At 43.3% G+C, this 72089-nt stretch overlaps 2 protein-coding genes across 3 annotated transcripts; one reads left to right on the forward strand and one right to left on the reverse strand.

Annotated features, from left to right (window-relative positions):
• The first annotated feature begins 27128 nt into the window (after window positions 1-27128).
• On the forward strand, window positions 27129-29037 carry LOC122399609 (sporozoite surface protein 2-like). 2 transcript variants are annotated; one of them, XM_043400405.1, is made up of 3 exons: window positions 27129-27269; window positions 27501-27915; window positions 27979-29037. In XM_043400405.1, exons 1-3 carry the CDS (start codon window positions 27159-27161, stop codon window positions 28860-28862), a joined length of 1410 nt encoding a protein of 469 aa, XP_043256340.1. In that variant the 5' UTR covers window positions 27129-27158; the 3' UTR covers window positions 28863-29037. The 2 variants fall into 2 exon arrangements, with proteins under 2 accessions (XP_043256340.1, XP_043256339.1); XM_043400404.1 differs by having other exon boundaries at window positions 27501-29037.
• A 1085-nt stretch (window positions 29038-30122) lies between these two features.
• On the reverse strand, window positions 30123-31431 carry LOC122399651 (3-hydroxyacyl-CoA dehydrogenase type-2-like). Its single transcript, XM_043400490.1, has 4 exons — window positions 31417-31431; window positions 31135-31296; window positions 30476-30902; window positions 30123-30322 (listed from the first exon to the last, which is right to left on the reverse strand). The coding sequence occupies exons 1-4, from the start codon at window positions 31429-31431 to the stop codon at window positions 30123-30125; spliced, it is 804 nt and encodes a 267-aa protein (XP_043256425.1).
• Window positions 31432-72089: the final 40658 nt, after the last annotated feature.

Here is a 72089-nt window from a genome sequence, read left to right on the forward strand (position 1 = left end):
ATTAATTATCGTCGATATGTTTGGAAAAATACATAATATTAGAATTTATACTGCGTTTAAATTTACAAGGCAGCAAATTAAAAAGAGCTCCAAGTTGAAGTACTCGAATGATATAGCAACCAAAAGTATTTTACTGAGTATACTTAAATTCTAACGAAAGTAAATTGCCTGACCAACGTGTAAATTGCCATGAACCTTGGATCGGCAGATTGAAGATAGTAGATTAACGATTTCTAACATTCGATCCAACAGGCTACCACGCTACCCTCGTAAATCGTCGAGGCAATAACGATGGGTACTGGGAACGTGCGAGCCGACAGACACGTCGGGAGTTGCATTAGAATTTCTTCCTTGTCTTTACGTTCGTTTAGGACAACCGTAGCTTCCAATTATCTCGCGACACTACCCCTTTATTGCGTGCTCCGTCGTCGTTCATCCATGCGGTTCCCGTCGTTCCTAAACGAGCCGTCGTATTCAATAAAAGGATGTCAACCGTGATCGCTAAACGTCGCCATTGTCCTTCCTGGTAGAATGGTAATTTGTCATTTCGCGCGATAGAAAAACGTCGGAAATTCGGAATTTTGATCGAAGTACTCGGTCGGGAACAAAGTCGACAATTTACGGCGCCGGTTTAGAAATCGATAGACGTCGAATAAATTGAAAATTATCCACCACACGCTGTGCATTTTCTGCTGCACGAACGCACTGTTATTAATCTAGTCACTGAAATAACGAATCATCGGATCACACCGGCGTAAACGAGATCGATAATTCACATGAAATATTCATCGACGCGACGCTTTATTTTTCCCCCGTATCGTGCACGAATTTGCCAAATTCGTGTATTAAATTTTTCAAAGTTTCACAATGCAAATTCGTGAATCAGATTCTGCCAAGCAATTATCGAGCAAGTATCCTCTTTCCTACTCGCTTTCTCCAGTCACCACTGTTTGTAAGAAACACATGGTCGTCCGTGTATCCTCTGGTGGTCTGATTCAAAGGAAAGGTTCCTTCAACCGTAGAGGGATGCGTGGCAACGCGCACCTGTCTGCGTATGTCGCTGATTCGGGATCCCTCTCTTTGTCAGACGTCCTAAGTCGTGTCCACGCTTGCGTACACGGCAGAATAGGGGGTGGAATGGAGAACCCGTCGATCAGAGACGTCGATCACCTTCCCCTTCAATCAGTCTCGCTAAGAGGAGACAGGGCTGACCCTACGACCTGCTACACGGTTCGCGTCTCTCTCGATTCTGCCTAATTTTCTTTGATAAAATAATTGCTTGACAGAACTGTTTTACGATAAACAAATGATAGCATCGACCACGCGAGGGGTTGACATCCCACACAGAAATTTCGATCGACGTGTTGAAATTTCTACCGTAATGGTTGCGATTCTTCGCTCGAAACAACCCACCCCCTCAACAAAGGAACCTACTTCCTTTCTCTTATGAATAGGTAATCGTCGAAGCATCGCCGAAGGCAAAGAAATTACAGTTCGGCTTGCAGGGCACATAGAGATGCTCGGTATTTTTATTACGTGACGTGCCTCCCGAATTTTGCCATTATTTCTTGCGAGCCTTGACGTACTACGACCGGGAGAATCGTTTTGTTCTCTGGACATCGACGATTCGGCGTCTCGAGAAACGAGAATCTTCCGGTTGGCGAACTCAAAACGAGTTAAAAACGACCCGGTTAGCATTATAAATCTCCATAACTTAACGCGACTGGACAATATGGACAATCAGGCTGTTTCACGGTACGTTGGCCAGCGGGTCCGAGCGACTGCGGGGGCAGATTCGATGAGACGAGGTGCGGTCAAGACGTGATCAGCAGCCGAAAGAAGCTGCGACAGTTACCGGGCCGTCTTTTGCCGAGCATTACGGAAACCTAGATTAGTCATGGTAGAGTGGGATCGAAAAAGGTGAGCGTTCGGGCCGAAACCAACCGCCGTATTGGATGTCATCGAACCAAAAGCCAGAGGAGGGTTAAAAATCCAAAGGTAACACGAACACGCGACGATGTTCGGATTCATGGCACGATCGGTCACCTGAAGCGAATTGCACTTACGTCGTACTTCGTTAGGATGACCCGCGAATTTTTAAAGTCATTACGGTGACCGGCCGTCGTGGAATCCAATATGGCGACGTTCTCGGACCCTATTTACTTCGCTCGGTGGAACGACGATGGGTAAAATTCAGAACGAAGAGCTTTTATTTAGCACCCCTATATTATCAAACGTCTTGCCATATTTGTTCGCAATGTTCTCATAGAAATTCCACCCCCTGTAAACTCTTCGTTACAGAATTTATTTGAAACGAAACAAGTCTCTGTGTACCCAAGGAAAGGAAAATCGAAGAAAACTGTATTTAACGTACGAATACGTATAGAAACGCAAGCGTTAAACATTTGAACGAACTGCAACTAAACTTCAATTCGCGAAAGGGTTCGTTTAACGAAGTCGCTGGTCGTAAGGAAACAATAGACTCTTTCGTATAGTGCAAGATATTGTCGCGTCTAACGACACTCGCCAGCGACGTTATGATACATAATGGGAACACAATTAAGTTTTTAACGATTTGCCGGAAAGAGTGCTCGAACAATCCGTTCCTTTTTCCAATTATTTTCATTCCCGCGATAGAAATCCGCGTCCGGCAAGCGTACTATTTACCGACAGTAGTTCCCCACAATAGGGCGACAGACGAAAAAAAGATTAAATATTTTTCCCCGTCGAAGAAAGAAATCACGCTTCGACGGGGTTAACGTCGGTCTGGCTACGCGGAAAAAGAAACGCGGCTTAAACGCTTAAGAGCACGACGTGTAAACGTTAATTATCGTGGCTCGCACGCGAGGCAAGCGACGAGTAATAATTATTTTTGCAACGCGCCGCGATTAATTCAAGTGGTTGCGGCGACTGTAGAGGGTGGCGGTGGACAAGCTTAGCACCCCGACTGGCTCGTACATAAAAGCAGAACGTAGTCACGAGCACTTGGCTCGAATATTACGTACCCGCCGCGTAGGCCGTTGTGTGTACAACGCTTATGTACAGTCAGCTAGATTAGTACACCTTCCCTTGAATTTCATCAGTCTGGTTATACCCAGGATGCGTTACATTTAAGCTCGTCCACTTTTATTTCTTTCACCCTTCACTCCATTATTCAACGACCACGCCGCGCCGTTGCGTTTCATCGCCCTCCTTCGAACCATCGATCTCGCGATTTCCTTCTTCCCATGCGTTGCCAAAATAAACACGTTTCGTTTCACAAACCCTTCACGCTACAGAGTAATTCTAGGAAAGATGCTTACAATTTTTTTTAAGACTTTTCTAGGACGTAATGGATTGGATGAACCATCCTCCCGTGTCATCTTAATTCTTAGTTGTATCGAACGAAATATCGCGGTTCTACGATTCGCTAGACGTACACGAAATCCGTGCACTAAAAACCGGAACGAGGGCGCCTCCGTAAAGCCGAGTTGAACAATTCTCTTTATCGTCGTTGAATATTCATATAGTTAAATGGGATTTTTCTTCGCACGAAAGGAGCGAGAAAGTAGTTGCCTGGTGTTTCTCGAGCAGACGTTCTCTCGCGTGTACGCAGAACAGCTATCAGTTCAATTTCTTAGTCAGAGCGAGCTAAGCAGTCGCGTAGTCAGCCGGTAGAATTAACCCGTCAAGTGTCAGTCGTTGGATGGTAATGCGGCCAGATAAGCGGATAGAAAAATGTTCAGCTATTTCTGCGCGGGCTGCGCAATCGCTCGCCTCTGCGATGGTAAATACGTGCTCCTGGAAAATGCAACACGTAACTTGATAATTCTCCTCTGATATCTGTACTTTTCTAAACGATCGTCCGCCCCGAGAGTTATTATTTACGTACACGACAGACCGCTATTAAAAAGAGAAACGAGCCTCGTTAAGATACGCTCACGGGGTTTGCAGAAAAATTGCAAGCTCCGCGATCGAATACCTTTCTTTCCTTCGACTCGACTTTCGAGTTATTTTCCAACCACTGCGTAAAACTATTACATCCGGATGTCCGAGAGAAAGAGAGAGAATGTCAGAGTTCTAACGACACTCGTTTATTTTTATAAGCAACAGAATGTCAAGTCGAGGGGTGTGTTTGGAGGAGGTAGGAGATTAATAATCCAACAGAAAGTTAGTATAATCCTACATGGTGGGCGAGCAGTAAAAGTGCGTTTCACGAAACCTTCGTATATCGTTCATGAGAAAGACTGTACCATCCTCGCAGCGAAAGCGTGAGATAGTCGGAGGGTTGGTTTAAGGCGCGGTAAGGCAGACCGAGTTAAGGTTAGGCAGGGGATGTTTCCTCGCAATTACGCGAAGCTACATCCTCCCGTTGCTTTATGGACCGACGGGTTGTTGCAACCGCCACCCACCTCGCCGGATTCCTCGGTTGCTTACGATCCGACAAATATCCTTAAGGACTATCAGAATCGTACGTTCCTGGCGCTACGGCCGATTAAAGCTGATATTAATGACACGCGGAATGTAATTTCTTTTCAGCGTCGCGTCGCGCCTCTTAATGGCCGTGCAACGAACGCAAACGTTTGTTGCCCGTCTCGGTGAAATACGAAAAGGAGAAGGGACCCGGTTACGCGCGCCACGTAACGGTATTGCGCATGAATTTTTAATTAAATTTAATTAAAGTACGTGTGCAGATTTGATACGCGTTAAAGAATGTGTATAGGTAAATACTTCCATGAGCAGAATTCTACCCGGAATCTCCAGACAGTTCAGATGCTACAGCTTCAGTTCTACGTGCAGAAACGTTATTATTATTTGTGATTTTCGTATGGATGATTTTGAGAATATTCGTCGCATCGTCGATATTATTGAAAGCGTCTTCTAGTGAATTTGGAAGTGTTACCTGAATTTGTAAGGCTAGAGGACGTTGGCTAGTTGTTGTTAAGGTAGTCGTGTTATGGTACCACCGCTGTTGTCATACAGCACTCACTAACACAAAGTATTATATTATGGTACGAGCTAGATGTAAACACGTCCTATCGCGTCGGCTGTCGAAACGAGACTACTCAACTTTCGAAACGATTAAAGCCTGTTGACCCAACAGATAAACTCTCTGATAGTTTCATCGAATTACTATTACCGTCTGTGTTAATAAACGAATATAATTTCGCACGAAGGTGTTGTTTCTTTCGATCAAAATGATCTTTTTACGGGATGTGGGAAGACTTTTTTACTGATCGATCTTCTTGCATACGCGAGGACTTTCCACCACGATGCTGATTGTATTTCACGCCTCGTTTGTCATTCTCATTTATCGTGTTCACGCATCTGCCCCCTTATAAGCGCGATCTGCTAACGTATCAACCGGGCGAATTAACGCACGCCACCCCTCCCTTGTACCGGCGATCGACTTTTAGTCCCCGGTGGACGAACGATGGCTGTTTCTGTTGCGAGCATTCTGTTCTCATATCTCTCGGCTATCATTCCGTGCGATTAAACCGAGACCCTGGAGAGTTTAAAGTTTTCGAACGGGAGGGAGGAGGGGGTTTAGAAACGGGGTCGGCCGTTACGGGTAACGCTCAAATTGACGGGGTGGGACAGACAATAGTTCAAGACTCACGGTTCGCCGAACACTAATATAAATGCAAATCGACTGTTACACACTTCTGAATGTCTCGTAAAACAAACTGCACGCGGAGGTCAGTCTGAATGGTGCAGCGACAGAGAGGGGGATAGACAGAGACAGAGAAGAGGGATCGTTAATGATCGGTTTCGTCGACGTGGTCCTGACAATTTGTCGAAGGTAGTGTTTGCTGAGCACTGATGGCACCGTGTAACGATAAAATGGTCATTGGGAATTAGCATTAGCCGGCGACTATTGTTCGAATGGACTTCCGTTTTTTGGAGTAATCAATGCAGCGTTCGATGTGCGCCGCGTACTTCGTTTCTAAATGAACAATATTGCTGTTTACACTTCCCTCGCAAACTTTGAATTTTAATAGGTGCGTCGCGTTCGGCTCGTCGAAATGAAGCGATGGTTAAACAATATCGTATCGATTTTTAAACAGGAAAATGGTAGTACATAATTACAAATCAAAAGTAATTAATCCATTGATTTAAAATTTGACTAGAAGAATAATAATGAAGGTTCAGCAAACAATATTATTCTTTCTACCGTTCGAGAAATAGTAGGAAAATTTAACAACGTCCAGAACAGGATTACGCATAATACACTCTGAAGGGAATCGTCGCGTGGGATCGGGAGGGGTAGGGGGATCCCGGGGAAATTCGACGACAGAGTCCTTGGCTTTGGGGGAACGTAACAGGTTCTGGAAGAACAGGAAAAGAAGATGAACCCTCTCCCCTCGGAAGATGAGTTCGAGCCTACCCGAAAACGAAACGGTGCGGGAAAGTCTGAAACGGCTGCTCGCGAGTGACACACGGAGGGAGGGGCCAAGCAACGGGGGCGAGACGAAGACGAGGGAGCTAGGAAAGAGCACCAGTTCTTAGAATTGTCTCTCACAATAAGAGGCTTGTCGGACTAAAAAGAAAAGTTTACCGGTTAGGGGTGAAATTGTACGGACCATGCATCCGCGCGAGAATTTTCCTCTTCCGCTCTGCTCGCTTCTCTTCGTCCTCTTCTAAATATCTCGTTCGCCTTAGTTTGTATAAACAAGCGGATTTCAAGCTTAAGCGGGATACGTCGAAAAGGAGGATAATTCGTTTTTCGAGGAATTCGAAAGAACTGCGGATTCTTGGAAGTAAAAATGGAAGAAATAAAAATGGCGGGGAGTCTCATTGCCGGTTCCGGGTTCGAGACTCGCCAAACAATGCTCCGGGAAACTTTATCCCCACAGATTGGCCGACGTCCGTGACTGCATGATAAGCTTGTACTTTTCTCTCCTTCGTTCGAATCCATTTTCTTTTATAATAAATTAACGCTAAAATTTCTGTTATCGCTGTGTAAATATATTCGATTTATTTTATTATAATTTTGAACGTCGAAAATGGACCAACTCAGGTGTTCCAACCTTACGTGACGCTATCGCGACGAACACGACGATAAGAGAAGCTTCGCGTTCTCTTCTATAATTGGTCAGATAAAGACTCTTCCGTTCGAGAAGGTCATCCAACTTTATGGTGTCATCTTAATGAAACAAATTGCAAGTTCGAGAAAAAGCGCCCACTACGCTTCGCTGTTCCCCGGGAAAAGATTCAGAAACTCCGAGGGGAAATCGTTAGCTAGAAACTTAGAAAAGAAACTCGCAAGACATGTTGGTCAAATAAAGCGGAACTTCTGCAGGCCGTTAGGTTTGTTACATGGTGTCTGCTTCCTAACGATGTTCTCGGATTCTTCAGGAAGCAATAACGAGATACTGTTACGACGTTAAATCTTTACTGTACCAAATGCTTTCAATTTTCACTTTCCGAACAGTTTTCGGCGTTGTTTGGCCCTTTAAAGAACCCTGATACAGGGGTACTATTTCGAGAATTGAAGAACAAATTTGATACAAATTTTAAACGAAAATCCTTTCGAATTATTCATCTGTTATTGTAAATAAAACATTTTATCGATACGTGTTGTTGCGTGAACTGTTATTCATTTTCGGATGAATAACCTATACAAACTATGTATCGTCGTCGTTGTTTATTTAAAGTGTGATGAAATTCACGGTGGGTGATTCTTCGTGAATAAATAAATCGAAAGTATGGAATAATCTTTCCTTAGCTAACATGTCTGACCATTATTCGTTATTTCTACTTGCGTTGGTGCTTGTAAGCATTATCAGTTCATACGCAGAAATTCTAAATGTCTTTTTTATTTGCGGAGACACGTTCGAAAATGTTTGGAAATCATTAAGCTATCTGTGTTTTCAATGAAGAGAAACGACAGCCATGAAAAGTACCTGACAGGAGGAATGTAATTCGCGAACGAGCGACGTCGCAGTAAGTTTCATAAAGCGGTTAGAATTATCAGGTAATTCTACATTCTGCGCCGTGAATATCAGGTTACGTGACACGAATTCGCCATGAAAGGGTAATATGGCGTATAACCGGGAATCTCTCTTACCTTGCCAAAATGATTCTTGATAGTTTCTATCTGCGAATCATGGTACTCCCGATACAGTGGGATCTCGAATATCCGAACGTCGAACGAACATTTACATCAAAATCAAATGCATTGTTTTGTTTAGAATTTCTAACGCACAATGTTACTTTAGCGCACATTTAACTTCACGATTTTTCATATAGCATACGTACAATGAATTTTTCAATATTCACTTCTATTCTTATTGTTTGTTTTCTGAGAAAAATATGTAGTCTCTTTTGTCTATAACGATCGACCGTTTTATTTTGGCCTCTAGAATCTCCCATTAAAATTTGTCCCAGGAGTGGCCAAACACCCTGTATTATAGTCCAATATTCAGTTTCCATTGCCTTAGGACAGTCTAATAACGCGTATTAAAAATACTAAAACTTTAGACGCGTGCAGTTCCGAAACTACTAGGGATGTATTAATTATTAAGGTATTGTTAGAAGCGGCAAGGCCTCCCCTTTAAAACGGTTTTTGGTTTTTGTCGATCGGACTTGCCGTTTTCGAGATATCGTAATTTATGTAAAAGGTAATTTTTAAAATTCTGCTGTCTCTCGCTTCCCCGTGTTAGACAAGGCTATTAACGCGTATTAAAAATAGTTAAACTTTGGACGCGTGCAGTTCCGAAACTACTAGGGTTTTCTTAATTATTGAACCACTGTTGGCAGCGATGAACCTTCCCCTTTAAAACGGTTTTTGGTTTTTGACGATCGGACTTACCGTTTTCGAGATATCGTAATTTATGTAAAGGGGTAATTTTTCTTAATTTGTCTATCTCTGTCTTTGTCTGACGCGTCGCGCTGGACCTCCTTGTCGCACGTGAGTCGTGACAGTCACGTGACGCGGAAGCGTAGTATTTACTACGCACTGTTTACTATTTTCGCGCGCTCGAGTTCATTGATAACAATGAACGTAAACAAAGGCTTCGGACCGTCGTATCTCCAAAACTAGCCACCGCATCGACTTGAAACTAAAATCGCTATATCTCCGGAACTAATAAAGCTATCGACTCGTACAAACGCTCGTTTTAAAGGGCATTTCATCCCCTATCCGATGACTATAACAACTATTATAATTTATGCTATCTTCTATGTTTATTTTCACATTTGCTTTGACGCTACATACCTAAACAAGTTTCAACAATTCCTACTGATCGTACGACTGTATATTATACGATATAATGCAATAATTAGTCGATTAGAAATCATTTGACCGGTCATGGTAGGAATAGGTATACACGAAGTGTCGGTAGGTTTAGTGTTAATTATAAATTGAAATGAGTCTTGTCGAGCATCGCGTGCAAAAGATCGTATCTTCCGACGTTTTCATCCCGTTCATTAATGACAGAGGGTATCTCTGTTAGCGGTCAGGGCGGTTCTGGATGTTCGTATTACCTTAAACAGGTAAAGGTTAACTTCCCTTGAGAAGCATTTGCTGCTAAACTCATTGTTTCAGAGGGAGATGATGGGACCAGGGAATGCGACCACGGGCCAACAATATACGCAAACGTATGCTCAGGAGGTCGGTTGGATCTTCGCGGCGAGATAGTAAACAGCAACGCCTTCTCGGTTCACACTTGGCAAGACCCCGACTTGCGAGCTCGAGTCCTCAAGGGCGCAGTGCCTTCAGCTACCCTTGCGGTTGACCGAACCCCGTAAACCCCATAAATAATGACGCGGTGGTTTACGCTGCTGTGCCAGCTGCGCCGCTTCGTTGCTTTTCAGTTTCACTCTTCCACCTTCGGTTTCTTCGGATTTCGTGTGCTTCCCGCTGATACGAAATTGTGCAACTACCCTAACCAACCCCACACGCTTTTACTATTCAACAAATCTCCTTGATTTTCGTCTTATTTTCGCCTCTGGAATCTCCCATTGAAATTTGTCCCAGGGGGTGGCTAAACACCGTATATCAAATACGATTCCAAAGTGTATAGTTAGAGATTACGGTTTAATTAAATGAAAAATACAGCAAGAGAGCACTAAACTTCTTGAGTCGAATAATTCTAGCCAGCTGCCAGCAGTGCAGCCAAGTACTGTTGCTCGATGGCGATAAACGATTAGTTTCTCGTTCATTTTCGAAAAGGCATTCGCTGACTGGAACACGGAACATTTTTCGCCGCATATGGCGGCGTGGTTTCGCGCAACACCTGCGCGGGCAATACGTTAATGTGTCAAATTGATGGACCCCTTCGTAATTAATAGAGGAGACTCAGAACTGCCCGAGCTGCGCGATAGGCCAGGGTGTGGAACGGGGGGGCGTTGAGCGTGAGAGATTTGCAACCTGGCGTTGGACCGATTTAAAACTGGCAACCGGCACATAGTAGGCGCCCGCTAATTGATACGTGACCATTAATTACTGTGTCATTTTCGCGGAGTTGTGTTGCGGCGCGCGCACGTGTTCCTGACAAGAGTCCACGTACGGTTTCCGTGCAGGACCGAACGATACGGTTACAACCGAGCCGAACAGAGACGGGAAAACTAAATAGATTTCCCGAGAAAAAGAAAGGGGGAATCGGACTCGGACGGAACTCGAGGGAATCAGAGTCAAACAAAGAGAGGGACGCATTTTCAAGATGACTACACGCGTTACGATTTATCCGTTTAATATCGGTCTGTTTAATTAAACCGTTCCTTCTCGTTCTTACCCCTTTTGCAACACGTGCCACCCCGTGTTTATCCATTATTTAAATTCCCGTCTAGATTGGAATTTTTGTGCAAAGGGGATAGTTTCTTTTAATCCATACCTTTAGCTCTAAATTTCGAAGGACCAATTACAATAAATAATAAGAAGATATAAGCAATTTTCTCGATTAGTTCGTTTAATTATGATCGTGGTAAGGAGGGAAACACTTCTCGAAGTTCCTTCTTTTTTTTTACTAATTACGAGGAGTATAATTAAGGTGGGTAATAAAAACTTGAAGAACCCCAAGAAGCAATTCTTGTTAGTCGAAATTGAACGAAGAGTCCTTCCTATTACTCATACATTATTAGTTATGGAAGGTATATTTTTATATCAAATAGAAGAGGCAAGAACCACAAGAATTATTTTAGTAAGAATTCGCGAATTAACGTTGGTGCTTCTTGGAACGCGAATACGTTTGCTCTGAGAAGATGAACAGTATACCGGTGTATATTATTCTGTCGTAAGCCAACGAGAAGCGAGTTAATTCTCTAATCAAGCGACAGTCCATCTACATACGAATGCACGGAGCAGTTGCTTGACACTTCGCTGCCGATGAATATACCTCTATGAACCATACGCCTTTGTACGTGCGAATTGCTTGCACTTGTTGAATGTCAGAGACAGACTGCAAAGTGAAGACATTAAACGTTCCAATTGTTCGAGAAATATAAGTGTCAATTACCAGTAGAGTACTTATCAGTAGACACACGAAATTGTAGAAACAGAACCACTCTCTTTTCAGATGTTAATCCCTTTATATTTTAAGAAACATACTAACTTTATAATGCATGCAATTACGCAATACTATTTGCGTTTACACTTACATTTGTTACATTGTTATTTAGATGCAATTATAAAATACTATGCATTTAACATTGACAAATTTTCGATAAAAATTGCGTTTACTTTCGTGACGAGGATAGTTAATTTTTTCTTTACTTCGAAGAGGAAATCATCCCCTCGTTTCTTTCTGCGTCGTTGTCCCGGCAGATTTCATTTGCGAAACAACAGGAAAAAGATTTCGCTAAATATGTTGTCTAGGGACACTTCCGGCGGGTGGTAAATTTCTTTAAAAAACCAATCTCGTTGCGCTTAACGGGTAATTTTTCTTCTAGAATTGCTATTTACGCCTTGACGCTGAGAAAGATTATCTATCTCGTATGAATTTATTTTATGGCGCTTCCTTGCTTTAAACGTCGCAAAGACATTGAACGTCGCGTTTTACAACGACAGTAGCAATAACAATGATAACAAGGACGATAATATTGATAATAATGATGATAATAATAATAATAATTTTGCAAATGAGCATCCAAATGGAGCTTTTTGGCGTATTATGCTGTTACATGTTAAAAAAGGGAACAACGAGTCGGAAACCTATAAAAATTCATGAAAAATCCCTGTAAAACTCCCCCAATGGACAAAGCTTCGATTCTTAAGAAACCATTAAACGGCCTTTAATTAGTTTTTTACGACGAACCAGAGAGATTTTTATGAACGAGGAATTATTAAGCTGCCCAGAACATGGAAAATAATATACAAGTTAGAAAATTTATAAAATTATGAATTTCCCGGGGAACACTCGACCGCGTATAAACCGTTATTATTGTCAGTAGTTTATCATCGGTCCCGGGAGCTCAGAGAAGTCGTTGCTTAAAACTACATTATACGGTACTTCACGGGGGTCGTAAAGCGTTCCTGTCGTCTCATAGAAGCATAGAATATTAAGTACGAAGTAAACACGCGTTATGGTTTGGCGGGTAATAAAACGGTGATGCTGTGAAAGTGGACGGAAAATTTATTAACGTTTCGTCTCGTCCTTAAATGTTAACCGTGACGGCTCATCTCGTAACCTCGTATCGGTCCATCATTACTTTATTCCTCGTATTTGTGTTTCCTACTTGTTCAAAGTAATAAGAAGTATTCATCGACGTTTCCTCTATGATTTAATCCCGTCGTTGCGCGTCACATGAATTGTAAATGTAATATCTGTATAACGCGAAGCATCGATCGTAAACGTTAGAAATTCGAAGGTCCGTACTCCCGCAGCTCTAATCAAAATCTGGTTCCAACTGGATCGTATAAATTGAACTTTCCAGATCAGCGTCTCCGCGGCATTTCTGATCAAGATGCAGCTCCTCGAATCGAAGGCAATCACAGCATAGCTGCTGTATCAACGCTATTATTGCCACAGAATATGATAAGCGCGGTGGGTATCAGCTTGTGGGTAATGGTAATTACATAGAGAGCCTCGAGGCAACAAGGGAAGTGGCAACAATACCCCGTGCTCTAGGTGACGCAGAACTATTAGCTCCAAATCTGATACCCATAATTATACTCCTCTTGGATCTCACCCTGGCTTGACTTGACAACCATAATTGAAACCTCGACGGGAAAAATACAACCCCTGGCAAGAAGTATCCGATAAGTATGAGGGCGAACCGTCAAATTTTATCATGTCAGAAATATTCGTTGTCAAAACAGAAATTATTAATATTATTTTAGTTGATTCCAATAAATTTAAAATATAAAATTTTGCCTCTGATTTAAAAAAAAATCGAAATATATCATCGAATGGCTCATCGTAAATTGATTTTGGTTCAGTGCCACATTCGTATAGTTGTTATTTTTGGACCGTAATATCATCAACATTCAAGTGATCAGGTTATAATACTGATATTACTTGGGTTTATTAGCAGGTATTTGCAGAATTTGACGATGCACGAGCAGTGTACATTGGGCGGTGACGTATATTTGAACTTTGCGGAAGTTTGGCCACGATAGATAACCGATTTAGATGGCGAGGCGGCAAGTTTTCCGTATCGGTCCAATTACCAGGAGAATTGCGGCCGTAGCCGAATCTGCCAGCTAAGAACATTTCTGCGTAACGCGATCCATATATCTTAATCCAGATTATTAATTAAATTTGGCGCATAAAGCTGTTTCGGCTGGCGAACTCGGAAATATATTACCCCGAATCAGTGAATTAATGTAGCCGCGAGTTGAGTGCACGCAAATATTTTGTCCGCGGATCACTCCCAGGCGCGCGCGCGCCCGCGCCAAGTCGAAAATAAAATGCGAAACGAGATTTATCGCGAAAGTCCCGGCGATATATTTCCCCGAATTGACGTTATCTCTATGTCTCATTATACGTGTTAGTGGGCGGCGCTGTACAAATTCCTATAAATCAACGGGGATTTCGCGCGACGAAATAGTACGACTAGCAATATACTCGTTTCGAGGATATGAAAATTCTCGCGAATTGACCTCCGTTCGATTCCCACCCATCGCTACGCGGAACGCAGGATGTTGCGTCGCGAACCCTCGCGTTTGGTAACCTCGTTTTAGGTCAGACGCGGGCAAGATCATCTAAAATGTTTTTAAAAATAACATAGCTAGCGTCTCGTCGCTTGCAATTTCGTATCCAGTAATTTTCACATACTAGCGATCCTTTATAGATCTCCGGGAGATCTTGATCAACGGTAGAGGCGCGTTAATAGGAACATGAGCAGCGAATGGAAACGTCGACGCATGACGTCCGTGATATTCGTAATTCGCGTTACAATTATCGCAGGGAAGAATCTGCGCGGTGATGCGATAACGAGGTCGCATTGATACGTTCCAGCGATTTTCAGGGAGCGCGATTGCACGTGTAATAAAATCCAGTCCAGACCTGCGTATTCATATCGCGACGTAGGTTTTCGAGGCTTTTTCAAAGAGACGCGCGAGCGACCATTATGCGGGGGTATACGTTGCAATACGATCGCCAGCGTCGATTCAAAACGCGGAAATATTTATCCGCGCTGGCTGAATGGACGAGCGCGAGCAAACCAACAGCAGAGGCGACTGATAGCTCGACGTCTCATCCTTCGTCATCGGCGCTACTCGTGCCGAGTATATTTATTTTATCGTATGAATAGATCGTCTGCTCGGAAATATAAATTCAACACGTGTACGAAATAAAAAAGAAATAACTCAGGCATTCACCGTCTGCTTTTTTTTTTTGCTATTGAGCATGTGCTATTGATTTCCTGCATGTTAAATGGGTGAACGCGAAGACGCAAATCCTGTTTCAGGACTGTTCCGCCATGGAACTCGCCCGGTTAATATTATAGATTTCAAGAAGCGAGAGAATCGATCATGCATAGCACTTTGCAAGAATTAATCGAAAACACAATGAGATATTGATTGGAACGTTAGACTAATTAATGGAGGGACGTTCCGGCAACAGTCCTTTGAATTCAGAAAATTTGATAAAATGATCAAAAGCACGAGCGGACTGTAACTTTTTCACCAGCAGAGTCATCACGCTTTTAACGTCCTCGTCAACGCGACTCGCAGAACTGACGACTTGAAATCAAATAAAAGAAAAAATAAGCGCCCCGATTTTTCGTTCGTTGGGCTGTGTTAGTCCGATCGTCTGCCAGCTCTAATCAAGTCACTCCATTTCCACTGCATCGCTGCATTTTACATATCCGGAATTTTATAACCAAACTAACTTTTGTAAACGCTGAGTTTGTCGAAGCCTCGTGACAAAGGATCGAAGTCCTCTCTATAGACACACTTATAAATCTGATGTATAATTATATTTTCTACATTGCTCGTCAGTATTTACTCTCCTTCTTTGTACACTAATTTAAAAGTAAATACATAAAACTGATATTAAAATTGTTTTCAACCCCTGATACAGAGAATCTGTTGAGAGTTCGCAGACATTGAACGCAACCCCTGTACAGGGCATGTGTGTCAAGGTTTGATGTATCTACGAAAGTCCGTGAAGTGACAATTTTTTTTCGAACGAGAAATACCTGTTCGTCGACTCGTCCTCCATTCTTTCGTCTTCGACGGGGGCACGGTAGCGGCGCATAAAGGGTGGCTATTACAATTAGTGGACATTATGGTAGCACGTAGCGTGCACCGTACCAACACGAACAAATCGACCGACGGATCGGTACAGTCTATCATTGCGGGGCAGAGTGTGCAGCTCCACCGAACCGTTCTCTCGCCCCTCTAACCCGTTTCGCAACCGAAATACTATCCCTACCGAACGGTTTCACCGCTTCTACCACTATCGCCGCAACCCCGCTTTTGCTGTGCGTTCCCCGCCGCTCTCCGTATCCTACCCAGACCCTCTGTTCTCCCGCCCCCCCCCCCCGCCCCTCCTTCACCCCCGTCGTAATTACAAGCATTCATTTCACACTAAAAGCCGCTGGTGCTGTCCTGGTCCGTCCGAAACGAGCCCCGCGCGGGTCGCATTTTCGCTACGGATTGCCACTCGTCCGCTACCAACCTCGCCAACCTCATTTTCCCCTGCACCACCGCCCCCTCTACCACCGTCGTTCCAACGCTTTCCCGTTCAAACCCTTTTCCAAATTTGCACGATTACAGGCCGGGGCCGGCTGCTAACGCCGATCGTTCAGACGCGAGTCGGCACGGTCGACGTCCTCGCGGATGGCGAAAATTTTTATTCGTCAACGTCCGGCTGTTTTTCATCGCTTTGTCCCGGCGAAAATATTGATGACTGCGCGCGGACCCAGCCCCCGCGACCACTGATGGATGACGTAGATTTTACCTTGTTCTCTAGAACGCTAACAGCGGAGTGAATGGTTGTTTCAGAACGAAAACATGTTCCGGGCAGTCGCATGGATCTATGGTCCAGGTTATTTTGACGGCTCTTTTGTTTCCATATCCACTTTTTGGCCGATTGTTTTAGAATTTCCAAGCCCTACGGAGCCGGGGACCCTTACCGCTATTCGAAATTATGGCAAATATCCGTTGTGCTGTTACAATGCTTACGGAATTATTTTTTAGACAAGGGTTAGTTTTGCAACTCTGTAAAAATTATCCTAGGTTGAGATCTACGTTTGACCCGATAATCGGAATTATTCGCGATGAATTTATTCATTCCAGTCGGTGGCAAACTAATTCGCTTTAAGAATGGTTTATTAAATTTGAAGAACAAAGAGAACTTGGAATAGTTTTCGTCTTTCGTCGGAGGACATCCATGAATATGCATACGCATACGCTATCGTTCAGAAGTTACGGTACACATGTCACTGGGTAAAATTATTACATAAAAGGAGACGAGGACTACTCTTTTGGCCTTCTGCTATAACGTTTATCGTTCCTCATTGACGCGTCAAAAGTTTCTCAGGCAGAAGAACATTAACGCCCCCTGCCCCCCCCCCCTATCCTTCACCTTTGCATTTAAATTCAAACACCGCAGAAAATTCTGAAAGAGCCAATCGGGGTTGGCCGTCGGCTCAGACCGTGCGATGTGTGCGGGCTTTGCGGTTGGCTGCAGGATTGGCTGGTTAATTTCACACTCCCATGATTATATAGACGAGATGGAGGGCATTTATATTCGCGCGCGCAGAGAACCGAGGGTGCCTGATTGGGTCCGATATTTAGAGTATAAAAAACTTCCGAGTTCCACGAGCACTGTTTGTTGGCATCCCCTCTAGTTTCACCGTTTTCTTTTTGTCTTCCTCCCATCTATCGGGGATCGCCGCTGTTTCGTCCTTTTTCTTCGACTTTATTCCCCGTATGCATTACGCTTGCACATAGAGGATCACGCGCGTGGACGTGAACATATGCGCGCACCGAATGACTGTGGATTTCACGGGTATTATATCCCTCCTTTCGACCTGAAATATTCGGTACATGCAGAGCGAATGCATTCCTTAAGTGTCCGTTTATAGCCTACTGGAATTGGACTCGTCTCCAACTTTATCATATTAATTAGTAACATTTTTAAATAAATTTGTACGAGTATTAAATATTGCACAACTTGTTTCTGCTGAATTGTATTAAATTTATATGATATTATTCCTGGAAAATTATTTCATCAAACTTTTAATTTTATTTGCAGGAAGTTAATCAGAGAATTCATTAAATACTATCGAATTTTATAAATGAAATGTGCAATATTCTTTTGTGTATGTATTTAAAACAATATGTGCATTGAACCGAAATTAGCAACCTTTAATTTTAGAACATTCTGTATAAATTATCTCAAATTTTGCGTTTCACTTTCGTTCTGCATGTAACAGCTTAACTCTGTCGATGTAACTTTAACAATTTTTACGGTCGCTCTATGCATCACCAGTCATCCCCCCCTCGGACAACCCATCGACGACAGTACAAAATCCGCAGCCATCACTATTTTTAATTACATTTGCATCAGATTTGCATATTTCCGTCCCGCGTTTGCGCCATCCACGCAGTTTCCACGGGGCTGTGTGATTTTTCAAAAATCCCATATATGTATAGTACGCGAAAAGGAGGGAATCAACCGTACGAACATAACCCGACCATGCAATACTGATTGTGAGTCATTTCGCGTCAAATACATTACTATTAGTCCACGTAAATGGAGAAAGTGGGGGTAACAGTGAAAGACTTGGATGAATGGCTCATTTTGTTATTCGATAAATTGTAGATTATATCGACAGAATATGGAAAAACGGAAGTAACAGTATTGCTTGAAAACCAAAGATGAAACCAAGAGTTCAGAATAGGAGTTCGCGGTGAAATGATGACTCAATCCCTCCGACTGTACGTGGACTGTATCGTAATTCAATTGCACAAAAATCCCTGACACCGAGCGGGAAAGTTGATCGATTCGTCGTGGAACGAGCCCAACGGGCCAGAAAAAAGACGGGGGTCGCTTTAGCAAAGAGACAACACAGAAATCGGTTTCGCGCGACACGAGAGCGCCGGCCCGTGCAACAATGGCGGAGATTAAAGGAAACTGCCGCGCGCGGGGTGCCGGTAGTTTCTGTTTATCGCATCATATAAATACGGAATTAATTAAAACTGCGGAGTTAATTGAATTTTTATAACCTTTTGCAGCGACGCCTCTCCCGGTCCAACGTCGCCGGCGACGCCACCGTGGCCGTACTGCGTTAACTGGGTAGTTACCGAGCCTCGACGCCCTTCCTCCTCCATTCCGGTAAGTGTAATAGCGTCATGGAAATATTACCCTTTTGTGGAGAGAGGAACGCGTCGAGCCACCCCTTCCACAACGTTCTACCGTGGCGCACCCCCGCGCGCCTCGCTCTCTGATAAAATCGCCCGGAGGTATTTACGACGACGATGCACAATCTGCTCGCGAATAAACGGCCGTTGTGTACTTTTAACGAGGTAACCGAGGCTCTCGCCCGCTACTCGTACGCGAGGGCTGTCGGTGGATAGGGGTGTGTTGCACGCCGCGCACAGGTTGCGAGTACCATTATCGCCGTAGCGCGGGAACCACGATTTTTAAACTTATCGTTAACATTTCGCGCCGTATCGATTTATCTCTTAAGAGTTACGCGCCGCGGGCCAGACACGCACCGCGACGAAAGGCGTTTAGAGATTGCATCGGCTCGTTAAGGGCAACAGAAACATTCCCGCACCATCTCTAAACAAAATATATTTAGGAAACTTAATGATTTGCATACATTTATATCTGATCAAAGTTAGAATTACACTGTAAAACGCGTACAATCGCTTTTTAAACGTTCGAAAGAAAATTTTCCTCGCGGAACAAGAAACAGTAGGTATACCTGTTGCCTTGGGGGTTGAACCCCGTGGGTGGCTCGTTTCCTCGCGGTTTTGACAAAATGTCTTTAGCCCCCGGAGATAAAACCGCGGAGAAAAAGTGGAAAACGGAACACGGTAGCACGTAAGTAAACCTCATAAGTAATCTTGCCGGCGGCGCGTCTTCGATTTGAATTACTCTTCTGTTATTTCTTGCCCGTCGTCGGGCGTTATCAGAAATCCGCTCGCTCGTCGGATTAGCATGTCTGAGGTAGCGACCATCAATTTCAATATCCACTCGATAAATATTCCTTTGGAACCCGACTTCTTTCCTCTGCACCGATCACCCATCCCCTTCGGCCAACCTACCCTCCCCGTCTGGAGATTCGTAAGATTCGATGGAGCAACGAGACGTACGGCCCGATAGACGGGTCGCAGACTGGCTTTAGATAATATCCTCCCCCAATCTCTATACGGTGAGACTCTGCAACGATATTTTGCTTCGAAAGTTCGCCGGTATAGCCATATAATGTCAGAAGAAACGTACGCCGGGGCTGAAGCTTGCTCAGTGATCCGGAACCGCTGAGACTGAAGGGATTTTGTTAGAAAAAGTGTCGTTCGCCGGGCTAAAACGCCAATGATCTGACCAGAATTCTATTTTCCCATGCATCGAGTGTGCTTTAAACGAGTTATAAAGTTGAGGTATAAAGAAATATGAGCCCTAGTTCTAGCCCCGGTTGTCACATTTTTGGAGCCGTATAAATTAAAATGCTCCGTTGAATAAATGGAATAAAATAAATAACGCGATACATTCAATTGTAAATTGACGGCAATTTGCTTCGAATCGGAGGAAAGGAAGCAGCGGAAACAGAATTACACTCCGGTGGTTTACCCGGCAGGCATTTCAGCTCGAAGTCTGAAAGGTAAGCAAAGCGTAACATCAAATTTTTACTTCGTTACATCTGAATACTCGGTTTCCCCGCGGTGTATACCTTTCCCCATCCTAGTTCTATTTGGTCAAGCACCGTGCTGTTTTACTTTTTCCCCGCGGTAACTCTCCGGGCACAGGCATAAGTAATGAAGGAACCTTGAAGACTTTTCCTCTAGACTGAAACTGTACTTTCGCGGACGAAAGAGGGAAACGAGACTTTGGCAGAGAGGACTAGAAAAGAAAAAAAAAAGGGAGTGGGGAGAAGACAGAGGGAGAAAGGAGAAAAAAGGGACGGGGGGGGGGGATCAAGGTAATATTAATAAGTAGAAGGAAAAGTTGGTTTGATCAGCTAACCCGGACGAGTCCGGCACTAGACCACATCACAGAAAGACTCGAAGCGCCGAAGCTATTAGCATAATTACAATACTTCCGTCTGGCCGATCCAACTTTCTGCTTATTTTAAGCCACGGCTCTGATATCTCTACCGTGATGGGATTGCAGGCGAATCCATTACGCTGATGCAGCGTTAAAGGGCCAAATTATCGGAACGAATGTTCTGTTAAGTCATCATTGATACTGGAAGCCTCGCGTCGGATTTAATCGAACAACGCGCTTCGGTCGTTGACGCGTTCCCTATGCGTTCTATAAGAACATAACGATTTACCGATAAAGATTTTTAATCTCTGGTGATTGTTTCTTTTATACTAAAATTCGAGCTGTCAAAATTAGTTATAAAGCAGTCGATGTAGAAAAAACGTAACCTATTATAAAAAGCTGCGATCCATGCAGTTATGACACACAATTTTTGTCCTCCTGTAGAGCTTGAAGCGGTAAATAACTAGCATACACCGTTACGAATTAGATTTATTTTCGACGAGAACATAAACGAGCCAGTAGTTACGAAGGGTGTTTCGGTTCGGTGACTGTAGCTGATTCAGCTTTGCACCCTTACGATCCCATACGACACTTTATCTTGCGTAATAGATCGTAGGGTATAGAAGGATACGCACCATGCTTCTATCATTAAAAGTCAATTCTAGGCGGGATAGGAAAATCGATATAGAATGACCACGAGTTTACATGATTTAGACGTTATTACACGTTAATAACGTTTTAAGGAAGCCACAATCAACGAAACAGAGCTCCAGCTAGCCGTTAGGTTCGCGAAATATTCGCGTCACGTCCGTAGAATTCGCGTTGCGTTACATATTTCATTACACGTTGCGTTACTCCCATCCATAACCACTTCGACGTACGCGTTCCAATAGCTTCGGTCGCGTATCGTACGGGGGCAAAACATTATCGAAGAGAGCGCCGGTGTCTGAGCTGCATCGTGTTTCGAACGGATCCCACTACGACGTGTATAACCATACAAATTTAAATGCCTGCAATAATGTTTGTCTGAACGTATGGTATAAATAGGTCTTGCAGCGTGCAGCGAGGTTTGCGCAAACATAGTGCAACGCTAGCAGGGAGAAATAACCGCGTGGAGGGCTCCACCGATGGACAGGACCTGGCATAATGGAAGACCAAAGACGTCACAGTGAAATGAACGATAGTCCGCGGGCCTGACAACATTATCAATGGATTCGCCGGCAACGGGGCCGCGATATAATAGAAATCGTAACCCCCACGGCAGAAGATTAATCGTTCGTTCGATCGGATCAAATTGCCGATGAGACGTGAAATTCAACACGGAGATTTCTCTATTCTCCGCCCAGTCGATGGCTACAAATAAAGTTTCGCCGTTCCGCGAACGCCGCGGGAGAGAAAATGGCCACCACGGTTAGGTGGGAAACTCGAGGAAAGTGCAGCCGACGTCTCCTCCTTTACTTCCGGCGAACAATCGTTTTTAGCTAAAATACTACTCGTGTTACGGTGGATCACGGGCGCGAGAAAAGTAGCGGCGAGGGAGCGAGCGCGGTTATCGATACGCAGCTGAATTTAGCGTTGCACGACGACCGTTTCGCAAAGAGCGGTGGCTGGAAAGAGGGAAATGAGTTAAACGAAGTTGGTCGCCGAGCAGATGGAAGCGAAAAGCACAGCAAACTGCGGTGCCAGTGACAGAGTTACGTTGTCGCGTGTAACGAACTAGATTAGTCAGTGTGACAGAAGACCGTAATTTCCTAGGCAAATGACACCGATCGCGCAACCAACGCACTGTGCTTCCACTACACCTGGCACGTGTTTCCGAGCTCGTAAAATCTGCACCGCCGCGCCGTGTTCTAGTTACCAAAGGGACTCGGAAAGGGATCATTTTTCCGTTATTACTCCGTTTAAAAATTGGGAAAATTGTCATCGTTTGTAATAAACTTGTTCTTTTGGGAATACAAAATGAATTTTTTATAAAGAATCATTTCCTGCCGTTAAAGTCCAATAAATAAATGCAAGAACCGAGTTCGATGGCCTGATATGATCACAGATTTATTAAACTCGGAGCAAATTAAACGGAAATATATATCTCTGGGAGTAACTACGAGCTGTAGATGGTTTCCATTGACTCCGGTGGAAAAAGGTCGAAAAGGTGAACGAGGTTACCTACACGTTGGTCTAAACTGGCACTGTCTGATCCTGCGGGTCCGGACGGCGAGTGGTCGGAAACGATTACATGTGATTTAAGGAGCTCTCCAGTCTCGGACCGCCAGGTTGGTCCGACCACTGCATCTAGCTTGCTCTAGACTCTAGTCTGTTTTATCTACGAAGTGCAGCAATCGTCTCCACTTACACGCCTATTGGCCCTCGTTCCTTCGTCCATAAACCTCCGATTACTTTCTTGCATCTCAATATAAAACATACGACGCGAACGCCGCTCAATGGAACGAGTTCTTTTCGTCTCTAATCTTGAAATTCGATGAGTCCCAACCGTATCGTAATACAGCAATGCTTGGATCACTGCGTGTCATTTTCGATCTGATAAGCGAACGATAGTCATCCCCACTATCGAGAGGGGACTCATTTTGACACACCAAAGAAGCTCAACTTCGTTAACAATTTTACTAATTTCCCTAAACTAGCAGGGGACGAATTCTTGAGTCTCTGATCGGCAATCGTAAGAGTGTACACGAGGGCAGCGTGGTTCAAAGGTGGTTATTAGTGAATGCTACTGTCATGTCAAAGTTACTCGAGCGATTGATGAACCAGGCATAAACGCTACCGTGTCCTTCGTCCGAGCGAGGTTGAAGCAGGTTGCAGCCTCTCGAGACAAGTGGCACCATCGACATGGTAACGGCCTGGTAACTGCCTCGTAAGCTATCTAACGGAGCACTACCGACTCGAGCGGCCGATCCTCGTGTGGTGATTCGAGCCCTGGGTTCAATAGCCTCTTCATCAAGGATCACACGTCTAAATCCTCGGAGTTGGACCATGCATCCACTTGATCGAGCTTCGTGGAAATTCACGAGGACTGTACAACGTACGTGCGCGCGAAAGCACGGAACAGCCGGGTGTTCCAATCCGCTGGACGAAGATCGATGCCAGACAGTATTTTCGTTCGATCAGCGTCTGATCGCGGGTTTTGGAAATCGAGAGTGACGATTTTTCCGTGGCCCCGTGGATTACAACCGGCACGTTCCTTCGGCTAATTGGACTCTGGGCTTTCGCCTATAGACACCAACGCATGGTGATCGACGCGATCATGGTTACGCCCGCTGCCGCTTTTGACGATGATAGCGATACAACGTTCGGCAACGATTGATTTGGTCGAGATCGCCTGTACGTTTCCCCCGATAATGCTATTCTCTTGTTTCTCTTCCGCTTGGATGAAGGATGTATTGTGGCTGAAGCTATCTCATTACAGGGCAACTGTTTAGTTTCGGCTAGAGAAGGATGGCCCCTGCTAAATGGATTACTTGCGACTCCGTTGCCGATTAATTTGCATTCCCAACACGACGCGACGCATGGCGGGCTATTTGCCCTCGAAAAGACGGCCAAAAGTCGATTTCGAAAACTGCATCAACCGTACAATTTTTAATAATTAAATGCATCAAATTTTTTTGCATTTGTCTACTGATTTTATTGTACGCTTTGCAAAAATACATTAAGTGAAAGTCTACTCGTATACCTCGTCTGTGCTGCAAGTTCCATCGATTGCAAAGTGGAGTATTATAGTCTTAGAATTCGTACATGACACCAACACGGCGACAGAAAAGTCTAATCTTGATACATATGCATATAGGATAATGCGTTATCGAGCAGAGTCTATTTTGCAATCCATAGAACTATGCTAATACGAAACAATTCGGTTTCACGATGTGGTCAGACGCAATTGCCGACAATATCCCGTGTTTGCGGCGTAGAATGTTCAACTCTCCAAGAGAGCTTCGACCGCGACACAATAGGGCTGTATAAGAACTTGTTAGAACGTATCGGTGATACTATGGACGGGCTTGTCCCGAAGACTCTCGAGTTACATGACAATAGAAAGACACGTTCGAAAGGCGAGCATCCGTTCGACAAGTTTTTGCACAAAACCGTAAGGATGCTTTTACTATCCAGCGAAGAAATTGGCTGGCGTGGCCATTGTCTGACCATTGAACATATTAATTAAGAAAGCCGTCAGCAATCGCGACACTTTGCATCTGTGCCCAATATTCCGGCCTTAGATCCGCCGTTAGTAGTCTTATGTCTGCGCTGCGACGACAGCTCGCCTACGCGAAAGCACGATGACAAACGCTGCCATCCAAACAAAGGGTCTCGAGCTATACGTGCGGCAGACACGCAATTTCCGTGGTATGTAAATCGCGCGAAATGAATTTCTGCCAATCACGCACGTGCGTCAGCGGCGCGATCATCAGTGACCTAGCCGTTTGTCGGCTATTACCCGAAAGATGGAAACTTCACTGGGAAAAATTCGCGCGAAAATAACGAGGACAATTATCGAGACTGATATGTCTCTTATTTTCTGTAACCTTGCTAAAATTTCTAAATCTTATTGAAATTTATTTCCTCGAACATTTCAAGTTATACAGCAGACGTTTCTGGACAAACTTGGTGCATTTTATAATGACTTCTAACGCAGCTCGTACGAAGTTGGAACGGAAATAGAAAAGGGTGCTATCATCGAGACACTAAAACTCTGTTTTTACGCGCATTCATCTGACCTGTCGATTCGAGTCCCACGATTCGCATATGCCTGCTCGATGGCCTGCACCGTCGACGCTTCCATACCCATGATTGATGTTCGCCGTCGTTTCACAGACGCGACTACATAAATCAAAAGGCGCCCTTATACGGGCGAACCCTTTTCTTGTCGCTCTTCTCCCTTTCTCCTACTACGCCACTCTGTAAGGCGCTGCAATGCGTTATCAAATCCGTCGATGACAGACGAGAACGTATTAAATACTGAAAAGGACGGGCATCGATTGTCGCGGAACACCGAGCGAGATGGCGGATGAAAAGGGTGTGAAGTAAACGAACACGTGCATCATCCCTAAGGCCTCCCAACGATTCGGATACGTTTTGTGTGCTCTCCTTCTTCCTCCCTCTATATCCTCCCTCGCTCTCCTGATTATGTGTCCCATGGTGCTTGTTCTGTATATATTATTTGGCCCTGCAAGGGTGCGTGCAAGGGTGTTCCTGACAGATCCATCGCGAGAGATGTAATTTTTAAAGGTAACACGTGGAAGTCTCGTTTGGCTTAGCTTTCGATAACTGTATACATATTACATTTTTAAGTAGAGACGAACGTTTTATTCCGAGTAATAAATATAAGAGTCTTATTCACTGGAAATCTGAATAATTATACGTCGTTGAAAGATCAGATAAAGTGTCTCGATATCGTCGATACCGACGCAAAAGGACACGGATCCGGCATGATCCTGTTCGTTTCCATCGAACACTCGGATAAAATAGTTCGCTCGCGGTAAAGCAGAGGAGCTCTTACGCGAATTGGCTGAATTCCAAGGACGAAGTCTCGGTAGAAGGAGGCCCTTCTTTCTTTGTCCTTGCGTCGTTCCTTCCATCTCTTAGGCGAGCTCTCTTTTAGCGAGCCGAAGATCTGAGGAATAGTTGAGAGTTTGGCCAATAGTTGGGCGCAGCAGCATTTCATTCCGCTCGAAATTCCGCGAAACATGTGGGATACCGCAATGGAATCGTGGCAAGAACCTTCCACGGAGTGAAATGAATCTTTGCAGGAATCAAACGCAGTGAACATTCACGGAATTCTTCTCAGACGACACGCATTGCAGCTCTCAACTTTGTTTAGGTCGTATGCCGTGAGCCGAACGTTGTGTGACCTGTAAAATACCGTCTTCGTTTACGAATCGGTAGGTCCCTAGAAGGAAAACTTTTCGAAGCGGGATGCCACGTGTTCATTTCCTCGCGAAAATTCCTCCAGTTTCGTCGAAGATTCCACTGCTATGTCGATCTCGTCGGTCGAAAATTCCTGTCCAACTTCTAGAAGAATTTCAATTGGAAATCATACCGTATTCATGATACTCGACAGATCATCAATTAGAAATTAAACATTATGTTTATTCTATTTACTTTCTTTGGGTCCTAAACATATGCATACTTTCTATAGAAACTTGCAGATTATCGAATTACTATTTACTCGAAAGTATTTCAATTTCCAAAATATCGAAAAAAGAGGAAACACGATTCATCGCAAATTATCTTATTTAAATCATGAAGCAATCACTTTAACATCTTATCATTGTGATAAAAAATATGTTTATGCACGTCATATGCGCAACTGGTTGTTACGTACCTCGAGGAAGACATAATGGCTTCTAGAAAATGTACAACAGTTTACATGTGCAACGATAGTTGCCAATTCTTAACATAACAATAGATTACGGAAGTGAATATAACATTTGACAAAATCATTTGTTTTGAAATGTCATTCTACGACGCAACTGGGAACACAGATGCGCGTTCATTATTTTTTACTATCATTTGTTATTAAATGGACCGCTGTTCATTAAATTAGTATAAATATCTAGCGTACCCATGGGTAGATCGAACAGTGCCTATCCAACCATGCGAGCATCAGTGTTGTGCATTCTAGTTCTTGTGGCTACTGCCACACAAGGCTTTCAATTTCCAAGTCTTGGGGGATCAGTAAGTCGTTTATCTTTTTCGATATACTATTCGATATTTCTATTAAAAATACACGCTAAGAAGGAACTTAATTCGTTTTGGTATCTCACATCTATATTAAATAGATTTTAAACATTTCACTTGCACGAAACCATGAATAAATTATATTATAAACTTAGTCGTTTCGCTAAATATATGTAATTCATATTTCCCTCATTTCTGTAATTCATATTTCTGTTCTTTTCCATATAGTTACTAGACTCCGGCAAATCACTGATAGAAAGAAGTCGCCCAACTAGTCGCCCATCCACTACCACTACCCAAGCTCCGACTACTAAAGCAGCAGCCAGTTCAAATGGAAAAAATGACGCGTCTGGAAAAGCAGGCGGTAGTGCGTCTGTAGGTGCAGGCGGTAGTGTGTCTGTAGGTGTAGGCGGTGGTATTTCAGTAGGAGGCGAGATAAGTATCGGCGGTGGCTCTAACCTGGCGGATAAAATCAAAAAAGAGAGAGAAGAATCGAAAAAACGGCAAGAGGAAAGGAATCGTGAAAATAATTCGAAACAAGAGAATCGTCCAAGTATTCCAAGTATTCCAAAACTACCAAGTATTCCAAGTATTATAAACAACCGAAACAATACTAATAGTACCAATATTCCAAAACTACCAAATATTCCAAGTATTATAAACAACCGAAACAATACTAATAGTATCAATATTCCAAAACTACCAAATATTCCAAGTATTATAAACAACCGAAACAATACTAATAGTATCAATATTCCAAAACTACCAAATATTCCAAGTAGTATAAACAACCGAAACAATACTAATAGTATCAATATTCCAAAACTACCAAATATTCCAAGTATTATAAATCGTATAAATGTTTCACGTTCTCCAGAAATTCCGACACGTCCAACCCGCCCTAGCCCTTCTACTCGACCACGTCCAACCCGTCCTAACCTTACTACTCCAAAGCTTCCACAACGTCCAACCCGCCCTGCCCCTGCTACTCGACCACGTCCAACCCGCCCTAGCCCTGCTACTCGACCACGTCCAACCCGCCCTAGCCCTGCTACTCGACCACGTCCAACCCGCCCTAGCCCTGCTACTCGACCATGTCCAACCCGCCCTAGCCCTGCTACTCACCCACGTCCAACCCGCCCTAACGTTACTACTCCACAACGTCCAACCATCCCTAGCATAACTACTCCAAAGTTTCCACCACTTCCAACCCGCCCTCCTACCACTCAGACCACTGTTACTTCCACTACCGAACCTTCTTCGACCACTGCTGCTTCCTCCAGCGAATCTTCTTCTGCCAGTGAAGCATCTAACGAAGGCAGTACAAGCACTACAGTTCCACCTTCTTCGACCACTGCTGCTTCCTCTACCGAATCTTCTTCAACCACTGCTGCATCTAGCGAAGGCAGCTCAAGCACTACAGTTGAATCTACTTCGACCACTGCTGCTTCCTCCAGCGAATCTTCTACTGCTAGTGAAGCATCTAGAAAAGGTATTCCAGTTGAATCTTCTTCGACCACTGCTGCTTCCTCCAGCGAATCTTCTGCTGCCAGCGAAGCAACCAGCGATCTATCCTCGAAGATGGACTGAACACGGTCAGTGAAGTCATACAGACCGTGATGAGTATGGTATTAAACAGGCAATAAACGTTTTTACTACTACAGGATTCGTATAAAATGTATAACGTCTATTTAGCTCAAAATTTTAATGACTAAATGTATCAGTGACCGAAAGGAAATATAATAACATTGAGATTGAATTACAACATTATTGTTTCATTAATTCAGCCCGACTTCAACCCTGATTGAGCGATGGGTGGTAACAAAAGTATTTGACGTAATCAATAGATCGACAAACGATCGTTGATCGACTCATCTCCCGGGGGTGCCTAACAATCTGCGCCCGCCTCATAAAATTGTCATCGTGTGTGCATAAAACATGAGGATGATCCAAGACGCGGGAATACGCCTCTGTACCGCAAATCTACACGTAGAAATATGAAAGAAGCTCCCGACTATGTAGTTCGCGGGGCATCTATGCCTGTAGGGTTGTCGATGGAGACTCCGTTGCTGCGTGTTCGGCGAGAGGGCTCGCGGGATGAGGCGATCGGGAGAAAACGAATGGCGCGGGAAAGGAAAGGGTCGCTCGAGCGCGTATTTCCACATTGCTGCCTCCATCGTGAGCGTTAAAATACATTTTCCTACGAAGTGTCGTCACGGGAGGGCCTCCAGCTGCTGGTCGTGATATTCTACATGCGTAATGCTCGCGCGGATATTTCCATACATAAATTTCATCCGGGAGAAAGTAGGTGGCGGTGCGGTTGCACGTCGTCGTTGATGACGCCGTCTTCAAGACGTGCTCGAGAACCCGCTGGCTGATCGCGTCTCTCCACGGTTACCACAGCCGTCATTTTTATCGCAATATCTTTATCCGAATTTTTTGACGGATCGATATTAACGGGTCTGTCTAGTTTCTCTTTCTTTCTATATTTTCTTTTCAAGTCCGATACTTTACAAATTTTCTGCTAAAAGCATTACGGTACGCAAACATATAAATACTATTTATATATTAAGATATTTTCTTGAGGCCAATTCTTTCTGTTTATGGAGTATAAAGGAACAAATTCAGCAACCTTATTATTAATGTAGTGAAATTTGTTTTTTTATATTCTATAAGTGTAATTATAAATAATTATACATATACATATATTATGTCGCTTATTTTGTTCGTGCAATTACATAAATTCTCGTCGTTGCGATGACATAAAACATACGATCGTTCAACGACATCATTGCTGCTATCACGCGCAGAGGCAACTAGGTACATTTCATTTGCACGAGAAGCGATAAACTAACACTTCGAATTTTCCTGCTGGCCGTCAGGTATTTGGTTGTATCTGAAGCCCATATCGATACGGATATTCTCACCGTTGATCAATGGATTCTCGATGCAAGCTTGGATCAAATGGGCGACTTCTTCGCAACTACCGAAACGTCTTGGTGTCAGTTTCATTTCGATGCAACATTTCTTCTCTTCCGGTTTCATCGCGGCTGAACGTAAACAAAGATTTCAATCGAAGATTCGAATAAAAAGAAATAAAACACGGATATTTAATTTCAAATCACAAAATGAATTGCAACGAACGACCCTCGTATTTAGCGACACGGGATTCGAAAACCTGAACCTTCGTTGCATCGATTTACCTGTCATGGGGCTGTCAATGAAACCGGGGCATATACCAACGACACGTATTCCTCTTTGTGCGAGTCCTCTGGCGAAAGGTATCGTCATTCCAGCGACCGCTGCGCCTGTGGCACCGTAGGCGACATATCCTGGTGGCGAGTCGGTCGCCATCGCGTTTGAAAGATTGATAATAACGCCTCTGTGTCGATGCGCATCTGGTTTGTTTTCCGCCATCATGCCGACCATTAAACGCGTCACGTTAAATACACCCCAGACGTTGGTATCGAATAGGCACCTGTACAGGTCGACCGAATGGGGCTTTTTGTTCTTGAAATCGTACAACGATTCGGCCCCAAGAACAGCCGCGGCGTTAATTAGCACGTTCACCCCGCCGAATTTATCTTTCGCGCATTTTATGCTTTCCTGCACGTCTTTCTCGTTTCTAACCTGTCGAATAATTCCTTTACTGCCAACAATAGTTTACTCGTTCTTTAGCTCTAATATTCAAGGTTATATTAGTTTTCGATAACTTTCGTTGGGAGAAAAAAAATAAAAAAGCGACATCCACAGCAGAAATCCAACGATACTTATCGGCCAACCTAATACTTTATTCGATAGAACGGACAGGTTTATTCGCACGAACGAAATGGATCGAAATTTTGCGGGGGACTCAACTTACGTCGGTACACGAAAATAAAGCTTTCTCGCCCATTTTCTCCGCAACTTTAACTCCATTGCAAGATATATCGGCTAACACCACTTTGCCACCTTGAGAAAGAATTTTCTCGGCGATAGCCTTTCCGATACCGTTCGCGCCACCACTTATGTAGGCGACAATGTGCTAAAAATCATATTTAATCGACAATTTGATTTGTACATCTTGCAATTTAAAACACCATTTTTAATTTAATTTTAAGTTCTATCGTTTACGATGTAAGAAGAAGAATTCTCATAGCGTTACCTGCATTTTACCCATTTTGACATTCCTCGGTTATTCTACTCCGTTGAAATTAGATTTCTTCGATTCCCTAACTTCTTCTCGTTTCGTCGAAAAAGATTCCAAGTTGGACAAGTACTTGGAGCATTCTAAGAAAAACTTCTAAAATCTTATAAATCGAGTATACCTCCCCGCGTTTCCTCTTTAAGTATTCACTATCACACGACGCACTTATTTCCCACGAATCGTAAAGACACACATCTTGTCAAGCTTTTACCCGTATTTAAATAAAATGTTCGGTAATTGCAGCGCAACGCTTGTCACTCACCAGTTGTTCGTTGTTTCTCTGGAATTTTCAATCCATCAGTTTATTTTGAATAGTTTGAAATGGGCGATTGTAACGATGAAACAGATGGCAGCCAACGTGAACGACTGTCATTCCGTTTGACAGTATTCAGCGTTGTTTGCAAATGTAACCAGAGACACGGTCTAGTAAGCAGTGTAATTGCCCTTCAATGTACTCCACTTCAAACGGAACTAAAATTGTATTCCCGAAGAGTTTATTTAACTCCAGATTATACAGGGTGTCCACGAACCACGTTTGTTAATCATTTTTATTTTATTTTCCAGCAACAAGACACGTTTGGCAAAGATTTTAGAAACACCTATCAGTCCTATACGATCGATTGCCGATTATAAATTGGAAACGAAAGTTTCGAAGTTTGTCCAGGAACAGACTTTTATTGTATGGAAATTCGTTTTGGAAACAACGATCTGTTAAGGTGGCAACGTCAGGCGGACGGTATAACCTAATTCTCGGCGATTAAATGCAACGGTTGTGATAAGGCTTGTAAATTGAGCGAATTATGCCGTTGGTACCGTTGCTCGACGTTGCCTCGGCCGATTAACATGCGCATTACGCGAGGTCGGAACGCTCAACCTGACATTTGCATTGGAACGTGTCGAACAACCTGAGACCTCTATAACACCTGGTGCCTCGGATTACTTGCAACTCTCAGCTTTATTGATCGAGAACTACATTCTTCGGGCATCTACGCTACCTTAACATCGAGAAAATAAACACAATTTTTTTGGAACGTCTAGTTATCTACAAGACCTGACAAAAAGATTCGAGACGCGAGACTTGGTGAAAACATTAACGTTTTGGAATCATAAAACGTTATCATAAATGTTAGTGAAAAGCAAAGAAGTGAAAATGAAGGAAACGACGAGAAATAGAGACGTGCCGGGGAACGTTTCACGTAGGTCTCCGGACAAATTGTTGGTTCGTATGCTCGACCAATTTCAATCCTTTGCTACTTCCAATTTCCTGCGCGTCATTACCGGGGCGCGTTCGTAAACCCTCGGCCACGAGAAATCTTACATCGTTCTCGTTGGAAGAAACCAGTCCTACCCTGACTCCGCCGTCGGAGCTTCTGCTCGCGACAGCCATCGGCTTTCCTTCTTCCGCCATATCCGCACCCTTCTCACCCCTCGACCAATCGTCCCCGCAGCCGCCAATATTCAGCTGGTAGCGAGGACTACTCGCCGCCCACACACGACGTCTCCACTGTTGCGTATCGAACGTGGAGGAGCAGCAACTCGTAGCCTCATACCTGGAATCCTTCGTTTTGCACACGGGTGCGAATCCTGGAGAAACGCGGGGTAGGGAGAAATGAGGTGGCGGCTAGAAGGCGAAGGGGACGAGAGGACGCCGTGGCTGGGACGTGAGTACGGCCGGTGGGATAAGGGGGATGGGGGCAGAGGTCGCAGAGGTCGGACACCACGTAAATTGCATACCCGATTGCGGTCTACTGAAGAGTGGCGCCCTCCTCTGGGCAACCCCCTCTTCAGACCGTACCAACCCCAAACTGGATCTAACAAGCCAGCAACCACAGACTAGGTTCAGCTTGCAACGGGACTGCCACCTCTGGGGACTGCCGGCGGGTAAAGCCGGTGAACTGTCCCTCATGTCCTGACTGGAAGCCCCTGCTTCCTTTCTGTCCTCCCCCCCGTCCCTTCTTCAGCCGTGGAAACCTTCGAACTCATCCACCCGACCTAACAAGCTCACTTACCTTCAGCCTGTAAACCTACTGACGTTGCCATTGTGTACACCGTTCGGACGCTCTTTCTCTGATCGCGACGTCCGCAGGATAATAAGTCTGATGGCCAGGATTCCGATCTCACACGCGATCGATACACCTTTCCCCGTTTCTTCTCACCTAAAAACAAGGAAAGATCCATGAGATATCATTGTGATTTCACACTGATGGCATTGTGGTGGCTTGCGGTTGTAGAAAGAACCGAGTCAGATTGCAGGAAAAATTAATATGCTTTTTCGAACGAGCTCTTTCAAACGCCGAGACAGGTCGCAAATAATTTTTTAAATATTCTGTTTCATTACTTCTCCATCACTATTTCAGCATTTCCTTTGAAGACATCGTCGTTTTTGTAATTCGTCGCGCTAATTTATCCCATAAATTTTCTATGGAATTCATGTTCGTAGATTAGAACGAACGAACATCCTACAATTCTAACTTAATTATCTGTGTGAATAAATAAAAGTAGCTCACTATGCAACATCTTATTAAAAATCGGAGGAATCGTTGTCCCTTGTTACTCTGGACAACCTGTCCGGAACAATATTTTAATCATTCGCACGATTATCTTCTATTGTGATCGTTGAATTTACGAAATCAGAGTCGCAACAATGCCGCGGCAACTTTAACGAGTCGCAACAGTATAAAGTCAAGCATCACCACGTCCCTGTTAAAGACAGAAAATCCCCGCCTGCCATTTTCCCTGCAGAGTACCACAAACGTTCCAGTTAGCGGACGCTCTAATTAGCGCTTCTGGTCGGTACAGTATAAAAGAAACCATTTCATGATAAGTGCCACTGGCAGATTCGAGCAAAATAAACTACAGTAATCATCGGGCGAAGCGACTACTTGTCGGAAACTACGCTTCGTTAAAGGGTTTCTTATTCCTGCGTGATATCTAATTGGTGTCGAAACCAGCGACAAAGCTAAAAGATTCCTCTTTCTTTCCCTGTCCCCTCTTCGTTCATCTCCTCTTCAAAACGATCGTCGAAAACTCATTGTCCGTTCTCTTTATTTCGATTCCGTTGCTAACACCCGTTGCCTTTTCCTTCCCGTCGTTCGAACAGTTATTATTATTTCGCGAACAACTGTCCGAAAATATTGCATGTCCGATGAACGAAAATAACGAATGACCCTGCCCCGGACGACAAAAAGGAAACAACGAGAGGGAAAACGGTGTGCACGAAACGGGGCAAAAATAGAAACAAGAAGTGGAAAATACGATGTAAAACCATGCAGCGAAAAATGTGGCAGTTTACAGGGCAACATTTCCTTCCGTATTACCACGCTTGCCGTTTTATCTCTCCCTCGCGGCCTTTTATTATGTCACTTCTGTTTCATTTGCGCTCGTTGAACTATCCGTTGTCTCGTCGCGTCTCTATTTTAACGCTCTTCCCTATCGCGTGACCGGTTACTTTCGCCCTAATTGAAGACTATACGAATGTAAACGGGATAAAGGCGAGACTGGAAGATCCCTTGTACCGAAACAGTTTTACTTCTCGCGACGGGGGGACGGGGGAGAGTTGGACACCGTAAAAAATACGTTAATGTATTCTAACTCTGGCGGCGAACCCGCGCGGAAAGAATACTCAAGTGGCATTGTAAACTTTCAAAATCCTATTAATGTAAAATACCCGGAATTCCCGCGAATGATCCTTTAGATGGGCCGTTCCGCGTTCAGCTTTTCACCCGATGCCACTTCCTATGGCCACGTTTAAACTTGGAAGAATCTGAATAGAACGAGCAACGTTTCCCCCGAAGTCCTTTCAAAACTTTTCCGCGAACTAAAATCAAAGCTGCCGCGCGGGTATGAATTTGACGACAGGACTCTGGATCCAATCCGTTTGAATCGTCCCCGCTGTATCGGGAACGCTAGATAAATGTTAGTTTTATGCCGATTAGTTTTAAGCCGGGCTTCTTCCACGCCGCGGCGAAATCCGGCAAGTTTATTTACTTCTTTTTCGCTATTATCTCCGGTTCGTTTCAATTCAATGCCGTGGAGACGAGTCAGCGGCCACGGCTCGATAGTCATCCCGGGCTCCGTCGAAAGGTACTTTACGAAAGAGGGTTGTGTTTCAGGTGTCGAAGAAGAGCGAGACGGAAGCTGGGCGAAGGAAACAGAAGAGCGCGCCCTCGCCGAGGTAAGAGGCTGAAGAGCCCATCTGGCTTCCAATCAGAGTGTTGCCACCAGCACATGTGTTCACGGCGCGTTGAAGGTGGCGGCTCAATCAACGGGGGTGTATCTCTCTTTGGCCCTCCTTCCTTATCCCCCTTCGCTCGGCAACTTTATATCACATAATCGAGCTCCCGAACCTCCACTCCTCCTCGTTCCTCCTCCATCTTTTCTCTAACATTTTTCCCGTCTCTGTCGTCGTTATCAGCCCTCGTCTTCCCCTTTGAATTCGACTTACTCTTCCTCGTTCCATCGCCGTGGATTTCCTTCGCTCTTTGACCCCTCCCTATTTCGAGACCGTTTTCAATTCCGGCGAACAACATTAAGACGCGTCAACAGCCCTATCTGACTGTGTTAACGGCCCGGCTGATCACAGCAGCCCTGAACCAGGCTGAATTCATCGAATCGTGAAGGAATGACGTGTTGACTGAGAACGGTTAATCATTCTTGGACGAGTTTGCTCGCATGGCTAGGAACTTGGCTGGATAACGACCGTTGTTTACCGCTTGGGGCGTTTGATCAAGTATTATTGCAAAAGGAATTTTGATATACGAGTAACTTAAAAATCTGCTTTTTATTGCCCAATTACCCGAGGACCGATCGATAATATTTATTCGAGCCACGCGTACCCCTTTGCTTTCTCAATTTACATAATAATTGCAGCGCTCTTGTTATTTCTCTATTGTTCGCGTTCCACTTCGAAATACGCTTTTCATTGATCAGGAATATGTTTCTGTTGTCGAAGGCCTTCTGGCCAGGCAATTTAAATAATATTCCATCTGCATGTCTATCGTTACACTCGGGAAAGTGTGTCAGATGTGATCGGGATTAGTTTGAGTGGCCAACCTTGGTCGTTCAATGGGTTCGAACCAAAAAACATCTACATTACAGGAGCGCAACAGACGAATTCACGCGTGATTTTTGTTCAGCCGAATCAGTTCAAGTGGAAGACTTTGAAGCATCTTTTAAGCAAACTCGACCTTTCTTTCTTTATTATGCAAATGCGATACTCCTGCTGGTTGTTCAAATTTAAACGAGCCCACTCATCGTATGCTAATCTATCGGTCCCCCCTCGAGGATAAAGCTTCGGTATACAAACCTCGTCAGCTATCAAATATAAATTTACGCGTAAAATCTATAAGACATAGTAATTGCGTTGACGTCAACGAGGGCTTGCAATATTTCTCAAACCATGGTTCGCTCTGTATCCGTGTGTACTTGTCGAAGCAACATTTAGGGCTCTTTAATTGAATGCGCGGCGTGCGATTGTATTTGGTCGTTTGTAACGAGTTTTTCGTTCGACGTATAACGTGTTTGTACTGCACACTGTAGAACGACACGATCAATCCGGTCCTAGCAGTCCTTTCAACCACGTGCACGCGCAGGGATGATATAATGGTTTCATTCGATGTATCGAAAAGGATCGTGAAATGTTGCGTTTAGTCAAGTTTGGGACATAATGGGTTAAACAAGTATTAACGAACTTTCCACGAAGAATTTTGGTAGCAGGCTATTCCACGCGTCGATGCTGAAAGCCTATCGCCGGCAATTACTTCCAGCCTCGTTCATTCAATAACAATCTCAATGAAAATCGCTTTATCTTCCTTACAGCAGATTCTGGTGGCGAATTAAGTGAGTGCAGTTTATTTGGCTGGTATCGCCTGTATTTTAGAGGTAAAGAAGCACCGAGCACGGGTGAAACAGAGAGAGAGAAAGAGGGTGAGAGTGTGAAAGAGGGAGGTTGGGCAAAGGTGGAGTGCGAGAGAAGATGAAAGACCGAAGAGAAGCGGTAGGTAGCGGTGGCCGATGGTGGGTGGGTTGTGCATGGACTCGCGAGATACGAGAAATAATGGTGGCACGTATACGCGCGCTGCTTGTACACACAAGACCACATGCACCGAGAGAAACTGACCACCGAACAGTTCCAATGGGGCCTGCTCGCCACTCCGGCGGTAATAGTCTCGACAATAATCATTTATTGTTCCTCAATGGCGTCGACGCGGTGGCGGAGGTGGGCTAACAGGAAGGGAGAAGAGAGAAAGAGAAGGGGAATAACAATTTAAAGTCGATAGTAAACTCGATTCAACCGTGCAAGCCTCGCGTCCTCCCTTACGGTGAAACTGTTAACCAATAATCGCCCGATTATAGAAGAACTTAGCGGATGTCCTCCGCTCGAAAGTATTCTAATGCTCACCTATTGCCGCTGTTTATGATAATCGTTCCTTTTTCTTTTCTTATCTGTTCTTTACTTTGACGCCTGGTCGATTTTACGAGCTCGCTATATCGTGGCACGAACTATAGTCCCCCGTCAGCCAACTTCTCGCGAGTGAACAGTAGATTCACGCGTGTCAGTCGATGACCGTAACATCGAGATCGCGTTGCAGTCTCCGTGGAGAGCGTTTTTGATATTACGATGTCCCGTCGCGGTAGGTCGAAGCTCTAAGCAGTGGACAAAGCAACGGCAAACGACGGGTGTAAAGTTTCTTCTAAAGTTTCGACTTGCTCGCCACGATAACAGGGCAGACGGTGATCGTTTATCCGAAAGTGGTGTCGCCGTCGAGGGTTCCTCGTGAGTCCGTCCGTACGGTCTCGTTTAAGTACGTGCCGAAGGTGTCTGGGCCACTGCTACTGTTATCTTCAGCGCGAGCTACCGACGCTGCGGTTGAAATTGAATTCCTCGAACGTTCTTGGAAGAACAGGAACCAGCCCGTAGATAACCCTAAACCCCGCCGTTTAATATTCCTTTCGATCAGCAGTCGACTGACCCTCTCGGATTTCTCGAGATAACGTCCGGGCTTCGGAATGCTGCGTCCGAGATAAATCGTCCCTGTCGCGGACGATCATTATTCCGAGTGTGCCCTTAGATACAAGGGTTGATGCAATCTAAATAGATAGTAATAGTTTACGTGTGCCGGCGCGAATGAAAAGAAATATCGACCTCCGCGTCTGCTGATCCCATCGGTTTCAAATTTTACCCGCGAAACGGAGCTGATACACGATCCGATAAAGGCGTCCACGTAATCTGTTGTAATTCGTATCGCTTTCTTCTATTTGCTTCGGCTATTTTAGGCACGGCACTTATCACATTAAGAAATGATTATTTTTTAATATCACTAAAATTTTCTGAACCGGCCCACTGTGCATCTTAGCTATACGCAACGATGTACAATCTGAGTGAGCATCCCGAGAAGACTAACAGGAGTACTGAAATCCTATCTAAGTCGACGAAAGGAGGAATTACTAATGCAACCGCGCGATGTATGTATATACTCATGTACAGAAGCCGTAGCATTTGCATGGCGCATCGGTAATAAACACTTGCTGAGCAAACGGTGTGTGCTCGACGTTTGATTGGGCCGAGCGCGTAATGACAGGGCATTGTTATGCAAATCTTGTCGAAACCCTGCCGCTTATGGCCCCGGGGCCCATTAAGCCTGCAGGCGTTCGCTTATCGTCCTGTTTGGTGACCGTAAATCGTCAATTTGCGAGTTCCCCGAACTTGACAGGGTTACGCGTCCTTCGAACGATCCTTAATTTGCTAAGAATAGACACTGCCCGCAATTTACACCGGAAATGGAGAAAGGAAGATCGGGCATGTTGTTTCAGCACGATATTGAGGTTTCTCCTACCTAGTCACATACTGTTTACGATTCTACGCAAGTCTAACATTTTCATTTTAGAGTAACCTTGCTAAAATCTCGACTTGAGAATTAACTTTTCTAGTTCAAAGACGGTTCAATGACTGTTCCGTCGAATCGAGAATCATTGCAAAAGTTTCAATTATTGTTACACGTGAAAGATTAACACGCAATCAAGGGGCTCGAAAGTCAATTAGAGCAAACGAACAGATGTGCTCTGTCGTGGTGTCTTGTCCTCTTGGGGGTTTTATGACGATGTTTTGTCAGAGGGGTGTTTACGATCCCCGTGATTTAATTTCATTCTAATGAGAATGGTTCGCACGCAGCTCCGAGAAGAATGGCAATTTGCTTGTAGAACGATTTAAGCACCCCCATTTACGATTAACGTTTCGTATTCAGATTTTACTTTCGGTTCTGTTACATTTTGTCGACGACAGCGAATGCATAATAATGCAAAATCATTTTTAGAAATAAAATAATATAAAATTTTTCCGACTTATCATTAACTTTAAAAGCGAACAGCACCGTAATAAACGAGCATCGTAATAAACCGGCTTCAACAGAAATACAAATATTTGATGTCTGTCTGTTCCCGGCTCTTCGTTATTTCCAATAATGTAACAGTTATTCGCGTTGATAAATTATTACCGACAATGATCTCTAAAATTATTCGTTCCCATTTTCCAGTTAAAAGCTCGATACGAATCTAGAGTAAAACGGGTGCGTTTACGTACACAGAGTAGGGCCGTGCCCGTTCATGTTCATGCGTATCTGCAATAACAGGATCACTGGCTTATAGCCGGAGCTTAGAGGGTTCGATCAATTATTGTTCGCTTCCTATCTACGTCACGCCGGCCTGGAGCGTCGACCAACAACGAAGCCAGGCTGAGTTGCACTCGCTGCTGCACTTCCTGCCATTATTAGGAAGTAAGCTATCCTGGTGCTCCAGAAACTGTCACGTTATGATGTTTATGCTACTGCATTTTCGGGCTAATATCGCGAACCGCTGGAGATAACGGTTATCGAGGCTCGGTAGCTCGATAAGCGTGTATTTCTATTGTAAATGTAAAACCGTTGCCTGGGAAATTGCTAATGAGAAAAGGGGTCAAGGTTCTGCGGAGCCAAAGCTGTACCGATTCTCTTAACTTTCAATGTTTTCGGTATATTCTGCTTCTATCGGGACCCTAAATTGTTGGCACGACCAACACCAGGGCAGCATTTTTATTTCGATTTCTCGCCGCTGAACGTTGCTCAAGTGTTGGTCGAATGTTTCAGGCTGTGACAATAGCCTGGATTATCGTAGGTGAAACAGCCTATACTCCCATCAGGACTAACTATATCGTCACGGCTAGGCCGCTTATCTCCGTACGGTGGCATGCTAATCAACGAGCTACTACACCTACATCTATATGGAGTAAACGTGTCTGGAGAGTTATCTCGATTTGTCGAAATAATCCTGGCACAGGACATTGCGGCTACGCTCGACTTTTTACTTCGACGTAGTTTACTTTCTTTAGCGACCGAGGCAAAATGTTGAGTTGTGTTCATAATAGTTGTAAAATTCTCTTTGGTAACGTCTTCGAAAGCAGTGGTGAAAGAAAATTGCGTTTCATACGTCTTCGACACGAACTTCGAATCGCGTAAACCAGGAGCAGAAGCTTAGGGAATGAGGATAGCTGGTAGGGGATTGGATGAAGGGTGATGCGCGGACGGTTTTCCCGCCTCGTCGTTGGGTTCGGTGGAAATAAATTGCGAGTTTAGGTTCGCAGGGAAATAAAGGAAAACTCAGTCGGCAAACAAACCGAAGCGCCGTCGCAAGCGTTACAGGTGACGGATTCGTTTGCGGCACTGTCAGCCGAATTTCGCGCAACGGCCGCATTGATTACGCGGCTGTCATTCGAATCCCAACGAAGAAGCAGAAGAGGAGGGAATAAGGGACGAAGGAGGTCTCGTCGTAGCCTAAAGAGAATGTAGAGGAAGTCCTTTACAAGAGGTTTACGGAGGGAACAAGTTCGTCGCGAGAACATTGGAGCGGGAAGACGGAATAATATCGTCCCGTGACGAAATCTTTTCCGGTAAACTCCCTCGTGGCGTATCCCTACCCAGCGTGTTCTTCTCGAAACGAAGAGAAAATTGGAAGAGGCTGGAGGCGACTGGTTGCACGGCCGGATAAGAGAAAAGGGCCGCCGAAGAAGCGAGACCGTGGGAGAAAAAGAGGCGGCCGTACCCCCTTGAAACGCGGTTCCCCCGAGACTGGCGAATGAAATTTCATTTCGGGAGCGCCGTAATCTCGGAATTGTTACTTGACTTCGTTCGCGAAAAGGAGGGCATGAAAGGGATCTTCTAGATTCGTTCTGTAATCGGCCAAATCACCTACACTTCACTCTGCTAGCCCCCGTTCCACGGCGTCGCCCATTCTAAACATCTTACGCCCGACTTTCCCCGCTCGCTTTAAGCAGCAACCTTATTGTTGCGTACACCTGTGTTTTCAATTGACTCGGATTACCCGGCCAAAGGTGCCGGGCAAACGAACCATGGCTCGAAAGGAGTTTCCAACTACCTCGAAATCGATGCAATTTGCGAGCTGACTCGATGAATCGAGTCATAACGAAGAACAGCCGGGGGAGAACAGTGCAAATACTCTAATGATTCTTAAAATGAACCCCGGACGTGATTCCTAAGTTGTACATTTTCATCCTTCGTAGGGATAATCGTATATAAAATCGTACTCTTCGTATAGCTCGTACTATATGCACGATCGCTTAATGTATGGCCATTTCCAATCGATATTCCCCGTGGAAGTGGAATACATAACTTCTTCCAAACGTACAATACGCTGATTAATCAAACAGCCCTCCGTTCAGACTTATTGTTCAAATATTCCACAAGTTCGTGCTTCCCGGTCCCATTCTTCCCCAAATATCACCACTATCCATTACCATCGTACCCCAGTAACCTAATTTTCGATAGGAGATTAATCGTATAATTCAGGTTCGGTCGACGCAGAGACGCAGCTGATAACATATATGCGGGCCAAACGGTATTATAGTCGGATTGAGGAAAGTCCGCTTCAGTCGATTTGATCGTTTTAGGATTGAGAGCGTAAATCAAAGAGAAGAGAAAATTAGATCGCTAACGTTTTCATGAGAACGATAAGATACTTTCCTAAATAATAGCTCCCCATCAATTTCAATACTTCGACGAATTTTAATAACTGATCATTTTTAATAATACATTACGATTTTTCTTAATTTAGAAACTAATAAATAAATAAATGTACCCGCTAGGAATGTTCCAGCAGAATTTGTCTGGGACAATAGATGATTGTTTAGAAATATTGTATACGAGACAAATATGTTTTTAAGAATTTCGAGCCCGACAAACCCTTTCGTCTTGCTAACCTTAATATTGTCCACACGATGAGCAGCGTCCATCTCTTTCGCTTCGATGTTCCAAAGCTTGAACGTTCCAAAACCGCGTTCGTTTCCCGAACCGCTCCAGCTTTGTCGTTGGAATGCAAAAGGAAAGCGGGACGAGTGATATACGGGAAAGCAACATACGCGAAATAGAAAGAAAAGAAAAATGGAGAAGAGCGAAGCATAAGGGGGGTGGCGGGTGGCTAGAGGAAGTAGACGGTGTCCCAACGTGTGATTAGATGACTTGTCAACCTACGAGAAAATTGCGTTTTACAAACTTGTTTCGAGAAAGGAATTGGAGGGAATTGCGGACGAGGGCGGTCGGGGGGAAGACAGGTAAAGCAAAAGAAGCTTAGGAGGATAGGAAGAGAGAGGTTCGTTGCAGAGAAGAGAGAGATAGAGAGCCGAGGAGAGAGGATCAAGATGAGAACGAACGAGAGAAAGGAAGAAGAGAAGGCCCCTTCTTATATTAGAGCGAAACGGTCTGAACCAAGCTTCGAGCGATGCAAAGTCGCCGCCGCCTCTGTGTAGCCCGATGTCCCTTTTTCCTTCCTCCGCGTCTCCACCTACTCCTTACAAAGAGAGACACAAATTGCCTCGGAACTTAGTTTCGTCGGATATAAAGGACTTTCCGATTACGTTAGCCGTACTTCGTGATTGATCCGAGATGACGATTGCGCGAACAACTCGACGTGACCTTCTTTTCTCTTACCTTTTGCACGCGTTCTTACAGTAATATTTGTCACTCGTGGATAGCGATCAGTCGAGAAACTCGTAGACAGCAGCTAGTTCGTGTATTTACACGCGTACCAGTTGAAAGGTACGAGCTATTCGCGAGTCCTTGACTAGTTAAAGTTGTAAACACTTTGCTAATCGTCTATCCGCGGTTTCGAACTGAGTCATCTCTCGGGTTCGTAATACAAGCTTCGCGCGACGTCGGAAGTTCCCCCGCCACTCCCCCCTAATTCACGAGCGCTGCCGAGCACAGCGGTCGGCCATCATTCCCACTTCGAAAATAAACATAGCAAGACGTGTCAAGACGTATCGGCGTTTCGCGACCTAGACTCGTATTTCTAACCTGTTGATACTTTAACATTATTACTACACGCGTTTTAACACGTTCACTGCCAGACGAAAACTGTAGAATATTCTGCAAGATTAACATTCTGATTTTACATCATTGTAAGCTACATAACCTAACGTTTGTTTCGGCACTTATTGTCGTAACCTTGTTAAATTTCGTTTCTGTTACAGTCTCTTATTGGAATTCGAAATGAAGAAATAATTTCACGACCAACGAAGTATGTATTTCTAACCTTTTGCTATTCCCTCATTAAAATCAATCATTGTTTAATTATGATTTAATTTGTATTTTTAGTTCTGTTGCAGTCTCTGATTGAAATTCGACGCCATGGAAAAATTGATTGACGCATCAAGGACACCATACAAGATGGCAGACGAGTCGATAAATTTTCAAGGGAATATTGGTAACATTTAAACAATTAGAACAAAAATTAACATTCATATTAATATTTATACATTTTTATCGCTCGATTGTGTTATTCATTGCAAGCATGATTTTAATCTTGTAATCGGTCATTGTTAAGATAAAATATTAAAATCATTAATAAACTTTTTATCTACTTCGATATATATCGAAGTATAGAGAAATGGCGTCGGTATACATATATTAACGATACATTGGAATAGTTTATATTAGACTGTATTCTGATCGCGATTAAATATTTCCGACTATTATTTATTCAATTGATCGTTTATATCTCTTTATGAATTGTTGTAATTGCAATTTGCATACATATTTCGATGCAAGTTTAAGAAAACGTAGTAACTGCGTAGTTGGAATATGCTATTCGAGCATAAATAACTAGCGAACTTTAATTGTTGCAAATTTCGGAATATTTATAAAACCTACGGGATATTCTAACATTCGATACAGTAAATATAATCATGCTTACAACTTTAATTATGAAAATTAGTGGTATAATATTTATAAATTGTATAATTATTTTCGTACGTAATATTTTGTCGTTGAAATTCTCATTGACTGAGAATATTTCGCCTTCGTGGCATTGATTTTGTACGGGACAAACTATGTATACAACAGTACTAAGTAAAGCAGTGTTTTCGTTGGTAACCTCTAGTAAGAAGGAAAAAGAAAATGAATAGGCAAAGCACCAGGTGTGCTTGTTGTGTTTCTTGTCTCCTGTCCTTTTCTTTCCAGCTATTTTCTTTCCAGGAAATTTGTTGGCCGCGCGCAATGCGGCCGGTAGAATCAGTGATTGAGCGTAGCAACAAGTTTGTTTTTCGGGGCAAAGTGACCCCAAGCACGTTATCGTTCGCGATGTTAGGCAAACGCGAGAATAGAAGCAGTGTTTTCTACGCAATATTAAATTACTTACAGAGCATCGTGGCTCTTTCTGTTTTCTGAATCGCGATAGTAGAATCATTTGTTCGCCGATTTCAATCCTCGGTCGCGGTATTCTAATTTAATATTTTCCAATTAAATTAATTATTTTTTCAATTTGAAATTTAAACTCCTCGTTACCGGAATTAGAGTCAGTGCATCACCGAAGAGGATTATTTGGCGATGCTCCACGAGCAAATAATGTAGGTATAAATTTATACTTTGGAATTTTTAATTAAAAATCTTTACAGCTTTAACAATAGATTCTAATTATTTTCTTACAGTTTTGTTACAGATTCTGAACATGATCCTGGGAACGAGTAGCAGTACTCTGGGAGTATCGGGCGGTGGACCACGAGCGAACAACGTAAGTATAAATTTATACTTTGAAATATGTTAATTAAAAATCTCTATAATTTTAACAATCGATTCTAATTGTTTTCTTGCATTTTTGTTACAGTCTCTGGACCTGAATCTAACCAGCAGGACCATGCTGACTGATGGATGACTGATGGATGACTTCAGGGGCTTCAAGTCATCACTGGTAAGTCGCATGCTATTTTGTTTCCTCTGGCCCCCAACCATGTTGTAGGATGAAAGATCCGAATCAACACGGGTGACCAGTTGTATACTTGCTATTTTTGACGAGTTAAGTGAATAGTAACATCAACTGTTATATTTTTTAGAGCAGGTTTTAGGGTCTTCTTGCACTCGCGTTTCTTAATGTTACAAATGAATAGTACACATTATGATTATTATAAAATTTTTACAAATATACAATCTTTATAGAATATATGAAATATTTTTCTTAACTTTATACGAGTTGTATGATCGAATAGAAAATGAATTAATATAATGTGAAAACATCATGCGATTTAACGTGCAAGAAGGCATTTCGCGACAGGTCGATTTTTGAGTCAAAGTAACATGCATTTTATACTAGTTTCATCTTTTAAAAAGTTTACTTTGACGACAAAATCGATCAAGGATAGTTGAATATTTTGATTGACAATTTAATGAATTCATTTCAATTTTTAAAGTAAATTCTTTTATCATGAAATCTCAAGTAGAGTCTTTCATTTTAAATAATTCAATTTCAATTATAATAGTTTTATTGAATAGTAGTATTTTTCAATATTAACATATTTTATTATTGATATATTATATATAACAAGTCGAGTCATTTGAACTAAAAATTAGATACGAAATACCGTTTAGCTATTAACCAGTTTTTCTAGTCAGGATTTTCAGAGTAATTTTTCCGTGTTCGTTGCCTAAGTTCATGCACATGCCCAGGTGCTATTTGCATGAGCGAAGGCAACGGGGCACGATGAATTTATTTATAACAATTCAACGACATATCGAGGACTGACATTGGCTAGTGAATCGTGCGCGACGTACTGTCCACATGTGTGTGTGTGGTTAGGTTGTGGAAGTGCGTCGTTTCAGATGTTTTATGATTGCAATTTGCATACAGAATTTTATAACATTAGATTTCTATCAATAATAATATCAGATTTCAATTTATCATTTATTTGAATACCGTTGATCTTAATGGATTTGAATCTTAATATTTTTCAATCTTGAATGATACATCCATACAATAGATTTTATTAAATATTATATTCCATATATTGAAACGTTCTATATAAACGTTTATCTATATAATATAAGAACGCAAAGATCACTAGCCTTTTGTCAGTCTCAAAAACCAGTAAGTCCACAATTAGAGTGTGAATGTTTGCAATATTCGGGTGTCGGAGGAACCCCGGGGAGTCCTCTCTAGTTTAGGTCGCGCCCGAATATTATGCGTGAGAACCGTGGAGTGTTTGTTTGTTTGATTGAGTTTTGCAATTTTTTAAATATAGGGTTAGGTAGGTAGGTAACTTTTTCTCTGGTGTGTGTGTGTATTTAATCTAAGTAGGTAGGGTCAGGGCAGGACTGTCCACATTAGTAATTCGGGTAGGCGCGTTTTCGCGTGGCAGTTCTGTTCCTGTAGTTACGATTTCGAGAGTAGAAATTTTGCTGATTCAAACGGTGTACTTGTACTGTTTGTTTCGGCTTTATTTTCGACTCCTCGAATCGCGCGACTCTTAAAGTCGCTCTCTCGCGCTCGCGGTCGTGATCAGGTCCCTTTCGAAACGTTCGTCCCCTCGAGATTCACCATGTATGCTCTTCCAACAATTCGTATATTGTTGGAAGACTACGTATTGCACAAAATCTCGAACCTTGTCTTAAATAAGTTTCAGGCATCGGCAGGACCGCCGAAGAAAGAAAAGGCACTCAATGAGCTGAAGAGGCCCTGACAAACTGTCTCAAGAGCGGGCTACAACAAATGGCTTTTCATTTTCATCCTCGGATGAGAATGGAAAGTCATTCCTGTTACTACTTTATCACTTAACTCGTCCGTAGTTGTAGTTAGTTTATTTTTCTGACTGGCTCGCGTATGCATGTACCTGATGGTACATGATTGCACCATACATGCCAGCCATCTCTCCCCATAACTCGCGGTTATGATGTACATAGAGTTGCGAATATGCAATAATCGCGTTTGCTTTTAGAGTTGCGAACTCTTATTTTTCGCGTTGCCTTTTCAGGGTAGTGTTGCGCCTTGACACGATACGCGATTGTTTTTTTGCAAACTAGGTACTGAAAATTAGGTACTGAATGTTTGCTTAAAAATAGCGTTGCGAACTATTGATAAACGCGATTGCTCGTAGAGTTGCGAAATACTATTTTTCGCGTTTACTTTTCAGGGTAGTGTTGCGAACAATCACTATTCGCGTTGCTTTTTACTCTTTTATATATATAAAGGATGTCAACCGCGTTTGTAATTTTCATGTTATAAATTAGCGTTGCGATCTTGATCAATCGTGCGATTTTTTATTTAGCGTTGCGATATTTTCAATGCCCAAATTCTTCCCCAATTGTAGTACTAGAAGTAGTTAGTTTATTTTGTGGCCAATACATGTCTATGTACATGTACCAATAGCCCCTGATTAAAGTTAGAGTTGCGAATAATATACAATGTTCGCGTTTGCTCGTAGAGTTGCGAACAAATATTTATCGCGTTGATATGGTAGTGTTGCGACTAAATACGATTCGCGATTGTTTTTATGCAAACCTAGGAACCGGGTGTTTGCTTTAAAAATAGCGTTGCGAATTTTTAGTAAACGCGATTGCTCGTAGAGTTGCGAATTACTATTTTTCGCGTTTGCTTTTCAGGGTAGCGTTGCGAATAATTACCATTCGCGGTTGCTTTTATTCTTACAAGTCGTGTTTGGAATTTTTCTATTATAAATTAGCGTTGCGATTCTTGATTTATCGCGTTGTTGCCCGTAGTGTTGCGATATTTAAAACGTCTAACTTCATCCTCATACGTGCCACTCTATTGTAGTTTGAAGTAGCTTGATGTAGTTTGTTTCTTTGTACAATTTTATTTATTGTCTGATTTATGTTTCAGGGAAACATCGTGGGATTAATCAAGACACCAAGAAGAAATATTTTTTCATATTTATGTGTTTTATATAGTTTATTTTGTGCATGTATGTTCGCAGCTACAACTGAAGACGCCAGCACCTGATCCAGCATTTTTGGGCAACTCGATTTGCATTAGCGTTGCGCATGATTGAATATGGGTGCACGCGATATAATTAATAAAGAAACCCTGTATAGTTCATTTTACGAATAACAAGCACCATTCGCGTAGTTTTTTATTTTATAAATTAGCGTTGCGAAAGAAAGAATGGTCCACTCACGGGTTGTTTGAATTTAAGACGAGTGGACGTTTATCTGAAATATATATTTTGTTTATATGTTTGCCAAAGGAAATACTGCTTTAAAGTACTGTTGTAAATAGACCAATTGTTTTATTCTTCATAACGTGTTAAAGTCTGTAATATAAGTGAATGTATCTTCATCACAGATTTGTGATGCATTTAAAAATTCTATATTATGATTAATTTTATTGTAGATTGAATTTATCATTGCAATATATATATCTATACCACTAATTTTTCATTATTAGAGTTGGTAATTTTTACGGGATATAATAACGTTTGCAACCTAATTTTTATTTATAAATAGTGAATTTTTTATAAATATTCTGTATTCTTTGCATAAATTAAAGTTTGTTCGCGATAATTGTTTTAATTGATGGAAAATAGAATGCTTGCATCAAAAGAGTATGCAAATTGCAATTCGATATTTCATATTGAGAGTTAATTTCCGCGTAGAATCGTCATTTTAGTTCGTTATTGTTTTTTCTGTACGAACGTAATTTAGTTTTCAGTACAGTAAACTATAATTATTGCAATGTATACGTCTTGAAAATCTTTTTATTTGATAAACAAAACGAAAAGTAAAATCTACTTATCTTAACACTGAGACGAATTTAACTTTTCATTCATTAGTCTATCTTGACGGTATATAATTATTTTTTCTGTGTTCATTAATACACTTTCATTTCAGCTATTAATCCTTTGAACAAGTTCTTGTTACAGAATATAGAATCATCGAAGAATCGAATTGGAAATGGTACACGGATTCCATCTTGATCCCTCTTAGAGTAATATATCATACAATTCTATTTATTGTCTGGGTTTATGTTTCAGGGAAACATCGTGGGATTAACCAAGACACCAAGAAGAAAATATCTCGTCATATCCGTTTTATATCGGTTATAATTTATTGTATAATGAGTGTATGTTTTAGAAAAACATCGTGGAATTGATGAGGACACCAAGAAGAAAATATTTCCTCGTATTTCTTGCATACTTCAAATTGTGTTAGAATATAAGTAAAAATGTATATAGATTATAAGATAAAAAAGCGTTCTCCAGGGTTTGATTAAATACTACTGAAACGTGTACGTAAATTTAAGTGGGAATGATTAATATTAAGGTACATATTAGTATTCTCAGTTGCACATTTCTGGTTGAATCTTCAGTGTCTTCTTAGGCAATGTCATAATTAAGAAGGAACAATTAATAATAAAGTACATATTGGTACTTTAATAATTAGGATTCGTACGTGCAGTTGCACATTCCAATTTCGTTTCTAGAAAACATGTGCTGGGTTATCCTCACATGTATCAACATTTCGTTAAGTTTTTGATCTCTTCATCGGTCAGAGTTCGCGCGTGCAGTTGCACATTCCAATTTCGTTTCTAGAAAACATGTGCTGGGTTATCCTCACATGTATCAACATTTCGTTAGGTTTTTGATCTCTTCATCGGTCAGAGTTCGTGCGTGCAGTTGCACACTTCAATTTCGTTTTTAGAAAACATGTGTATCATCTCACATGTATTGACATTTTGTTAAGTTCTTCATCTCTTCATTGGTCAGTTCTTTTAAGAACTCTCCTTTTGTAGGTAATTTCTAACTTTTCGATAGTTTCTCCCTTGGATAGTTATTCGAATTCCTCGCCAAAGGTTGGGTGGTTGGGGCGAGGCTAGGGGGGTCTCCATACGCAGCAACCTCCTCGTGGTGAGACCTGGGTCATATTATTTACTATGCAATTAATATAATTATTAATTACATATTAAATAATATGAGCTAATGGCTGCGTTTTTCGCGTAGTTTCGCATATGTTCCTCGCCCCGGTGTGTAGTCTGATAACACTGATTTCGAGTCGCAAATACATTTTTGCCGAGTTAGTTTTTTAATAAATGATACATTACAATTTAAAATAAAAAACAGAGAATTTGTCTAATCTTAAACGATCTTAATTGATTGATCTCAATTCTGGACTGTACAGCTTTCATTCGGTTAGAAAATACTAAAATTTCTAATCAATGATCAATTTCCGGCCCTGCATAAAACACAGATTTAATTGGCTTATTCGGCTAAAATGTACTCGAGTCTATGTTCGCGGTAAATTGGACAAACGGTGAATTTCATTCGGCGCTATTCTCCAAAGGTACACACCAGTCGTTTCAAATCGATGAAATCTTTTTCAAAGTTTGTTCGGGAAGAGTGGTGAAACGAAAGTATTGTAGTAGTACCGTGTTGGATTCGGTGCTCGTCAGGAAACACAAAGGGTTTACCGTCGTTGGATTCGTTTGTTTCGCACACGTAACAACCGATAACGAGAAATAACGGTTCCGGCGCCCCGCTTACCATCCACCGGGTCCTCTTATCTTTCCTACGAGTGGCTCTCTCGTATTATTGTCTCATCTCTAGGTCGGTCAAAGGATAATCGGAGGTGGAAGCGACAAAGTCCATCCGGTCGGACGACAATTGTCTCTGCCCTCAATACCAGTCTGATTGTACCCGCTCTCGCGCAAACCTTCGATCCGAGCGTATCCGCGCAGAGAATCCAGATGTCAAAAAGAAAAAGCTGCAAGGCCTTTTCTGTGCTAACAAGGGAAACGTGAAATAACGAGAGACGTCTGGGAACGATAAACTGCAAATAAATGGAAATTACTCAAACCGGAGGCTGGTCTTTCCGGGACGTGTTTCTTTTAGATTGATACAATAAAAAAATACAAATGGCGAAGTAACCAGCCGGTACACTCGTGCCACTAATTGTACGCTCAAAGTGAAAGAAATCTTTAATGAACTTGATGTCGCGACGTTGACAGGGACTCGGAGACATAAATTGTTGAGGGATAGTAACATATACTATATTAATCTTGATCTTCCGGTCCATTCTACTCGATATATAATATCCAGAAAATAGGCACGCGCTTAGGGCATCGTATAAATTAGTTTTGAAAGCAATGGTCTTCTTTCGAAAATTCTTGAAGTTTGTATTCGATAGGAAGTAGATTCTGTGGCAATTTTAGCAATTCTGAATATTTTTAGTTAAGTTTTAAATCGAACAAAGACGCATGCATATGCTTCACGGTGGAGACTTCGTTTCTTTTCGAACGCATTCCTCCCCCTCCAACGAAATGATCTAACGGAAGTTTCAGCACGTGAATGCAACAATGGGTCGTAATGTAATTACGAGAAAAATATTGGAGATAGAATTGGAGTGCAGGAATACGGTCGAATTGTATTCGATTTCGTCCATCGAAATGTTCGCTAAATATATACGAAAGTACATCACAGTTAGGTCGAAATACGAGGAATTCACGGAGTCCGGAGCGATGCGCCGCGTCTCCGAAGCCTTATTGTAACCATGGAGGTATTGTACTGTTAAACTTTGTGGCCAGTCAATCGCGGACCGTTTCTCTCGACCGTGGCTGCAACTTTCCGCCATACCCGTGGCACCGTGTATCGGCAAACCAACGACTCGGACGATTCCGAAGTAAATTTAGAGGCCGGCCCTTTTCCATCGTAATAATCTGAAAGCTCGGTTTATTCCCGCAGTAATAAACGAGAAGCCGCTGCCGGGCTAAAATAAGACGAACGAACGGCTAAATCCGAACCATACACGGTGAAATCGCTTTAATCGGTCGAGCGATACATGATATTTCTCTATAACGGATGGTATTTCGCCAAACAAAAACACGAGACGATAGATTTTCGAGTAACAATGAAATCAAAATTACGACAGTGGCTTATTTATTTAGGGAAAAACTGATTCCAAAGAATAACAAGAAAGAGTTAGATTTTCGGTAAAGAATTTTTTTCTCGAATCTGCGTAGGATTTCGGGGGTATGTGCAACGACCAAAAATGATTGCAATTGACCCCTGTAACCAACTGTAATTTTTTTAGAAAGATTGGAAATTTTATTTTTCACCGAAAAATTTCAGTTTTTCTCGAATTTTTTTCTAGAAACTGGGTAGGATTTCGAGGGTATGTCTATTGACAAAAAATGATTGCAATTGACCCTTCCGATCGAAAATAATTTTTTCAAAACGATTGGAAATTTTTTAATTTCGACGAAAAATTTCACTCCTTCTCGAATTTTTTTCTAGAAACTGGGTAGGATTTCGAGGGTACGTCTTTTGACCAAAAATGCTTGTAATTGACCCCTGTGACTGAAAATATTTTTTTCAGAACGATTTGAAATTTTTTTTTTCGCCGAAAAATTAAGGCACCTACCCCCTGTCGATTTTCCTTAAAAATTCGTTTTTCATTTTTAGTAACCTTGTTTGACATCCTACAGAAAAGTTGTCTAATACTTTTCTGTAGGTATCCATGGGCTCTACATCAGAAAAAAGTTTCATTGAAATATATTCACTATTGTAGGAGTTATGGCTGTTTGAAAATTGGACCATTGTTATGGGGTTTTCCTCAGTTTACGGGGTTAAGGAACAACTTTTCCAATATTTTTATAATTTCTACATATTCTCCACTAAAATACGCGTCGTTTGCATCTTTGAAAATGAAAATCGGTCAATCCGTTCAGAAGTTATGGCGTTTTAAATATTTGCTTGAAATTTCAGTGAAACATCTCGACGGTATGGTCAGACATGAAATTTTTTCGGTAATGAATTTTTTTCTCGAAACTGCGTAGGATTTCGGGGGTATGTCTATTGACCAAAAATGATTGTAATTGACCCCTGCAACTATCTGTAATTTTTTTAGTATGATTTGAAATTTTTTAATTTCGTCTATAAATTTCAGTACCTACTCGAATTTTTTTCTCGAAAGGGGGTAGGATTTCAGGGGTATGTGTATCCACCAAAAATGATTGTAATTGACCCCTGCAACTATCTGTAATTTTTTCAGAATGATTTGAAATTTTTTAATAATTTCTTAATGAAGCCTCAGTCAAGGAATTGATATTCTTGATATTCTTGATTAAAATTTTTCCCAGGGGTGGTCGAACTCACTGCATATACCCTAGAAATGTGATAATATAAATTACATATGTAGATTCTGAATAATAAAAAAATAAAATTGCTTCCATAATGAAAATTATATCGTTTCCCAGGGCTCTACATTTAATGCGTTAATTAAAGGATTAGTTTCTGGGAATGTACGATGAAGTTATCCGATTCCGAACTGCATATGTAATACCAACTGACAACATAGTAACGATTTTATACGGCTTAAAGCCACGAGATGTTACATTGACGAAATATCTGCCGAACTCGCGACTAAAAGGTTTCCCATTGTTATAGGTAGCAGCCATTCGGAATATCTGGATTAGAGAAAAAGAATCCATCGATGCTCTGGATAGCGTAATTAGTTAAAGCAATCATCCGACAAATGAAAGGTTCAGGTTTGAATTCCGGTTCAGCTCCTCGATCGATCTATTCTTTTTGTCCATCTACTATCAATTTCTATCCCAACTAACTACCGTCCGATCGCCACTGTTTCTTCTTACAATCAGACATCCTTCGTTACAACTTCAAAGATTATTGCTCATAAACAGACTGATAGAAAAGTGATCTTCGCTTCGTTATTAGGAGTATTTAACAATTTTTATCTCGTGGCCCATTTCCTTGCATCGAACGACACAAAAAAATGTCGCGGAAATTCCGCCAGTGTGCAGGCCATCCGACAATCATCGCGGGTAGATTCGCGATTAGGATGCAAATATCGTGACAGGGGACACACAAAAATGTTTCCCGATCAATTTTTTCGTTCCTCGAACTGTACGAGTAAAAGTAGGTGTCAGAGATTACGGCAGAGTGACGGCTGCGGCGCGGTCTGCCGGAAACAGGATGGAGGTTTCCGCGTCGATGGTCACGGTGCAACGTCCGATCAGCCGGAAAACGTCCAAACTCACAATCGACCCCGGGGAATATTTCATTCGGTACGGATGAATTTTTCCCGAGGAATTTTTCCCTCGAATTTCGTTGCTGCCGGGGTTCGCCCGGCGGCCAACCGTTTTCCTTCATCCAGCAATGGCTCGAAAATACGGGTCAACGTCTGAGCACAAATTGGAATGAACGACGAGAGACAACCAGGCCGGGAAAACAGGTTAGGCGAGGGCGAGGGGGGTGTAGGCAGAAGGGTTTCTGGACGGAGAGGGACAGCGTGCATATGCACGAAAAGCGAGAGAGAAAATGGGAGAGGGGTGACGTTGGGCGAATAGGAGGGAAACATTAACCTGGTTGACCCTTGCATCGGGGTGGTCGACTGGAAAATTCGAAAACTCGTTTGTCCAGCCCTTTGGTCCTCTGGTCGTTACCGCGCCCATGCAACCGCTTCCATATGTGCTCTTTTTTTTTTGCACCGATAAGCATGCGAGTCGCGAGTCCGTTACGTTTTCGCGTAAGCAGATTTCTATTGCACAGGGTGGAAAAGTAATTTGTTCCATTTAGGGGTGGAACAATTCGAATAGGTCGATATTCGATAAAGCTTAATTTTTCGTGAGTGCAGCGTTTACGTTTTGACTTACGAAAACAATAATTGCGCGCGATGCAATTCGATGCGGTAGAACTCCATTTGTCAGAATTAATGTCGTCGTGATACCTGGTTTACCGAACGCGTCGCTAAGCTCCCGTTAGGTATACAAACCAATAAACAGTAGTAGAAGGGATAATCCGTAGACTCCTATTATTCGAATCATCCAGTTAGCCAAACAGTCTCATCCTGTAGACAGGTTCGGACGAATGGAGTTCTGCTTTAGCCACGCACACACAAAAACAATGCGTGGAAGCCAATCGAGGCGGAAACTCGTGAGCCTGGATACCTTTGAACCGTGAAATCCGAAAGAATCACAGCTCCGAGTCGAATCATTTTTAGTCCCGTTGGTCGCTTTCCTTATTTTATCGTTATATTAAGCGACAAAAAGGGGATGAAAGCGAAAGGTCCGAGGGACGTGCGCCCAGGAGCTTATCTCCTGTTACGGGAAAGCCTTTTTCTATCCCGCGTATGTAAACTTCATAAACATCGCCTTCGTCGCTCGAGGGGTCACTCGAAGACCGTCCAAACGAGCCGCACCCCCCCGGTTGTTTGGTCAAAATTTCTTTTTAGAGAAACAAGCGCGCGCGCCCCTTGCGACTGTTCGTTTAAACCGAATTAACCCTGTTTGACTAACTTCTTCCCGATTTTTTTGTTGCCCTCTGTCGCTGACCGTGCACCTAACGTTTGCTCGTCTTGTTTAAATAAGTGTCCGGTCGGCATATGCGCCTTTTTCGGCGACCAGCCCACCGCGGTTCGATTCACACGTATGGCGACTCTGAACGCTGTTTGCGAGCTTTGCTGACCCCTGCAGTTTGCTGATTAAGATCAAAGGAAATTGAATGCCGAGCGTTAACCAGTTATTTGACGTCGAAGTGCGTCGCGTACGAATGTTCTTCCGCTTTTAACCCTTATACATCCCTTGTGTATAGGCGACATATTTTTTGTGTAGAGAATTATATTACTATTTGACAAATCTTTCTGAAACTTCCTTAACTCCTGGCACTTGCCAGTAGAGGGCTACACTCGATAGGTACTTCTCTCACAAGTGTTTGACTATCACAATCCTTTCTTCCTACGCAACAACCCAGTCACAGTATTTATTATACACTAGCAGTTTCAAAGAAATCAAACCATTTCACCTAGCATTACCCTGTAGTTCCACGGGGATACTTGCATAGAATCAGCGTGTACCTGTTTAGAAGCATTAGATACTCATTGTCGGAACCAAGCTCCCGCGAGTCTGTTCGCCATTAATTCTAACACAACTTTTGGCCCCGCAACTCGATGTAAATATTATATCGTACGTGTCTACACGCGAAACTAATTATTCGCATCCGAGAGCGCGGCAAACAAATATAGCTATCCGAAAGTACCAGGCACAATGGTAGACTGACCGAGCGGAATTTATTATTTCGAAATCAGGAAATTCGCCGGACCACCCTCGCGCTAACAATGGGCCAAAAGGCTTCTGGTGAACATTCGTACGGATTCGCAGCCCGGCAAAGCTTGTTGAAATTCGTACATCAATCTGCTTGTACGCAGTTACAATAGATGCAGGCGGATATGTGTATGCGTGTGAAAGCGTGCGTGGGCTGCGGGGATATGTGTTCGCGTCGCGACTCGAAACGAAAACGGCCGGCCATTCTGTTACGGACTTAGGAACAAAGTGATACAGGAACAGAGGGTGAGAGACAGGGGAAGTGAAAAGTAAGCGTGTCCATAGCGAAGGACTACGAAGAGGATTAGTCGAACTCCTCCCATGAAATTGTTGCTGTCGTACGGTTCGGGTTGCTTTGCCTTGACTTCTCTCTCAGGAAACAGCTTGCCTTTCGGGATCCTCTGTCTGGAACACCCTTATTTCCTGGCATTACGATTCACGAGAGAAGGAAAGCGTCCGGCAAAGTCGATGCCCTCCGTTTGATTACACTCTGCTATCCGATTATGTCCTACATCGGTGAGTGTACTTTGTGCGAGCTCGTAGCGCCAACTTTCCGACGAATGACAACGGATGCATACACGCGCAACATGTTTCAGGATTTAATAGGTTATTTGGAAGTTGCAGTTTCGCGATTTTCATAGCGTAGATGGAGTTTAGACTAGTCTGAAAGTAGAATCGATAGTCCCTTAACATGGATAGCATTGATTGCGATCGTACCCCACACGAACGCAGTATTTCGAGGGACCGATCGTTCGACGCGTAGGTGGGACGGTTAGGGGGCGTGTAGGAACCTTATGAATACGTCTGAAAAGTGTATCGGCAATTGCCATCTCTTTCACACAGCGATATCTGCTCGTGGTATAATCGGGTCCTGCCAGTGGCAGCGGCAGCAGCGGCAATTGGACCGATAGGAATGGCTACCATTAGAGTATCTTGGACACGGCCCAGAAACCGGTTCTGCAGTAAATGGATTTTCTTTAAAAGACATCGTGTACCTCGATAGCCAGTACCCGACAGCGTTTTCATAACTCTGGCCCGATTCATCCGCGAAATCAGCGTTCCTGATTCGATCCGCGTTTTTCGCTAAAAGCCTTTCGTCCATCGAGCCGGTAATCTTTTCCCTCGAACGAGAAACTCATAGCACAACGTGTAACCAAAGATTTCCATTATAAATTTAAATCGTCGCGTTGATTTTCCCCCCATTGAAAAATACGGATTGCCGTTCCGACGGAAATTTATAAGGACCCCACGCCCCTCGATACGACGTTCGCGCGTTACAATTTTCTGTTCAATCGGGAAACCGTGGATTTGAAATTCAGCGGAATCTTGACACTTCGATTTATACAGTACGTTGTGCCCGAAACGTTTCGTATTATCGGTGTAAATTATATTTCCCGCAAACCTTTCCGTTGAGAGATCAGGCGACAGAATACGTTCCTAACGTTTGTTTCCCTAATACCGATTTATCCTGGTGGGATATGGTCAGGAATATCAACTCCAACGCCCAACGAGGCGCCATTATTGACACGGAACATTCTGTAGTACATAAAACGTTCCGTTCGAGCCGTAGATGAACCGGAATACGGCCCGTTGATTCAGCAATAATTTATGTTATTACAAGAACGCTAACACAATCGTGTTCTGATCCCGTCGCAAGAGTTATAGACTAATTAAATCGGTGACAGAGCGTATTTGCGCTTTCACCGAACGCACGCGACTAATTACCAGTTTACGGCGAACCAATGGCACGTTAGGTGTAGGCGATTTGTCGGTTCCCTTCTAATTGCTCGCATCGACGTTCGTTACGAGCTTGTAATTTTCCGTCACGCGCATACTGCTACGATTCGTTACGCGCGTTACGCGTCCACGGAACAAGTTACAACTGATTGACGCCGCGACAAGATTTCGAATGCATTATTCCGATTTATCAATTATACAGAGTTTATTAACAATTTCGCCGACGAAGTACCCTTCGCGTCCACTTTTGTTCGAACGTTCGCAGCTACCGAGAATCGAGCCTTTCATAATCAACTTGTATGTTTATACATACTACAGTCTGTTTGCCTATCGCACTAATTCGGTGAATAGTTGCTCGGGAGAAAAGGCTAGAAAAGTCCGTAAAGCATAAGATCTACCTGTATACTTTGTCCGTGGCTCCACCACACCCGATCGACTATGTAACAACATTGTAATCGTCCCTCTTCAGCGGCGCCAATGCTATCCATACCGATTCTCTTTTATTCCCTGTCTACTTGGAGATTGCTTCCCGTCGATCCGCCTAACCATCGAAACTTACGAACGTGAGGCACGAATAAAGTGTCGATTTTTCCAAAGGACAGAATTAGGAGGTTCTTGGCTGGCTGTTGGCCAGACAGCCAAGTTTCCGATATGCAATTCCGCTTTATTTCCGGATCGTTTGACGCCGCCGCGCGCGTTCGTGCAAAGGCTAATGTAATGGAAACGCCTGTAAGCCCTCCTATGCATATTATTGTGCTACTTTCATGCCGCGTCGCAATGCTAATAATTGTTATGGCCCGATAGAGTGCAATTCCGCGCCACTCGACCGCCGTCGGATCGCGCGGCCGTTCCACTTTGGCATTGAATAAATTGCAACAGTTTTCCCCGTTGCTCCGAAATTCGTTTCAACTGGAGGATCATCGTTCTGCCGCTCAGTGTCCCCTCCCGCCCCCCGTGCAACCACCACGCCGATCCCGGTCCAGCCGCGTCATCAATTCGATTTCGTTCGATTTGAATCGTTCGAATTGATTTAACCTTTGTTCACGCGTGCACGCGTGGATCGTCGTTCAGTGCGAACCGAACGATGCGAACGAATATCGTTACCGACCGTGGAGACCGTTGCTACGGTCGACTTTTTCATATACAATAGTAACGGGGAACGGGGCGTCGGTGATCGTCGAGTTTTGCCGTATTCGGCGAACCATATGCACGACACCGCACCATTTTTTCATGGGATAAATTGCTCGGTAAACTGGACCACATAAAATTTCCACCGAATTCGACCGACAGCGACGCGACGAATTTGAAATCGGAACGCGCGTAATTTATCGCGAAACGAAAAACGTGGAAACTTATTGGACGACTTAATATGCAGATCGAGTTTGTAGAAAGATATCTCGGAATTACGCGGAACTAAGCTCGCGTATAAAGGAGGTTGCAACGAAAGTGGATAAAACACTGTTTCCCCGCAACGCGAAACTGATCGTTGCACGGTTGCGCGGCTGACGAAAGGAAGCAACACAACCCGTTGAAAGGATTTCCACGCTCGACCCCGGGAACGAAGTAGCTTGTCTTTCTTCCTTTATTGGACTCAGAGACGTAACCGGTAACGTTTCATGCGAAAACGCTTTTCAAGTCGGGCCGGCGGAATCGTTAAAATTTGAAATGTAAATGAGGGCCCCGCCGGGACTCGATAACGTCGAAATCCCGGCAAAAATCACTTGGCGTTACGGCAGTTTCGCGCTTCTATACAGCCAGATGTTACGATTTTATTTTCCTTCGCCTAAGTTCCCCGACGGCGCGCGGTCGCCACGGTTATTTCTTATTGGTCGATACGGCCATGTAAACGAGGAGATTCCGAGCTGTAACAAGCGGTAACTAAACGCGTAAGACCGGGCCGCCGTGCACAACCATGGTCCGTACGCCGGGCTCGGCCATTGGTTTAACGAGAGCGTAAAAGTTAAAACAAGTAAGTGCTCCTTAAAAGCGCTTTTCCACCGCCGTTTTAAACAGCACGCACCGTCGTATTTTATATACGCCGCTTCCTCCGCGAAACTCTTTCTCCACCTTTTTTACTTTCCTCCGCGGAGCAAACGAATCCGGCCAATTTTCGGACGTTCCGAGCGCGTGCAATTCTCTTCCTTGTTCCTTAATCCCCCTCTACTTTTACACAAAGCTGGATTCGGTGTATTATGTTTCGCTCCAACGGTCGAGATTCGCGTTTACTTTGTAAAGGAAAGAAAAGGGAAGTTTCGACTTGTCTTAGATGCTGGGATATTCAATGATCGATGTGTGTACGTATGGGAATAGATGGTCGGTCGAGTACTTGTGAGATAGATCAGGTTGAGCGTAGCCCTCTGGAGGCGGCGCAATTTTTACCCCAATTAAATAGCGTGGGCTAAGACGAGTTAGTTAAATCGTATACAAAATTGAACACAGGACGTACATGAAATTTTATCGAACGAATCTCGAGGGAGTAAGCGTTTCCCTCTGCTCTTTGTTTCGAACTTTCAATAAAAGATACATTAGTCAGCAGCGCGGGCATAAAAGGAAAGGAAAAGTTTTCGGTGTCATCCTTGGCCTTCCGACGGTAAATTTTGGGGAATAGCATAAAGGTCGCGGACGCGCAGGCGGGAACCGAAGAAATGTAGCAACACTGGCGGAAAGTAAGGTTTGGCGATGTGCCATAGCGATTTATTTATTTTTCTGTGTGCAAACTTCCCTCCGGGGAAGACGGCTAGACAAACAAGGGAACAAAAACGTTTTATTACGCGATTAAGCTCAATGATGACGATATTTTAGGAGGCGATAAAAGAACTCGCCAGACGCAACTATTGCGCAGGAATGGGGCTGGGAATGTCCGACTATTTTAAATGATTTTATACTTGCTAACGAAGTATCTAAACGATCTCTCGGTTATCACCGATATATTAAATTTGATTAAAGCGTTATGATCAGATACGAGTACTTATCTTCTTTGGATTAAATTAACATAATAAAAAAAAACGTTGTATGTAACAAAGACCAATCGTGCCAATATTTGTTCGAAACGCAGAAATTCATAATATTTGTTCCGTCGCTCGAAACTGTAAATATTTGTTAATTTCGCGCAATTCCCCGAAGGAAATTGACGACGGAAGGAAGGAAGAAGCTGTAAAGAGAACCGGTGTTCATGAAACATTTATGTGACCATAAAGACAGTTCGTAAAATTTATATTCGTGGACGTCGTCGCTAATCTGTCCCACGTACCTACACTCGCGGCGATATGGTGCAGTTGAAACGTTCACGATTTGTACTGCCATTAATTTTACAACATGGGGCGAACTATTACTATTTGATAGCAAAGTATCGCGGAAAAACTTTGTTGCTTGATTTCGCGAGGACAACGACGTTTCAAAATCATTGCACTATTTGTTTATTCGAGCAATATTCTTTTACTGAGCTTGTAATAAGTACTCGTATCAAGAAGATTAATATCAGGACAAATTTTATATAACCGCAAGCTGAATTTTCTATTTTTTAAATATTGCGTAAAGAATCATATGAAATTTTCGGATTTTCTAGTATTCATACGTTTGGATGGAGAATGAAAGAAAGCCGTTTGGCTATCGTCTGCCTGGTGGATGATTCCCGTTAGATGAGAATGAATTGGCCCCGTAGCACGTCGTAACCGGCGTTTATAGTCCGCGGAGCTCCAATAATATAAATCCTCTCCGTTATCAGGTCAAATTTATTGGAGGATATTATCGAACGTCGATTATCACGATACCATCGTGACCGTACGTACACGACCGCTGATCTGGTGCCGTGGAGTGCGTCCACCGTTCGCAGAACGCCCCCACGTGGCTACGTAATACGGTTATTTATTACAAAAGCATTATTTATTGGCCCGCGATCCTTCCAGCGAACGATTCGTTATTGTTTTGCCGATCGAATTTAACGACTTAGTCGTAAAATTTGCCTCCCGCCGGAGTTGATATCGTGGAACGAATTAATGGCTCTCTTGGACTCCCGAATTTTTGATTTTTCAAGATACGTCTCGATTTTGAATATCCCAGTATTAATTTACATCAGTACCGTATCGTCTGAAAAGATTATCTCTCGAATACTCGCTGGGCATAATTCTTTATGTCAACGGTATTTTATTTGTTAGAGTCTTTGGGGGAAGTAAGCATCTGTTATGATTCATCCGGCGCAACTTAAAGCTTTCTACGAGAGTCGTTTACGTTGGAACAGTCAATTGCGATTCCAGGGGCGAGTTTATGGCGTGATCAGAGAATTTGGCTCGAGATTCGCTAAAACAACGAAAAATAACACGAAGAGTGGCGCAACCCTCTTACTCTGCCTGCCAATGTCAGCACTTTTATCTCTTACGTACCTGACTGGATTATCCAGTCCGACTTATACTTTCGTGCTTGATAAAATTAGAAAACAATGAAACTAACCGGTTCAAGGGTCGTTAAATAATTAAATGTAGCGTCGAGTTTAAAATCTGAACCATTAAAATTCAATTCTGGTCGTCGGTGCCACCGTGCAATCGTATTTTCGCGCACCCCTAATTAAAATTCTCGTCCGCTTCCGCGTTTACGCCGCGTCTGAACGAGAAGGTGTGGCAATGTGAGTTACGCTTGGATCGAAAGTGAAAAGGAAGGAATTGGACCACTTTCTCTTGTTCCGCGACATAATTGGAAACCGTCGCGACGATAGTACTATGTATCAACAACCCGGTGGATAACGGGGCATTCTCTTTCGCTTATCGGATAATTACGTGGATGGAGTCTTCTTCGGTGTGGATTGGAACGGGAGTCGGATCATCCGAGGAACACGAAGGCGTGGACGAAGAAAACGGGGGGCGTTGGCGAAGTGGGAGGGAGAAAGGAAGAGAGAAGTCGTTACAAAAAGTCAAGTCGGATCAAGACGAGGGGCTGCACACTCGTGAAAAGGGGGATGTAGGCGTTAGATTAGCGTGATCTCCAGTGATAACATTCTCCCTTTTCCTTTCTTCTTTTCTCCGACAACTCCGGTGGTAGTTCCGGCGCGTTTTCCCTCGTAGGCGTCACGACACCCGTGGAGTCCGACCGGCTTCACGAACGGACAGCATCTTAGCACGTTGCTAGCGTGCAATTACTGACCCCTTAACGAGGAGGGTTGCGGATGCAACTTTTGAGAATCTCCTATTAGAAATAACGGCCCCTCGGGCGTACGTGTCTCGAGCTCCTCGGCAAATTGGAATCTGCGCGATGAGAAGGGCGCACTTACCCCTAGAGACGAAGCCCGCCTCGAAGGGAATCGATTTGTGTACCGGCAGTTTTGTTAAAACCCGATTAAGGCCGCCGATTTTGCTTCCGCGACGAATTGTCTCCTCGAATCCCCGTGGGATTCTTTCCTCTCCTAATTTAGGGACGGTAATTTATCCGAGAAACACCAGCAATCTTTGCGTTCTTATTTTGAAAGGTGTGTATAGTGTCAAGACTCTTCATTTATTTGATCCTCAGTTTGATAGAATCTTGGTCATCGGAATGAGAAATAGCGAGAGAAAGTGAGGAATAGGGTCTGTGCCAGTAGTTTCAAGTAGCGGTGGGAATAACTATGTGACAACTCGAGAAACAATACTGTAAATAGCTTTACTGGCGAGTCCACCAGGGTATACTCAGTCACCTGGCCGCTTAAGATCACTGAGTGGTTAATTCCGCCAGAGTTTAGCTACTCTTCCCCTTTATCTTTCGTCGCGTTAGTTGTGGTTCTAGCCCATTGTCCGTTTTAGGCGGAAAACATAAATTTGTGGGTACATGCTGGCCCCGATGATGCAACTTGAAACGTTTCTGAACTTAGACGGGGCATCTATCCAGAAGCCATGAATACTAATAGCAACTCTCGCCGTGGAAGCCTTAAATCTCAGTTCGTCGAACGTTTGAACGAAATTGTAGCGTAACTTCTTCTTCTTGACCACGCAAATCCCTTTTATATTGCACTAACAGCATCCAAAACTTACCTCGGGAGACGTGGAAAAAAAGCAGCAAAATGATCATTGAAAAATTAATCTCTTTGTGTAGAATCTTGCGTTTCGACCGATTTTCGACGCGAATTGCAATGCAGCCACGGTGGATAGTAAATCTGTTCCTTCTCTGAAAGCGACAAATTCATTTATCTCAAGTGCGCTTCCTAACAATGCAAAGTAACGAGCAAAACATCGGTGAGGCCGTTAAAGGGGTCACCGTGAATGGTTAATGCGGTCCGTAATCACTTTCGGATTGTCACGCGCCTCCGCCATCGGGGGCTGTCAATAAAGTTCATTTGTATTTGTCTAATTAACCGCAGCTGCATTGTCTATGACGATCCTGAGCGCAATTACGGCAGCGTGACATTGCAACCGCGTGAAACTCTGCAACAAATCGATTCATAGAATTTCGCGACGGTTGCAGCGAATCGCAGGAAATTTCGCGAAAAATAAATCGACCGCCGTTACAGGGTATCCTGGAAATTTTCATTATTTTTTTAATGAGATCCACCGGTAACGTTAAAGACTTGCGAACGGTTTTAATTCGGCACGGTTCGCCCGGGCGATTTGTAGCAGCGTTTATGACATCGAGCTTTAAAAGCTTTTTCATGAGCTTATTCGCGTCACGGGAACGCGGAGAAATTTTCCGGGGAAAAAAAAAGTTGAACGTTGTTCGTTGCGTATTTGCACGTTACGCGCGCGTTATATCGCCGCTGTGCGAGCGCCCGTGTGTTTATTGGAAATATTTTAGCTATACACTGTAGGAAAATTAATGAGCTTGAATAAAGTTATAACGAACAGGGCTTTTGTCCATCAGAAACAGAATAAACCTGCGACTAACGGATAAATCTCGTCAAGGAAAAATAATTAATCACGGACACAAAGCGAAACGAATTTTTCGAAACTGTTGCAATGCCCCGTCTACGGTTTCCCCAAGCATGAAATTCTTTTCGAATCGATCGTCGAAAGATTTACAGCAGACCGCGACGAATCCTTTTATTTAGTCATTCGTTCGCGAGTTGCTAGCGCGCGTTGGAAAGAAAATTGCTTTATCACGGGTTTCGGAGACGGTAGTCAGTAATTTCCGAAGGTGGGTCTTTGACAATTGTCACGAGCACGTGAAAACGCGTTCGGAGGGCGGGTCGGTGGGGTAAATGAGGAACATAGGAAATCCCCGTGAAGGAAGAAGAGCACAGGCGGAAGGGAGGAAAAGATCTTGGTAATGGTCGGCGACCGTGGGTCAATTTAGACTTCAAAGGGTTCGCCGGTATAAAGGATATATAAAAAGGAGTCTGGGCCCCCGTACATCCAGAGGAGAATTCCATCTCGGCGAGTTATCGGTGCCTACGACCTACGAACAAACTCGCTCCATTATTTCCCAATAAATTCTCAACACTTAAAAGACAGTGTCTCATCCTCTGCCAATCTCCGCGCCCTTTCCGATTCTCTCTGTTCTTTGTTGCCTGGCTCGACGTGCAAGTCCAGCACGAAGTTTGAAGTGGTTTTAAAGTATCATCGCACACTTTCGAGTAGACGGTGCCATCGACTCGACTCGTTTCGCTCGCTGTATCGATAAACTATAACGAGACAAATGGATGTGGGAGCCGTGCAAGCCTCTCGTACACTTTCCCTCGCCACCCGAACGACGTTATACGGTAGTCCTCGTCGTTCTTCGTTCCACTTTCCCGCCTTTCCCTACGGTCAGCCATCTTGCTCCGACGACCGATCGCTTTTGTCTCTTACCCTCTACGCGCACTCTTCCCGTTTCTTTCGAGCATGGGGCAAGAGAGGGAATCAAAGTTGTAACTGCATGTGCCCCGACCATCACATTTTCTCTTCATCCCTTATCCTCCGTTTCATCCCTCACGAACACGTACTTACGCTCGTCGAACTTACCTTGACTCCGCACGATAGATATAAATGAAGTCCTTACTTTCGATCACTTTACCCCGCGTTACTCCTGCTCACGAAAACGCGAGATAGTTCCCGTTTCTACTTTTCCTTCCTCTAATTGGATCCGTTAACCAGAGTGGATTGCTTCTATTTACAGATTTCGACTCTCTTGCCAACTCTATTTCTAAATACATCAAATTATAAGCATATTTTTGGCGCGTCTATTCTCGTGGTTAAAATTGTTGGGTAGTTAATTATTATTAGGTTAGTTAATTATTAATATTTATTAGGTCGTTCTTCTTTAATGTCATTATTATCGAGAATATCAAAAACATAAGCACGAGAGTTAAATTTGAAACCAAATTATACTTCCTTTTTTGAGACCTTCACTGTGTTCGTGTTAACTTCTATAATTTTGAATATTTTTGTACGAAAAACATGGCGGATACTCTTGAAACATACAGCTAAATGTATAGATTCAAAATGATCGACAAAGAAATACCCTTTCTGAATTAAAATTTCTAAAAAATTGTTAACAAATTAAAGTGTAGGGAAAAATACTTTCTTTTAAGTAGTAAAATGTTCCATAGGGATGATCAGGAGTAAAGATCAAGCTTTAGACCAACAGCTACTAATAGTATACCGGGTGTACAAGAGGTGGCGCCACTTGTGTCGTTCGGAACGACTGGAATTGAAGTAGAATGAAAAGGAAAAGGGCAGAGACGCGTTTCACTTGAAGTTTACTAAGTTGATATCATCAATAAAGCTTACAATGCAAATCCTGCTTTAGAGCAGTCGCATATGAAACGATTTTACCACTTGAAAGAATTTGATGTCGTAAGTAATCATGAAATTTGCGAGCGAACAAGTTAGATCCGATGGTGAGTCTCTTCGGAAGTGTAACTACAGGCTGAACAAATTGATCCATATTTTACTCGACGTCAAAGTAGAATCAGTCTCGACAAAAGTACTCCGTTTTTCATAATTCAGAATTCATCAGAAATCATATTGTTTTGTCCACTATCTTGGAAACAGTTTTGACATATATTTACTAAACAATTTAATGATAATATTTCTTAATAAATTATCACCCTTGGAAAAACTATTCCCAGCGTGCAGTCACGGGGGCTAACGCGATTATAAACATAACCGGGTGTCTGACACGTAATCGAGTTACTTATGTAAAAGAGCGAGCGATTCGAATTCCACAGTCTTCCCGGTCGATGGCGGGCGTTGCGTTTCGGGTACAGAAGTCAGGCTTTCCAGATTCCAGAAACGGGTACCGCTAGGAGAAGGCGACAGATGCGTTATCGCTGCAGGCACCCCGCGAATCGAAATGAACTCGGAATCTCTTTCTAACTCAACCCTTGTCTCCCGCCTTCCTTCACCGACGCGTGTGCCTTTGCACCCCTCCTCCCCCTCCTGTGCCACCATCCACCCTTTATTTCAGTGATCGCCAACCTTGAACTCTGTGAAATCCATGCTCCGCGACAACGCTACACCCTCTCCAACGGAGCAACAAAATTCATTGTTCGTCGGGGTTGGCGATCACTGCCTTATTACGTACCCTTCTCTCGTTCACTCTGCGCGGATAGTTTCGTTTCTCGCCTCTGTTCCGCGTTCCGTAGGACTGCCAGGGCTACGCTCGTAGCCGGCTGCCTAATATATGGTTCCTTGTAATTGCCCCGCGATAAATTAATACGATTTCGCACGCATGTGCCGCACGATATATAGACCCATTGTTTCAGGGCTCTCCGGAGAAACGAAATTGGTGGGTGGGTGGTGGGGAAGGGGGGCGAGACAGTAAGCACCCACCAGCGAGATCCTTGCTCCTCCACGGATTCGTTTACCTTTTTTCCCCCGCGTCGTTATCGGAGAAGAGAAACACCTGCCGGAGAACCGGCGATTGCTCTTGCGAGAGGAATCCGCTCGGACTGTTCGTTACGGGAACAATGAGCGGCGGTGTAATTTATGGGTGGTACGAACGAGATTTGGAAACTGGAGAATTTAAATTCCCGCGCAATTAGCTCCAGTCTTGACAGCCCAAGACTTTGGGTCACCCGTTAAGTTGGAGCAAATTTGAGAAAAGGAGAGTGGTGAAAATACACATTGGCGTTATTAACGCTGCAGTGAATTTAATAGTTCGTATTTTAGTTCGCGAAGAGATAAATGAGAGTTTAGCAACGCGAAAAAATTCGATGGCGAAAAATTGTTACCGATGGCAGCATTTCCAGAAAGAAAAACCGTCGAGCGTACCGCGCGGAAATTAGCACCATTACGCTTGATAAAGAAAATGAGGGGGACGCGTGTGCGTAAACAGGGGTGATTATCTGCGTACACAAGCTTTAATGGCGCGTTTCAACAAAAATTATCGGCTGGATAATTTTACGAGAGCAGCGGTTTAGCATTAATTATTCTCGTACCCCGCGTTCAACTTCGTTAGTCGGTAAATTGAGAACATAAATTAAAAATAGTAGTTTAGTTGTACCTACCATATGGTGATGCGCGCGTGTGGGCGTAACGTATGGATACGGTGTCTGTTATCAGACTCATACGCGAATTTACATTCTGCATAAACATTAACGTCGATCCCCGCGTTAAGTAACAAATTCACGCTGGTTTTCCGAAATTTTGTAAAAGTCCTCGTGTCGCTAAAATGAAAGTTGGCTAGAGTTTTGCGTGTTTTTTTTTGCTATTCTTCGTTCACAACCAATGGAACAATAGAAGGGAACTAATTGTGTAGAATCACATACTCGATTCGTAAATTTATGCAACTGTTACATTTGTCTGGCGTCGATCCACTGTAAATATAATTAGTTGCAGCTGATATATTCACCCTGGTCGTTGAAACGAGTTGACGAGTAATTGAGAATTTTTCCGTCGCTGCACCTACTGTAAAAATGAACAATTACGATGTTCGTAGCGACGATAAGCAGAAAACGAGCAAGATCTCGTTCCGCGAGAGTTATTGTTATAGTGTCGTGCCGCTGCTCGAAACTCTACTCCACTTCAGTGGGGATATTCGCAAATTCTGTTTGCAGCAGTTAGTCCAGGAAACTGTGTACAGAGCCAAATATCGTCAGAAACGATTTCGCGGGTTGGAGGGTGCACTATACGTTCGCAGTGGCACGATAAAAGTAACGGATACGGTAATTTAGTTCGTTAATGAACTTCCAGTTGGCAAGCCCGCGCGATCTTGCTTGTGAGAGGCTCGAGCCAACTGGGAAGATACATTGTCCCTGGAAATTGGAATACCACGGACTCCAGGAACGGCATACAGATTCTGTACGGAAAGGGAGTTAAAGAGATAGAGAATAAAATTGTACGGCGGGAACGGATTCTATGAAGTGGATCGTATTGTTGTTGATGAAGGGGAATAAGGAATCGTTTCGTTTAACAAGGGTACACTCGGGGCACGTATTACTTAACCCATTTGCATCCAAGCGCGGAATATTCCGCGAGCCGCGACTGTCTACTATCACCAAGCGCGGAATATTCCGCGAGCCGCGACTGTTTACTATCGTCAGTTGAACGTCGCTGATGTTTCGATGCGGAAGCTTAAGTAGAGCGATGATGCAAATGGGTTAAGCACAGTGTTTTCGGAAGCGCCACGGTTCCACAATATTTAACAACGCTATCGGGGGCTTATGCTCGGGAAGACACCGACGTAAATATCGAAGAACCCCGTTAAACTCTTCTACGCGATATTTCGATGATAAGCCCGCGCCCGAATAGAATTTTACTTAACGTTCTCGTATTTTATTATGGGTATTATTATCGCTTCCGGAACTGTTTTACGAGTTCTTAATCGTAATTCAACTTCGTCCGGCGGGGAAAACTTTCTACCGCGGCGTTGGCGAAATTCTAATAAAGGAACAATCGCCCTCCATATTAGAGCAATTAAAGCGAGAACTTCCGATCTCTTCGATCGTCCAGTGCGATTAAAAATATTATTTAACCGATGAAACATCAAAAACGACTTAAAACTTGCTCTTTATGGAAGATGTTTAAAAGTTCCAATCAAATACCATACAGAACTGATAGGGTCGATCCGCCATATGCATGTTCTAGTTTCACGATTTGCTCTAAGTGTGGCCTGTGCTTGAAAACGGCATTAAGATTCATTTATGTGTGTCGTTAATGGGATTAATGCTCGCCGTTAAAAAGTCACTGATTAATGCGTTAATGAACCGTGGCGCAGCGCTGGCCGCGCCGTGCGTGTTTATGCGGCTATTCTATTATCGCCGCGGAATTTCGCCCGCGAGCGCCCGGGAGTGCTTTTAACATTTTATCAATGACCCATGGTGCCACGTGCGTGGGCGTTCGGTCGCATACAGCCGCGCGCGGGCATAAACTGACGGCGCGCGAATGCTGCGGACGCGCGGCGTCGGTGCCGGTCGGCCAATAAATAGCGATAATGCCGCGGTTATTATAGCAATAAACGCAAAATATAAATACAAATTTAGCGACCAGGCCGAAAGTGAGCCGGCCAACGACGATACTGCGGCAAGTGGCGTTCGTGGGTGGGTGGTTGGGCGGATAGGCGGAAGAGGGAAGGAGGGGAGGGGGATTGGGTCGGTACGAAACCGGCTTATTATAAATTGATCTAATCTATATGCATTAAAAGCGTGTTTCGATACGCACACATAGTCAGTCGGCTGCCACCGATATCACATTTTGATAATGCGCTGGGATATTCAAATTAGGCGAGTTTATCAGATTTAGCAGAGTGTCGCCACGGGATCGCCGATACGGGGGACACGCACTCGCGACCGTATCTTATCCCGCGATTTTTCCGCGATTCCGTGTTTACGCCAATACCAATTGGGATCGTTTAAGTATTAACTTTTCCCGGTTCGTTGGCTACCTGCTCACTTATCTACCTCGATATCGGCGGAATCGGTTTGTTTTTGGACAGTCTGTTGATACTTTTTTTTGTTTGTTTTGTTTAAGTCTTAATCAGAGATCACTTGTTAGCTGGACACCTACAAACTGAACAACACAGAGTCAATGATAGTAAGTCCAGATCTGTAATTATTCAATTCCCTATAATATTTCGTAAAAACGACTCAGAAATTGCCGTTTCGGTTGCGAATAAATTCCGTTTGTCGGATCGTGCGATTGGAAGAGACGGAACAAAGGGACCGAAATAAAGATACAAGGGAAAAGTAACGGTAGGAAGAAGAAAAGAGACAATGAGAGATGTATGTAGTATTAGGGGGAAAATGACAAGCGAATAGAGTGGAAAATTCAGTCACACTTGCCGAGCAAGATTTGCAGGCGAGCTCGATCGATTTAGGGGCAAAGGCTAACACGAGTTATACGTTCTGGTGAAAAGTTTGGTAGCAAGACGTTAGCTAAAGCGATTCGTGAAACGCACCGGTGTGGAATTCACAATTTCTCGTACGCGTGGGAAGCGGGTAGAAGTTTGAAAATTAGGAAAAACACGGCACGTTTGTATTCTATTCATCGTAAATAAAGAAAATGTTACGTTCTTCTTTGAAAAGGCAATTAATGATTTTCATATTTGATATTTGATGGTTGGCGTTGCCGTTTAAGTAGTTAATTTCAATCTACGCAACATAGAGCGTCGCGGCAGATTTACGAGTCGCCTAGCGTGCTGTC

This window comes from Colletes gigas, unplaced genomic scaffold (genome assembly GCF_013123115.1).
Source record: "Colletes gigas isolate AHSC1104 unplaced genomic scaffold, ASM1312311v1 Colletes_gigas_Sc00014, whole genome shotgun sequence".
In the NCBI taxonomy this organism is placed as follows: domain Eukaryota; kingdom Metazoa; phylum Arthropoda; class Insecta; order Hymenoptera; family Colletidae; genus Colletes; species Colletes gigas.

What these genes read in the sequence shown, in the direction of transcription:
- LOC122399609 (XM_043400404.1), top strand. Translation starts at nt 27,159, where the DNA reads ATGGGTAGATCGAACAGTGCCTATCCAACCATGCGAGCATCAGTGTTG. An exon ending in TTCCAAGTCTTGGGGGATCA is followed by an intron (nt 27,270 to 27,500) that starts GTAAGTCGTTTA and finishes TTTTCCATATAG; the next exon opens with TTACTAGACTCCGGCAAATC.
- LOC122399651 (XM_043400490.1), bottom strand. An exon ending in CTTTATTTTCGTGTACCGAC is followed by an intron (nt 30,903 to 31,134) that starts GTAAGTTGAGTC and finishes ATTATTCGACAG; the next exon opens with GTTAGAAACGAGAAAGACGT. An exon ending in CATTGACAGCCCCATGACAG is followed by an intron (nt 30,323 to 30,475) that starts GTAAATCGATGC and finishes GTTTACGTTCAG; the next exon opens with CCGCGATGAAACCGGAAGAG.